Source organism: Alligator mississippiensis, chromosome 4 (assembly GCF_030867095.1).
Source record: "Alligator mississippiensis isolate rAllMis1 chromosome 4, rAllMis1, whole genome shotgun sequence".
NCBI lineage: Eukaryota > Metazoa > Chordata > Crocodylia > Alligatoridae > Alligator > Alligator mississippiensis.
The window spans coordinates 90,830,668-90,890,383 of record NC_081827.1 but is presented as its reverse complement, the minus strand read 5'-3'; the positions used below and the strand labels follow the sequence as shown (position 1 = coordinate 90,890,383).

General features: G+C 47.2%; 6 protein-coding genes across 6 annotated transcripts; 2 read left to right on the top strand and 4 right to left on the bottom strand.

Moving 5' to 3' along the window:
• Positions 1 to 21,148: 21,148 nt before the first annotated feature.
• Positions 21,149 to 21,878, bottom strand: LOC102562423 (histone H1.01). Its single transcript, XM_019480869.2, has one exon. The coding sequence runs from the start codon at positions 21,853 to 21,855 to the stop codon at positions 21,202 to 21,204; it is 654 nt and encodes a 217-aa protein (XP_019336414.2). The 5' UTR covers positions 21,856 to 21,878; the 3' UTR covers positions 21,149 to 21,201.
• Positions 21,879 to 31,317: 9,439 nt separating this feature from the next.
• On the top strand, positions 31,318 to 34,086 carry LOC102562659 (uncharacterized). Its single transcript, XM_006269492.4, has 4 exons — positions 31,318 to 31,701; positions 32,211 to 32,290; positions 32,406 to 32,579; positions 33,626 to 34,086. Exons 1-4 carry the CDS (start codon positions 31,395 to 31,397, stop codon positions 34,022 to 34,024), a joined length of 960 nt encoding a protein of 319 aa, XP_006269554.3. The 5' UTR covers positions 31,318 to 31,394; the 3' UTR covers positions 34,025 to 34,086.
• LOC102562891 (histone H2A.J) lies at positions 32,292 to 32,844 on the bottom strand. Its single transcript, XM_006269493.3, has one exon. The coding sequence runs from the start codon at positions 32,751 to 32,753 to the stop codon at positions 32,364 to 32,366; it is 390 nt and encodes a 129-aa protein (XP_006269555.1). The 5' UTR covers positions 32,754 to 32,844; the 3' UTR covers positions 32,292 to 32,363.
• Positions 34,087 to 34,334: 248 nt separating the features above from the next.
• Positions 34,335 to 35,232, bottom strand: LOC132250103 (histone H3). Its single transcript, XM_059726299.1, has one exon. It carries the CDS (start codon positions 34,854 to 34,856, stop codon positions 34,446 to 34,448), a length of 411 nt encoding a protein of 136 aa, XP_059582282.1. The 5' UTR covers positions 34,857 to 35,232; the 3' UTR covers positions 34,335 to 34,445.
• Positions 35,233 to 35,897: 665 nt separating this feature from the next.
• On the top strand, positions 35,898 to 36,852 carry LOC102563365 (histone H2A-IV). Its single transcript, XM_006269495.4, has one exon. The coding sequence runs from the start codon at positions 35,936 to 35,938 to the stop codon at positions 36,323 to 36,325; it is 390 nt and encodes a 129-aa protein (XP_006269557.1). The 5' UTR covers positions 35,898 to 35,935; the 3' UTR covers positions 36,326 to 36,852.
• A 145-nt stretch (positions 36,853 to 36,997) lies between these two features.
• On the bottom strand, positions 36,998 to 38,052 carry LOC132250106 (histone H4). The gene has a single exon (XM_059726303.1). It carries the CDS (start codon positions 37,413 to 37,415, stop codon positions 37,104 to 37,106), a length of 312 nt encoding a protein of 103 aa, XP_059582286.1. The 5' UTR covers positions 37,416 to 38,052; the 3' UTR covers positions 36,998 to 37,103.
• Between the last annotated feature and the right edge of the window lie 21,664 nt (positions 38,053 to 59,716).

Genomic DNA, 59,716 nt, shown 5'->3' with positions numbered 1-59,716 from the left:
TAAAGTCTCACATGAAGGTTGTTGAGAGTGGTGGAATTATCCTACCCATCTTCAAGAACTGTTGCTGCCAGGCATGCCTAGGGCCCATGAAGTCCTGAAATATCCCCATGAAAGCGTGATTGAGGCTCTGTGGGTACACTGCAAGCACTTACCATTTAATTCTGTGTTATTCCACTGCTGTCCTCCATCTGCATCTCTCAGATAGCCAACAATTATGACACATCAAATGTGAAACTAGTTGCAAATCATGTCAACTTCAGCATTATGCTGCAAGTGTAAGTAGAGGGTAAATTACTTACTGTTCTAGATGAACTAAGACTGGTATTTTTGGGCAACTCTTCCTAGACCAGTTCTTCTTAACCTTTTTAGACTCAAGGCACCCCTTTGAAAATGTCAGCTCTTGTTTTCACTCATTTCTTGACTACAGAAAAATAACAGCTCTCCTTCCTCTGCAAATTGTTGAGAAAGGCCACAATAGGTCAGAATGGCTTGGACACTATGGATTCCTATTTGAAATCTCTGGGTTTATCCTGTGAATTATGTTCACAGACCTAACAGTACTACCACTGTGTGGCACCCCTGTGGTATCCTTGAAAACATCTCAAGACACTCCAGGTTTCCGTAGTACCCTATTTGAGAATCCCTTTTTAGGACACTCAAATAAAGAGGGTTTTTGGCTACCTAGAACCCTACAAATACACCCCTGTACTTTGCTGTGAGGACTATGATGATAACGTAGAGAGGGAAGAAGCACACTGAAGTAATTGTGTAATTTAAGGTGAGAGAGCAGAACCATGCTAGAGCATGACTAGCTAGAGGGCCTGGATTTGGTGAAGTAAGAGCAGGAGCTTGATAATAGAGAGCATGCCTACATGTGCCCCTGACTGTGTGCTTGTCACTGTGCAGTCATTTAGTACTTTCTTTAGCAAGTACTAAATGACTACACAATAACTGCTGTTACTGTGAAGTCCTGGCAGCGCATAGGTCTTTTCCAATCTTACTGTGCAGTAGCAATGAGCTACTGCGCAGTAGCATCAGCATCATGGTTCCTGCACACTGATGCTATATTGCTGTAGTGATGGGCTACATTGCTGTAGCTCATCACTACAATGAGGTAGCATCTTGTGTAGACACTCCCAGAAAGAGATAGAAACCATATATAGTCTGTGTGCCAAGCGGCACTGGTAGCTCAGAGGATGTGTGTACACTGTGACCAAGACACTTCTCCCTGGGCCGGCCTACAGATCTACTGGCAGTTGATCTTCCTGTACTTTGCATTTTGGAAGCTATCTAGAAAGCATGGAAGCTTATGTATTTTTTGCTCCTAGAGAATCTTTTGTTTTCCCCAGTGATCAAGAAGATCTAGAGATCATAGCCATGTAGTGGAAAGCAAAAGAAATCTTCTCTCATTCACTACCTTTTACTTACTACATCATATAGACCTAAAGAGATAAGAGGGGGGAAGAGAAATAGTTTCATTTCTGTCCATTATCTTTAATTTTCTTAAAAGTTCTTCCTTTTTTCTTCTCTTCTGGAACATAATTTTGTATTGGTTTGTTTTACTTTGTCCATTTGTATAATATAGTTTATGTAATAAATTGCTGGATGCGGAAGGGTCTCTGATCTTTATGTACAGTGTACAGTTTTCAAATTGTAACCTGTTTATTATTTTAGCTTTTAATCAATGCACATACTTTTTTTTGCGTTGAACACTTTTCAGTTTTCTAATTTAATAATGCTCAGTTTTGCTTCTGGCTGGTTTTACATTCATTCACACTTTTACCATTTCAAATTAAGTTTTCCTTCATAATTCAGAATTCCTTTCACTCTCTCTTTGCTTTATAAATGTTTAAAGTTTAATACAGTGCACCTTACAAAGACAATGAGCATCTGTGTCCCCTGCTTTGCCTTCCACAGAGTGCATGGGCAGTAGCGACAAAGTTTCAAAGACAGCATCCTACCAAGGCACATAGATTCATAAATAGGGTATAAGTGGCATGGTGATGCAGAGCCAGGGAACCCAATGCCACATTGTGGAGCCTCTCTTGCACAACCTCTCAGTCACCTGATTTAACTGTGAAAGGGGCTGGGGGGTAGGGGGGATGAAGTTGTTTGAAACTGATACTTTAAAGACTGGCACTCTCCCAGTTATATGAATTGTGTCATGTAGGGTCTTGGTTATGGCCATACAACTCATTTACAGTCCACAACAAGACCACAAATAACATTAGGATAGGGAGGGATGTGGTGAAACATTTAGAACCACTAGAAAGCAACACAAGTACAAATAAATAGTTTGAAAGGAAAGCTTAGCCATAGCTCAAACATTGTCACTGGGATAAAATAATTTCCTGTCTTGCTTGAGGAAGGATATTTCAGAAGTCCAAAAACCCTGGCATTTTATATCCTTCTAGAGCAACAGCATTGATGTTAACCCCCACTTTACAGATGAGCTTTGAGTGGCCTAATTTAGTTTAGTTGTAATACACTGTCGGCAGGCCATTTTAAAACCACTAATCTAAAAGTTGCTAAACTGTTGCTTTTGTAACTTGGATGAGAGGTAAAGTTAGGTGAAATGAACAACAGTGGAAAAATGACTGAGAGAGATACAGGGTATAAAAATCTGCAAGGTATCGGGATTGTTTGGAATCTGTTGGAGAAAAATTTGGAATTTGAACCCTGGATTTTCCAGCTGCCTAGTGAGGAATGGCCATCTAAACTACAGCAATGGATATTTTTTCACATACAACACATTTTTTTTTCCCCAAAAATCAGCTGCTGGAAATGGATGGTGTATTCTGTGTTAGGAAATGTAATGGTTTCTACCACCTAACTTTGGACGGGGGGCGGGAGGGGGAGGAAGTGAAAGTAAAGTCTTCATTTGATCCACAAGGGACCAGTACAATGAACTGACTCAGTTTCCTGGCTACTGCTACTCAGTGGGCAAGTCTACATGAGATATTTACTGCAGTTGCCTAATTAGCTCTGCAGTGAATGTCTTGGCATCTAAACTACACATTTACTATTAGGCTGCAGGAAACTAATAAACTCCAAAGCAGAGTAGTACTTGTACAAGTACTATCCTGCTATAGAGTTTTTTACTCTGCAGCAGTGCACGTGTGAACACTGACATGGTTGGCTAGGCTAGGGCACAAGAATGCTTTAGTGTGGGGGTTGCCTGCCAGCTAGCCCCACTCTGGAGCACCCTCATGCTTCAGCAAGCCCTGCCACAGCACATTGAGTCAGTTTAGAGAAGCCCCAGGCTAGTAGGCTGACCCCCAGACCCTCTACCAGCCTGGGCTACTCCAACCCGGCTCAATGTGTTGCAGTCCTGGGTGCACATATAAATGGCATGCCTGAGAGCAATAAACTCCAGTGCAGTATGTTGCAGAGTTTATTGTTTTGCATTAATTGCATATGTAGATGCTCCCAGTTACTACAAGGAAAGATCTTTTCTTTTTCTTCATTCTGCCTTTCAGAAACATGGGTCACATCATATTCTGGCATGTGTTGTATGGGAGAAAAACAGTGTTTGGAACCGATGATCATGCAAGTATTTGCAATGAAGCGCTTTGCTTTAGGAGACTGAGTGGAGTCTTACCTCTCAGTGACACCAAAAGTGTCCTGAGCAGTACCACATTAAGGCCAGGGGTAAAATATGTACCTCCCCATATGGACCACCAGACTGCAGCACCAGCATTAGTATCCCTTGTGGTGAACGTACCCATGGAATTCTTCAGAAAGGCTCTCCTACAGTTTGGAAAACTGCCCTCTTAAATCCCGCTACAATTTCATGCATTTCCCTGATACCAATCTCAAGGATTGAGAACAGGTGCCAGAAATGGGTGGGCAGGGAGTGGTGTTGGGGTAGAAAAGAGTTTCTTGTATTTGGATATGAGTGGCTATTGGGAAGGAGAGTGGGATGGTGGGAGAGTGGGATTTGCTTGTGTGGGATTTTGAGCAGGGATGTGGAGGGAGGGAGGAGTTTTTTGGGTGTTGTTTAATTTTTTTTTAAGTGTGAGCCACTCACAGCCATTTAGATAGGGTGGGATATACATCTGATAAAATAGAAAACAAAAAACTATACTCCCTTATGGAAGGGCTACTCAACCCCTGGCCCATAGAACCATATCATCCAGTCCAGTAGTTCGCAACATTTTTTTTAACCAGGACCCATTTGTAAACATCAATGCCAGTTCTCTTCACTCCTGACCCACTGCCCCTTGCCCCCAGGCCTCAGCCCCCCAGTGTATAGGGCAGGGGATGGGTATGTGGGGCAGGAGGGGTGTGTTTGGGTTATGGGGGGCCCCACGCAGCCCCTTGCAGGCTGAAATTTTGCCAGCCTGCAAGAGAAAATCCACAGTTTACCATGTTTTTCTCCTTTAAAGAAGAATCCATTTTAAAAGTTTGTTTATGACTCTTTCATATATTCTTGCGACCCAGTTTTGGGTCACGATTCATGACCAATGGGCTGAGAAATGCTGATTGCCCACTGGGCTCCTCCTCCAAGTTTTGGAATTTGGTAATGAGGGAGCAGTGGCAATTAACATTGCAACCACTTCCCCCCCACAAATTTCCAAGCTCCATGCAGCTGGATTGGCTCAGACCTCACACAGCTACATCAAGCTCAATTCACCTACATGGCAACAACATTAGGCCATGGCTAGGCCTATTTTTTGGGGCATTATTGGGCCTTGGTCCCACATGGAAGGATCATATCCCAGCCTCATGTACCCCACATGACCTCAGCCTGGCTGTTCCATGTGTCTGGACTGGGCCCTAGCTGGGCCAGCACCAAAAATTCATGGACCAGATATAGCCCACAGACCAGCCTGGCTCTGCTCATTTGGCACACAAGACAAAGAGGTTAGGCACCACTGCCCTATGATACTGCCCTGCAAACAGCTTGATAGTTGACTTGCCAATGCAGACCTGATCAGCCAGTGATTTGTGTAAGTCTGGGTGTGCAAATTTATGAAGTGTGATAGCATCTGACTTCTCTATTAATATAAGTCAAATCCTATGTTCATTTTGGCTTGTACAGTCTTGAGATATCGCTTTCTTTATGTTTCAGAAATTAGCACACAGAGTGGATGGCTTAATGGCTGTCAACAGTATGACATCTGGATGGGTTGCATCATGCACAGGTCACTTTTTAGTGCCTCTGGGAGTGCTGAAAAAAGGGAGGGGGAAGGGGAGCTAAACACTGCAGACATGTTCCTAAGCACTTTTGAGGTTGCACTCAATTGTACCCAGTTTTCCAGATCCTTTTTTTTTGGGGGGGGGGGGGGGGGGCGTGGAGGGTGAGGAATTTTATATATATTTTTTTTTTTTTTCATAGATTTTTTTCATAGACATTCAGGCTGGATGTCCCAGAGGATCACTGAGTCCAGCCCCCTGTCCCAGGGGCAGGAGGTCAGCAGGGACTGTAGGACCCCAGCACGATAAACATCCAAATGCGTCTTCAAGGCGTTCAGAATGACTGCCCTTTCTGGTGGCAGTCTATTCCAAACCTTGGGGGCTTGGACAGTAAAGAAGTTCTTTCTTATGTCCAGCTTGAATCGGTCACAGAGGGTCTGTTAAGGATAGCCTCTTTGATAATCTTTGCAAAGACCTTCCACAGGATAGAGGTCAGGCTGATGGGCCCGTAGTTTGCCGGATCTACTTTCCTCCCTTTCTTGAAGATAGGCACAACCGTGGCCATCTTCCAATCTTCGGGCACTTCACCAGAGCGCCAAGAGCTCTCAAAGATCCATGCCAGGGGCTGAGCTATGATGCTTGCCAGCTTTTTAAGTACCCTTGGGTGTAAACTGTTATACACATACACACACACAGAGTATCCTGTATAAGCTTTTCTTTACACACCTTGAAATGCATTTAAAATCCGTGCACCCCTTACAATAGACTCACCCGCAAGTCCATGCGCCAGCACTCCCATACATCTGTCTGTAGTCCTTTCCCTAACACAGTCTCTTAGTTCTCATCCCAATGTTGGCATTTACGTTCTCCATTTATTCACTGTCCTTGTTGCTCTCACTGTCGTTGTTGCTTCCACTGCTGCTGACACTGCTGCTGCCATTGTCACTGTCTCCAGGTCCAGTTGTGTAGCTATCATCTTCATTATTCCTGATCAGTCCCCACAGGAGTCAGAAGGTGGGGGCTAACAGGGCTTAGCCCCCAGACATGCAGGGCAGCAGTAGGGCTGCAAGGCAGCCGGGCCACGGGCTTCCAGTGGCTGCAGCAGGGGTGGGGAGGGAGTGGGGCAGGGGGAGGGGCAGGCGCTGACCAGTCCAGGTGGGGCAGGGTGGGGCATGAGACTGAGCTGCGAGTGGCTCATCTGGGGGGATGTGGCTCCTGCTGCTACATGCACTTCAGGAGGCATGGGGGGCATGTGCCCCTGGTAGGGCAGGCTGCCACTGGAGGCTGGGGACAGAGCAAGGCTGGGCTCTTCCCTGCAGGGTGGAGCTGGGCCAGGCTGTGCTTGGGGCAGGTAGCAGCAGTGCTGGGAGGGGGCTATGGGGGGGAGGGGCTGCAGCTACCCCAAAATTTGCCATTGTCCCCCCAACCCCCACTCCTAGCACTGTTGCTGCCCGCCCTGAGTGCAGCGCAGTCTATCCCCCACTGGGAAGAGCCCAGTGCTGCCCCAGCCCCGGCTTGCAGAGGCAGCCTGCCCTGCTCCACACAGATCTGGGAGCACATGCCCCTCATGCCCTCCCACGGTGTGTACAGCAGTGGGAGCTCCTTCCCTCCCCCCCGTGCCCTCTGGCCCTGCACCCCCCCCACCCCGCCCCACCCTGCCCTGGCTGTGCAGGGCCTGCCCCAGCCCTTGCCTCTGCCCCTGCCCCTGCCCCTGTCCCAGCCCCAGCCCCACTCCCTCCCCGCCAAGGCCCTTACCCCTCCTGATGCAGACTTACTCAGCCCCCCGCCAATTTTTTTTCTCTCTCTGCCTATGCCACCCCACCTCTTGGAGAGTCTTTAAACAGCCTTTGCCAAGTGTCCCTTTGTCAGGTGGAGTTGTCTGCATCATCGGGGGGAGGGGAAGATGAGGGCGGGGGAAGCTGTGGACCACCAAACCATGTGGCACCCACAAGGACAGCCCAGCCTGAAGAAAGAGAGCATTGGGAACCTGAAAGCCATGGGGAGGCCAGCACTATGGCACAGGTAAGAAACGAGAAGGTAAGAAACAATGGGCCCCTTGGGACTCGGAGAGGGGGGGCAGCAAAGGCACCAGTCACAGGGCTCAAGTGCCTATATACTAATGCTAGGAGCATGGGAAACAAGCAGGATGAACTAGCGCTCCTGCTTGCACTAAACACCTATGACTTAGTGGGGCTAACAGAGACCTGGTGGGATTCATCCAGCTAGATTGTACAGAAAGGACAGGGTGGGGAAGAAAGGGGGAGGGGTTGCGCTCTATGTCAGTGAGCAATATACATCAACCCTCATCAAGACAGAATCCAAGGATGAGGAAGTAGAAGGATTGTGGGTTAGGCTACATGGGGGGCAAGGAGAAAGGGATTTGGTGGTAGGGGTCTGCTACAGACCCCCACATCAAGGGGAAGAAAGAGATTCGGGGCTCCTGAGGCAACTCTCGGAGACCATAAAAGCTAAAGAGGCGGTAGTCATGGGGGACCTAAACTACCCGGACATCTGCTGAGAGTCACAGACAGCAAAGTCCCATCGCTCACACAGGTTTCTAACCTGTGTACAGGACCTCCACCTGACATAGGAGGTACACGGTCCCACTAGGGAGAAAGCCATACTGGATCTGGTATTGGCAACAGGGGATGACATGATAGGGGACCTCCAGATCGGTAGCCATCTGGGGGACAGTGATCACCTAATAATAGAATTCACCATAAGACATTGAGTGGGTAAGGTAACTAGTAGGGTGAAAGTGCTAGACTTTAGGAAAGCTGATCTCAATGAACTCAGGCGATTAGCCAAGGACGCACTGCAGAGTAGGAGTTTTGAACGGATGGGAGCCCAACAAGGGTGGCTGTGCCTTAAGGAAATGATCCTTCGGGCACAAAGCAAGACGATCCCTGAGCGAGGCAAAAGAGGGAAAGGGGCCAGGAGGCTTCCCTGGCTGACCACAGAAATCCAGGGCAGCCTAAGGGCCAAAAGGGGAGCACATAAAAAGTGGAAACAGGGTGAGATCACCAAAGATGAATATACCTCCTCTGCTTGTGCTTGTAGGGAGGCAGTTAGACGGGCCAAAGCTACCATGGAGCTGAGGATGGCAATCCAAGTAAAAGACAACAAGGAATTGTTTTTTAGATATATAGGGAGTAAAAGGAAGACCCAGGGAGGAATAGGACCCTTGCTAAATGGGCAGAAACAATTGGTGACAGACAGGGGGGACAAGGCTGAACTCCTCAATGAGTTCTTTGCCTCAGTGTTCCTAAGTGAGGGGCACGACAAGTCTCTCACTGGGATTGTAGAGAGGCAGCAGCAAGGCGCCAGACTTCCATGCGTAGACCCTGAGATGGTGCAGAGTCACTTGGAAGAACTGGATGCCTTTAAGTCGGCAGGCCCGGATGAGCTCCATCCGAGGGTGCTGAAGGCACTGGCCAACATCATTGCAGAGCCACTGGCGGGAATATTTGAACACTCGTGGCGCAAGGGCCAAGTTCCGGAGGACTGGAAAAGGGCCAACGTGGTCCCCATTTTCAAAAAGGGGAGGAAGGAGGACCCGGGCAACTATAGGCCAGTCAGTCTCACCTCCATCCTTGGCAAAGTCTTTGAAAAAATTATCAAGGCTCATATTTGTGAGAGCCCGGCAGGACAAATTATGCTGAGGGGAAACCAGCATGGGTTCATAGCAGGTAGATCATGCCTGACTAATCTAGTCTCTTTTTATGACCAGGTTACGAAACGCCTGGACACAGGAGGAGGGGTGGATGTCGTGTACTTAGACTTCAGGAAGGCCTTCGATACGGTATCCCACCCCATACTGGTGAACAAGTTAAAAGGCTGTGACTTGGATGACTACACAGTCCGGTGGGTGGCGAATTGGTTGGAGGGCCGCACCCAGAGAGTCATGGTGGATGGGTCGGTTTCGACCTGGAAGGGTGTGGGCAGTGGGGTCCCGCAGGGCTCGGTCCTGGGACCGATACTCTTTAATGTCTTCATCAGCGACTTGGACGAGGGAGTGAAATGTACTCTGTCCAAGTTTGCAGATGACACAAAGCTATGGGGAGAAGTGGACATGCCGGAGGGCAGGGAACAGCTGCAAGCAGACCTGGACAGGTTGGACAAGTGGGCAGAAAACAACAGAATGCAGTTCAACAAGGAGAAATGCAAAGTGCTGCACCTAGGGAGGAAAAATGTCCAGCACACCTACAGCCTAGGGAATGACCTGCTGGGAGGCACGGAAGTGGAAAGGGACCTTGGAGTCCTAGTGGACTCCAAGATGAACATGAGTCGGCAGTGTGACGAAGCCATCAGAAAAGCCAATGGCACTTTATCATGCATCAGCAGATGCATGATGAATAGATCCAGGGAGGTGATACTTCCCCTCAATCGGGCGCTGGTCAGACCGCAGTTGGAGTACTGCATGCAATTCTGGGTGCTGCACTTCAAGAGGGATGCGGATAACCTGGAGAGAGTCCAGAGAAGGGCCACTCGTATGGTTAAGGGCTTGCAGACCAAGCCCTACGAGGAGAGACTAGAGAAACTGGACCTTTTCAGCCTCCGCAAGAGAAGGTTGAGAGGCGACCTTGTGGCTGCCTATAAGTTCATCACAGGGGCACAGAAGGGAATTGGTGAGGATTTATTCACCAAGGCGCCCCCAGGGGTTACAAGAAATAATGGCCACAAGCTAGCAGAGAGCAGATTTAGATTGGACATTAGGAAGAACTTCTTCACAGTTAGAGTGGCCAAGGTCTGGAACGGGCTCCCAGGGGAGGTGGTGCTCTCCCCTACGCTGGGGGTCTTCAAGAGGAGGTTAGATAGGCATCTAGCTGGGGTCATCTAGACCCAGCACTCTTTCCTGCCCATGCAGGGGGTCGGACTCGATGATCTATTGAGGTCCCTTCCGACCCTAACATCTATGAATCTATGAATCTATGAGTCTCTGTCCTCTTCTACTGATTTCCAGTAGTAGGACTGGAGTTCACTCAGAAACATTTAACACAATCTGTTTCCTCAAGCTCTGTGTGTCTGTACATCAGTAGGTTCCCTTCTGCATAAAATATCCATATGACCTGTCCTATCCATTCACCTACTTGGAATCTCTAGTCCAAACCCACCACATCTCATGCCTCAGTTAGTATAAGCCTTTTCTCTGGCCTTGACAAAATAGAACCCTGTCAGATAGAATGCTGCTGCAAACACATGTTTCCTAACTCTCTGCTTTGATCATGTACCTCCCCCTACAGCCCCCCAAATCCCAGCTGCCCTCTGTCATCAAAAATAAAATAAACTACTTATCTTCAAAATCTGTTCCTGGGCTCCAGAATCAAAACCCTTCACAGCCTAGCCCCATCCTGCCTATTATCTACCACTCAGGTGTTGAACTAGCCCCTTCTTTGCTCACTTATTAGATTTTCCAACAAATACCTTGGTGCTTTTTTATACAGCCCTAAACTACCTTTCACAATTGGAAAGAACTCTCCATTTATATCCGTGAAGGTACCTAATTGTTGTCTTTCAAATCTGCCTTTAGACAGTATCCCATTATGATGACTACCAAGCAATACCTTGGAACAACTAGGCTAGGAATATTCTGAGTTTATTGCCAGTCACGTTCATTTGTACTGACTCTTAATTTTCTAGCATTTCCTTATTTATCTCTATAAATCTTCTGTCTCTTGACTTCTCCTTAAACTGAAAAATTAGTGGGAACCATCTTGGGGTCTGTAGAAAGCTACAAGCAAAAATTTGGTTTTTGCAAAAATATTTTTCTACATACATCTATACCTCTACAGATCTGAGAGTTAGGAAACATGTGTTTGCAGCAGCATTCTATCTGACAGGGTTCTATTTTGTCAAGGCCAGAGAAAAGGCTTATACTAACTGAGGCATGAGATGTGGTGGGTTTGGACTAGAGATTCCAAGTAGGTGAATGGATAGGACAGGTCATATGGATATTTTATGCAGAAGGGAACCTACTGATGTACAGACACACAGAGCTTGAGGAAACAGATTGTGTTAAATGTTTCTGAGTGAACTCCAGTCCTACTACTGGAAATCAGTAGAAGAGGACAGAGACTCATAGATTCATAGATTCATAGATGTTAGGGTCGGAAGGGACCTCAATAGATCATCGAGTCCGACCCCCTGCATGGGCAGGAAAGAGTGCTGGGTCTAGATGACCCCAGCTAGATGCCTATCTAACCTCCTCTTGAAGACCCCCAGCGTAGGGGAGAGCACCACCTCCCCTGGGAGCCCGTTCCAGACCTTGGCCACTCTAACTGTGAAGAAGTTCTTCCTAATGTCCAATCTAAATCTGCTCTCTGCTAGCTTGTGGCCATTATTTCTTGTAACCCCTGGGGGCGCCTTGGTGAATAAATCCTCACCAATTCCCTTCTGTGCCCCTGTGATGAACTTATAGGCAGCCACAAGGTCGCCTCTCAACCTTCTCTTGCGGAGGCTGAAAAGGTCCAGTTTCTCTAGTCTCTCCTCGTAGGGCTTGGTCTGCAAGCCCTTAACCATACGAGTGGCCCTTCTCTGGACTCTCTCCAGGTTATCCGCATCCCTCTTGAAGTGCAGCACCCAGAATTGCATGCAGTACTCCAACTGCGGTCTGACCAGCGCCCGATTGAGGGGAAGTATCACCTCCCTGGATCTATTCGTCATGCATCTGCTGATGCATGATAAAGTGCCATTGGCTTTTCTGATGGCTTCGTCACACTGCCGACTCATGTTCATCTTGGAGTCCACTAGGACTCCAAGGTCCCTTTCCACTTCCGTGCCTCCCAGCAGGTCATTCCCTAGGCTGTAGGTGTGCCGGACATTTTTCCTCCCTAGGTGCAGCACTTTGCATTTCTCCTTGTTGAACTGCATTCTGTTGTTTTCTGCCCACTTGTCCAACCTGTCCAGGTCTGCTTGCAGCTGTTCCCTGCCCTCCGGCATGTCCACTTCTCCCCATAGCTTTGTGTCATCTGCAAACTTGGACAGAGTACATTTCACTCCCTCGTCCAAGTCGCTGATGAAGACATTAAAGAGTATCGGTCCCAGGACCGAGCCCTGCGGGACCCCACTGCCCACACCCTTCCAGGTCGAAACCGACCCATCCACCATGACTCTCTGGGTGCGGCCCTCCAACCAATTCGCCACCCACCGGACTGTGTAGTCATCCAAGTCACAGCCTTTTAACTTGTTCACCAGTATGGGGTGGGATACCGTATCGAAGGCCTTCCTGAAGTCTAAGTACACGACATCCACCCCTCCTCCTGTGTCCAGGCGTTTCGTAACCTGGTCATAAAAAGAGACTAGATTAGTCAGGCATGATCTACCTGCTATGAACCCATGCTGGTTTCCCCTCAGCATAATTTGTCCTGCCGGGCTCTCACAAATGTGAGCCTTGATAATTTTTTCAAAGATTTTGCCGAGGATGGAGGTGAGACTGACTGGCCTATAGTTGCCCGGGTCCTCCTTCCTCCCCTTCTTGAAAATGGGGACCACATTGGCCCTTTTCCAGTCCTCTGGGACTTGGCCCATGCGCCACGAGCGTTCAAATATTCCCGTCAGTGGCTCTGCTATGATGTCGGCCAGTGCCTTCAGCACCCTCGGATGGAGCTCATCCAGGCCTGCCGACTTAAAGGCATCCAGTTCTTCCAAGTGACTCTGCACCATCTCAGGGTCTACGCATGGAAGTCTGGCGCACAATAGTGGGTTGACTCATCTTTTGCTTCTTGAATGCTGAGGGTGGTTCCAAGGGCTGGGTCCTTGGTCCTGGTATTGGTTTTGATGGTTCCGTCATTCAGAGGGAGCTATTTTTAGGCCTTCTGCCATTGTCTCTCAAACACCCTCATTTATCCCCATTCATTCAGGAACCAAGTTACATAGGAGGGGTAGGTATGAGTCAAAGGTTACACAGCCAGGCATGGGGACAAGATAGAAACTTGACAAACAAAATGGAAACTTGATATGACTTATGCTAACTTGACTTACATTTGTAGGCCTAAATCATATAGTATCAGTAAAACAGCAATATAGAACAGTAAAAATCAATATAAACATAATGATTATACAATATAAAGGAGGAGACAAAACAAACCAATACAACTTGCTATCAATATAAAATGCTGCGGCTTATCCTATGTCTTAGCTCACTTATACTTATCTATAGGGAATAGAGAGGGAGAGAAAAAGTCAGAAATGGTAAGGAAAGGGGAGGGAATGCATTGTTAAATAAAAAAAACCCAACAGAAACTGGGGGTTTTGCTACACAGCGGGACTGGGGCAGCTCCTTCTGGCTGTTGCTGCTGCTGGCCACAGCACTACAATATTGATAGAGACCCACACACACAGCCCTGACCTGATGTGCCCCACACCTGCTCTGGGTGCCCATGTCCAGGCTGAGCAGCAGCCGGGCAGAAACTGGCCTCTCTCCATCACCTACCGCTTCTGGGCAGTTCTTGGTGCAGCCACCTGAAACCTTCGCTGCGCTTGGCTTCCCTGCATGACCGCCACCTGGGTTGACCTACGACTGTTGTGCACTATCACTGCTTCCCCACTGGGCACCCACTGGTGATTTTGGCAGAGCCGCAGGGCAGCCTGGCACGCTGTGGGCTCTGGGTGGCTGCACCAAGAACTGCTCAGCAGTGGCAAGAGGGAGGGGTTGCTTTTCCCCTGCGCCGAGCAACAGTTTCTGCCCAACAGCCACTGCTGCTGGTGCTGCTGAGCCTGGGCAGGTGAGTCTGAAGCAGGTGCAGGATGCACTGGGCCAGGGTCCATGTATGGTTCTCCGCCAGTACCACAGGGCTGGGCCCAGTGGCAGCAGCAGCAGCCAGAAAGAGCTGCCGCTGCATGGGCTGCCTAGAAAGTCAGTCCAACCATGGGGTTGCCTCAGCCCTGCTGCGTGCCCAGGGGGTGGCAGGATGTGTCACAGCCAGACAGCGCCTGTACCAGGCGGGACCAAGGGACCTTCTGCGAGCCAGACAAAGCTCCTCTGTGGGTTGTATTTTGCCCACCTCTGCTCTACATACCTTTCTTGTGACTGCTATGGTTCACTTAATAGTCAAAACACACCTTTATAGTTACACTATCCTTATTCTCTTTACAGTGACAATACTGCACACCCATGTGCCTGTGTACGTGCATACCCATCACTTTCACCTTTATCCTTCACAATTACACAAAGGACTGCCTCCACATCTCCTCCGCATCCCCCCCAACCCCCTTCCAACTCCCCTTCCTGATTCCCCAGTCCTTTCATTCATTGCTGTAATTGTCATCATCATCATCGTGTTCATCTCCTGCATCATCATCATCATCATATTCACTCTCACCAACTGTCCCATCTCTGAACAGACTTTGCCAGTCTTTTCTTTTCCATATGATCTCTGCCATCTCCTCCCTGACATCTTCTACTAACTTTCTATGGTATCCTCTTGACTGAGAGGTTTGCAAGCCTGGACATAAGCAGGTTCCTCATCTTCCACAGGACATTTCTGAAGCAGGAGACTAACTGGTCAAAGCTGGCTGTCAGGGTCACAGGTGCTTGGTCAAGTAACCAAACAATACTGCCTTTTTCTTCCGTGTCTTGTTCCTTTCACCACCATAAGGAGTAATATTACTGTCTTCCACACCTCCTTTGCATATGGGCAGTACCAGGGGAAGTGCTTGATTGTTTCTGTCTTGTGTTGGCAGGTTTACCTGGGGCAGTTTGGTAGGCTTCTCTGCCTCCCTCTTTTTTTCCATGCCCACACAGGGAGTGCCCAGAGAGCTACCTGTCAGTTCAAGTCTCTGTGCTCCTTTTTCAGGTCCTTGTGGATGATTCTCTCCCACATGGTCTGGCATCTGTTGCCAGATAGTAGGTCTAAGAGTGACATGATGTCTCTTGCCCTTATCACCTCCTGCATCTTACAGTGGTTCATCAGGGTCACTGGGGTCTTATTGTTCAAATCTTTTTTTTTTTTTGGACACCTTATAGGACCTTGTAAAACCACAGTGATTCCATGGCCCACAGGCTCAGGTTGGTCATCATGTATACCCACCATTGTTGTAGCAGATGTCCTGCAAAATACTTTACAAAGCAAGCTGTTTTGGATTCTTTTCCCATTGCCAGTTTGCAGATCAGGCTTATGTACTTGGACCAGAGGAGTAGCAGGGCATATGGCATTTCTCTGCCCCCAGACCATTTTGTTTTGTTTAGTGTGATCCTTACCACCTTTTCCCATCTGCAGCCCCAGAAAAAACACACATGTGACTCTGGAGTCTACAGATGACCTGCTCCAAAGAGGATAAAGACTAATGCAGTGTACAGAAGCACTAGTAGCAACACAGCCCTCCTGAATACTATGTGTGTTGTCCCATTGACAGGTGGTGTCTGTGCCTTAGTCCACGTCTCTTTAACTTTGGCCTCAGTCTTTTCCCATGCCCTCTATCCAGTCAGCTCTGGGTAAAACTCCACCCTGAGGATGTTCACCCCACACAGGGGACAGACTCCAGAGTTGACAGGTCCCCAAGTTCACCCAGTACCAGTGCTTTTTGTGCACATTGAGCTTGGCCCCTGCCACTGCTTCATGTACCTGGGTGTGTTGTAACACTCTTTCGACTGACCCTTTGTCCCTGAATAGGGCACTGGGTCATCCATGTAGCCTAGGACTTTTCCCAGCTGCTCCTGGAGATTGGTTTTCTGCCCATCCCAGGGTACCCCATAGCCACTGAGCTAGCAGTTCCATCACTCATCTCAAAAGGATTGGTTACAGTGAACAAGGAAGAGGAACTACAAAGTAACTGTTCAGGCTACCCCCTTATTTTGGTATTATTTCCAGTTCCCTTAAGCTAGAGGTTATTTAGATTTCATGTGAGAACATTTCCTGACTTAATGACTACAGCAGGACCAGTTTAAAAAAGGAAGTCAGGAAACACTGAAAGATCTGAGGTTTCTTTGTGAACAAAATAGACATGTGCTGAACTGGATAGTGAAGTAGATTTGGAACTTCTGGTCTCCCTATCTCAGAATACGAGAGGGATGTTCCTATAATATTGAAAGGTGGAAAATTCAAACAGTTTGGGCATGTCCAAACAAACACGCTCATGTGGTATGTGGCAAACGTGTTTGCAGTGCCACATACCACACAGTCCAGAGTTCTCTGTGCTGCAAAAGTGCACTGCCCAAGTGTGTACTGCTCCATTTTTTTCCACAGTATTTTTTGATCCCTGGATATCCTGTGCACACTCAGGCAGCATGGAGCCATGCTGCAGCTGCCAGCTAGGTTCCACCCAGCAGGATTGCCATGGCTGAAGCTCTGGGAGACCCCCAGGACCCCAGGTAAGGCTGCTGTGGCCATCACAAGGCTGGCCCCAGCCTCCCCTATGCCACCCGGGGCAACTTGTTGTGCACCAGTGAACGTGGCACGGGCATTCCTCAGGGACAAGAAGTGGCAATGCAAGGTGCACCGCTGCTTCTTGTCCCCAGGGAACCAAACATCCACGCACATCTGGACACACTCTTTGTCTCCATCACTTTAACTATGTCCAGGCTACAAAGCAGGATAACACATTGCAGTAGAGGCCTGGAAGGAGGAGCTCAAGATATAAGGAAAAACTGTTGTATGTTTGCTAGGACCACTCTGAACATTACACTTCCAGTCTTATTTATTCTTCCTTTGTATTTCCTTCACTGTATCCCTTTTTTGTCTTTTGTGCTAAGACTCTAGGGTCCTCAAGACCAGAACTGGTTTTTTTCTTTTATCTTCGTACAGAGTCTAATACATGGGCAGGCAATTATTTTGGGCAGAGGGCCACTTACTGAGTTTTGGCAAGGCATCGAGGGCTGCATGACAGACAGCCAGGGGCAGATAAATATTAACTTTCTAAATTTTTTAGTGGTTCTGTGGGCCAGATGGAATGGCCTGATGGGCTGCAACTGGCCTGTGGGCCAGATTTTGCGCACCCCTGATCTAGAATGTAAACATTTCTGAGACTGGCAATAAATATCTTAGAACTGATTGATTTTTTAGGGGCTCTGTGGGCCGGATAGAATGGCCTAGTGGGCTGCATCCGGTCTGTGGGCTGCATTTTGCCCACCCCATGTCTAATACATTAGAGACCTAACTGGGCCCTCTACTTACAATACTAGTTAATAGCTTTTATGTGGATGATACAAAACTATAAAACATAATGCTCAGCAGGGAAGGGAAAGAATATAAAAAAGCTTCTGGAAATTGCTTTAAACCACCATGCTTCATTTTTTTAAAACTCATCTCTAATTGTTAAAGAGAAGAAGCGACTCCTCCTGTAGAGCAGATTAAGCAGAATGCTGAAAGGACCCTTGATTATTTCTGTTAGAGATCGGTTTCTTTTGCTTCTTTTCTTGTCTCTGTGTGTGTTTATTTGTACTTAGTGATTTTGAATACTCATGTATTTGTTTAGTGCTGCATTGAATATTTGTATTTCTTGTTTTTTACTTATTGAACAAATGTATAACATTAGAAACATGTGCTAAGAACTGAATATGTGAACTTAGTCTGCAGTAAACAATTCATACCTTCCTCCCTGCTCCTCTTTCCCCCACAAAAAAGTCAGAGTTCAGAGTAATCAATTGATTTTTTTTCAAAGAAGCCTTGTCTTTAACAATGAAATTAATTTGATGAAAGAGGATATGGTGTAGCTTTCTGTGATAATATGGTGGTGAACTAGGTGACTCAGGAAATCCCTTCCAGTCTTATGTTCTTACTTTGTGACATTATTCCCTAATTTGATGTTATGGCGTTTCCTGCATCTTCCTTTGATTCCACTAACTATAGAAAACAGAATACTTCAAAAAAGAGACTATGGACTGCATTATGTTCATACTGTCACCCCTTTTAACTTAACCAAGATTTGGGGTGTTGTAGGTTATTCCACTTAGGAAGGGAAGTCCATGATAGAGTCTCATATTTGTGGTGCAACCCTGCTTATTTACAATATATTTTTTATTTACATTGCTTTTTGGTACACAGGAGTAATCAAGCAACCACAGATTATCTTCACCATAGGTCCTTCTATAACCTATTTTCCTGGCCTTTCCCAGGATTGCACGTAGTTCCAGCGATGTCAGGCTTTCTTTTAGAGGTATATAGGTATTTAAATTTTGTCTGACAGATACCCTAGCTGTTTTTAAATTCTCTAGATTGTGTACATTTGCAGACTTATATATCCTATAAAAAACAACTGCAGGTTACACATGCCCTCATTCTGGTTCATGGCTGAATCTCAATGGTTTTCCACCTGGCTACCACATGCACCCTGGCCCACAAAAAATATGTATAGCAGGAGCTCCTCCACCCAGTTTGAATTCCTTGCATTTGAATAACCTTTTTTTTGGCTTTTTATGGATGGTAACTTGATTGATAGAGGTTGGTGAACCCTACCCAGTAACAACCCAATAAACCCCCCACTTAGTTTCACTCATGCTGGCAAAAGGCTGGCTAACACAAGTAGGAAGATAGGAACCTAAACTTCAGGACACCATTTGTTCATCCAACCCAAGGGCCAAGCCCCAAACGACACATTTGTCAACAGGACAGATTCAACCACCCAAACTGAACAAAAGCTATAACAATCATTGGGTGTGTCAACGAGATGCTACAGTGCAGTCATTACTGCACATTTATTTAGTATTTGCTAATACAAGTACTAAATAAATGTGCAGTAATGACTGCACTTTATTAGCAAGTACTAAAAAATGCACAGTAATCAGAGTTACTGTGCAGTAGTGCTGGTTAACATCTTTTAGGTGACGCTACTGCACAGTGGCCTAATAATACTGTGCTGTAGATTATTAGCACTGTCCATGCTGTAAAGTGCTACTGCACAGTGTTTTCTGGCTACTGCATAGCTGGAGACACACCCAGTGTAAGGGAAAAGCCGGCTCACACCTTAGCCCAGGAAGACTGCTGCCAGCATTGGCCAGGTAACTCACAGCAGGCTCAGCCCAATGACATTTTAGTCAGAGATCAGAATCCATCTGAAGCTGCAGAAATTCCCTCACAGCACAGTCTGTGTAAATACTGTTCTACTGACCAATCAGCTTCATTTGTGAGACCATCTAAAACCAATCTAGTTTTTGTCATTAGGTCTCAATCCTCCCCAGACTAAACCGCAGCAAGTTCCCCTTGAAGACTTACCAGGCAAAAACTAAACTTTATGCAGTAACACAAACACAATTCCTATCATCTTCTTGATGAAGCCTGAAAGTGTACCTACCTTAAACATCTTTCCGGATAGAAAAGGGAAAAAATACTTTAATAGAATAACATTTATACAGATTTCAGTTTTATATATTTATGTACATCAAAAACGCTCAACTTGAGTGTTATGGCACCCCAATGTGCCTTGAGATCCCTTCAGGCACTAAAAACTGGTTATTTTTATTTGGCCTAACCTAATATTAATGGCATGGATTAACAGATTCTTTTATTTTCTCAGGTTATTTCTTAAGGTTTAAATGTAAGTATTCATTATAATTAAATATCATCTTAAAGACTTGGTATTTATAATTTAAGTTTGTGCTAGGTCCGTGTTCTGCAACTGAGTGGTCTATCAATAAGTGGTAACATCTGCAGCCTATACTCCCTTTTCACCAAGTTTTTGATTGTAGTAATTCAGGCAACAGTCCTAGTGGTACTTTGCCTGCTTCCTTTAAGGCCTCTGTGGCCCTGTGCACGTCTCAAAAAAGTCCACCAACTCCTCTAGTATCTCCTCCTGGATCTTTCCTTCCATTTCCTTGTGTGCGCCATGCGGTGAGCAAATCTCAGAGCATATAGCCTTAAGGTCCCACAAGCTGCAGATAGCAGCATGGAAAGGAAAATGGTCATTGTTCCATCCAGAGTTTCAGAGAACACTGCACAACCTCCCTCCAGATACCATAGCCAAAGACTATGCCCAAGTTTTGGGAGACCTCAGTGATAAATAGTGCAGCAGCTCCAACCTGGGCAGGTGGCTAGACAAAGGGCAGGGAGGGAATGCAAACTGTTTTCCATGCCCTTGGAACTGCCCAGCTCAGCCAGCAGTGCGTGAAGGCACCAGGGATAAGGCAGGGATAAGGGCATGATCCTGGATTTTGGGGCTGATGTGTTTTGGGGTCTTTTTCAGGACACAAGAACTTGGAGAACATAATGTTGGGTCAATTTGACAAAAGCACCTTTTAGGCAAAGCCAAGGGCAACCTGGTTAGGTATTCTTTGTAAAACTTAACAGGAAGGTACACTAAAGGCAAGCACCCTAAAGGAATGAATAGGTAAAACCACTTCAGAATAGACATGGAGTACAGAAAGTTTAGGTAGCACACTTTATCAGTATGGATATTCACCAGCAGTGGTCAGAGAACATGCTGGCTTTTTGTACAGCTGTAAGTGCCACTTGGCTGGGGACAGGAGGCTGAGAGCGTTTGTGGGCTGTGACCAAGGAGATGGTTTCTGTGTACGCTGAAAGCAGAACTCGGAGGAGAGCTAATTCGTTCTCAGGAAGATGTCCCGCCCCCAAGGCGCGCACAGCTCAGCTTCACCCCAGCCCTGGACTCCGGCGGTGCAGTATCTCCCCCAGTGATTCCCTGCCCGCCCGCTGCAGGTCGCCGTGACTTGACAACTGGCCAATCCTGGCGCAGCGCGGGCTTTTCGAACTCGCTGACGCTCCCCCCCCCCCGCACGTCACAAAGCAAATCTGGATCGCCGCGTTTCTTGTCCCGCGCCCCCCTCCCGGCTCCGGTGTGCGCTGCTGCGCTCAGATAAGCAGCTCATGTCCCGACCCCGCTGGCTCCCAGCAAGGTTTCGTGAGGGGGTAATCTATAGTCGGAACGGATTTCCCAGCTGCTTGGAAATGATATTTTTAAAAATTCTATTTAAACCAAGGCCCCTGTGGGTGCTTTCCTTGGGGCCGGGAGAGGAAGGGGAGAAGCCAGGGGGAGAAAAGAAACATGCAAAGTAATCCCCCCAGGGCCCCACGTTAGGGATAAAATAAAAAGGTGCTTCAGCTCTTTCTGGGAAATGTGGGTGGCTCTTAAAAGAGCCGTTGGGTGTATAGGTGCAAGCATCTTCAAATCAGCTTACTTCTTCTTGGGCGCCGCCTTCTTGGCCTTGGCTGCCTTGGGCTTGGCAGCCTTGGGCTTCACCGCCTTGGCCTTGGCCGGGCTCTTGGCGGCCCGCTTGGGCTTGGCCGCCTTGGCCTTCCTGGGGCTCTTGGCCGCGCTCTTCTTGGCCGCCGCGGCCGCCGGCTTCTTGGCTTTCTTGGGGCTCTTCTTCACGGCCGCCGCCTTCTTGGCCTTCTTGGCCGCGCTGGCCGGCTTCTTGGCCGCCGCCTTCTTGGGCTTGGCCGCCGCCACCGCCGCCTTCTTCTTGGGCGCCTTCTCCTTGACCTCGCCCGGCTTCTTGCCCAGCTTGAAGGAGCCCGAGGCGCCGGTGCCCTTGGTCTGCACCAATGTGCCCTTACTCACCAAGCTCTTGAGCCCCACCTTGATGCGGCTGTTGCTCTTCTCCACATCGTAGCCGCCGGCTGCCAGCGCCTTCTTCAGGGCGGCCAGCGAGACGCCTTTTCTCTCCTTGGAGGCGGACACGGCCTGGGTGATCAGCTCGGTCACACTCGGCCCAGACTGCTTGCGGGCTTTGGAGCCTCCTGGCGCTGCCTTCTTCGTTTTCTTCGCTGGAGCTTTTGCAGCCGGAACCGGGGCCGCGGGAGCAGCGACAGGCGCGGTCTCAGACATGATCACAGGAGGCCTTGGTGCAAACCAAGAAAGCACAATAGAGTCGAACCCGCTTAGTTGCCGGTATTTATAGAGGAGAGCTGCTCTGTGATTGGTTAGTTAAAGACCCCGCCCAGCTGCAAGGGAGAAAGGAGCTCTTTCCCCAGCTCTGTTTGTGTTTCTTTTTGGTCCAAAAAGCATGTTTTTGGTCCAATATCTCCCATCAGATCACCCCAGTTCTTAGAGGGGGGAAGGGCAAACAGGGTATTTTTATTAGACAGACTTCGCGGGGGCAGAAACAAAAAGTGAGTTCAAGAAAAGGCAATAAACACTGAGTCATGGAGCTGCAGAGACCTCGGGAGACAGAAACTTTTGCTTTATCTTCGGGATAAAAGTATACTTTTGGCAATGAAATCAGAGCTAGAGTGAAGTCATATATACTTTAGAGGGTTTTCTCTACATCGGGGTAGAAAAAAGCGTGTTGTGAATCGATGTTGTCAATGCAAATTGATTTCAAAGTGAAGTAAGTAACACAATCTCCTCCCTGAGTTGTAAATAGAGATTGAGAACTGGTTGCCTTACCCAAGGCTTTTACCTGCAAAAACATTTAATTGTTCTGAAATAGTCTGGTCTACAACAACCATACTTTTCTGATTAAGATTATTTTGAGGAATGCTTATACTCTGGAAGTGCCCATGGCAGTACATGTCTTCCTATATGCTTCTAAATGTTCCAATGGAAGACAAAGAAAATGCCTTTGTTTTCATACATTTCACCTTCAAAATGACATTATCTCTACTTGATTTCATTTTATTCCTATGAAAAGTCATTTCTGGCCTGTTGTGAGGCAGTTTCTAGTTCAGTATTGTATATCTTAGTTTCAAACAAAAGAAAAATGAGGGGGGTACATGCATCTTTTTCAAGACATGATTTATTAAAATATATAGAAAGCCAGAAATAGTGTTTGCCAGGAAAAGAAAAAGAAAAGCAATAAAAAACAAACAATTGAGCTCTATGGTGAATAAACATTAAAATTCAGTCAAGCACCTAATCTTTCACCTGAATACAATATTGTGCAGAATTGGCTTGCGGAAACTAGATACTCGATTTCAATAATGCAATTACTGTTATGTGTACAGCACCAAAAGCTTCAACACAATGCTAAATCTGTTCTGAGGTACCAATACCTGGTTACACTGTGTTTTGTTTTATTTTGTTTTTAAAGACAAAGGGAGCTATAAATCAGTTCAAACAAAAAGCCAAAGCTCTTGGTGGAACCAATCACAAATTCAGAGAACAAAAAAATGTCCCTTCATTTACCTTACAGTCACATATGCAACATTAGGAAAATGTATACTTTCTTTCTATTTTGGAATAATAGTTAAGGTTAGTATGGGTTAAATCTGGTGGAAATTAGGCACCAGAAAAAAACCCTCCCAAAACAAAAAAACCCAACCAAGCCTGATTCATAAAAGAAGATGAGGTCATATAAAACAGAAAACGAAGACACATCCTTTTGACTAGTAGTAAGAAAATATCTACTTTCTTTGTTCTCTGTTGGTTATTTAGTAAATATATGAGTTTGTTTGCTTGATGTTTACTTATTTTTCCCTGTTTACATATAGCTATATGTGTATATTATGCATACACACAATAAGTTGTAAATGTGCCTTTAGAGTATTGGTTACACGTAACAATAGCTGTATCACATATAAAGCCCCCATGTTAACATAAAAGAATTTAAAGATTTATTTTAGTATGTCCTTTACAGTAGTAACAAATGCAACCACCTACAATGGCTGATAAACCATATAATCCAATTACAAAAAACCCACAGGGAAACTGCAAATATGCAGTGAAGTACACTGCAGCTATGATTCAAAAGTAATATGCATATTTTCATTCTTAAATAGGGAAGTGCATTATCTCTATGATTCAGAAGTAATATACATAATCTTAATCTTAACTACATAAAAAGGAAGAGGAGGAAGGTTGGAAAATAATGTGTTGTAAGATATGATGGTGAAGCTAAACCTGAGCAAAACCACAGGAAAAATGAATTCAAGGGATTTTTCTGAATTTTACTGTAAAACTGAATCAAAGTGGGAGTCATGATTGAAGTGGAAACTATGCTGAAGGCAAAATGATGAATCACCAACACTGAAAGCTGAATTATAACCATTTTTCCCTGTCAGTTACTTGTGCTCATAATTCAGTGAAAAAGGTCACCAGGAAGTCAAATGTGTCTGTCTGAAATGTACTGATGAAAGATGGAGGAGGTAATTTATAACAATTACCTTCAGGTCCCATAAAGCTAGAAGATGTTGCCTTAAAAAATTGCAAGTCCTCCCAAAGAAAACAGGGAGTGAAACTCTTGTTCCTTACAAACTTTTGTGGGTAGATAGCTAAAGATGATTTCATCTTATCATTGCCACCAGTTATCATCTTTGCTGTTACACTTGTGCTTCACAGATATTCATTCATTGTCCACATAGCCTGTGTATCGGGGAGATGAAAACATAATGCCAATCAGGAAATGGCTGTAATGCCAGAAAGAGCACACACCAACTGCAGGTGCTTTCTCAGCCTGCTGAAGGGTTTTTAAATCTGAAAGCTTGCTAAGAATTTTTTTCCAACTCTTTAAGTTGGTCTAATAAAAGCTATCAGATTCACCCAAAGAACCTTGTCTCCCTATGTCCTTAGACCAACATGGCTACAACCTACACCCCTAGACAATTTTATTACTTTAACTAAAGGCAGGTTTGGCAAGACAGGTAGACCTGAAGAATTCGTTTTTTCCCGGTGTTTAAGAGTTACTAGTCTGGTACAAGAAGATTGTGGGGAGCAGGGTGGGGGGCCAGTGCTTCAGAGGGAATGCAGAGGAAAGAGATTCAGTTTTTATCCCTATGACAAGCATCGATCAGAAAGCTAGTGTGTGTGTGTGTATGTGTGTGTGTGTGTGCGCGCGCGTATGCGCACATGTAAATCATTTAATAGTACTTCTCTTGACTGGCTGTGGCAGGGCACTGTTTGTGCCTGCCAGTTAAAGGGCCTAAGACAGCAGCCGGCAGGTGCCTGATGAGGGCAGGCATTTTGGATTCAGAGCCACCCATATAAGCAGGGCATTTCGCTGCTGGGAGCCAGGGAGCAATATCACCTGGCTGCAGGTATCATCTGGAGGTAAGGGAGGAGCTGTAGGGGATGGTCAGGTGGCTCCTGGTCCTGGGTATGACCTAAAACTGCACCCTGTCAGGAGTGGGTGGCCTGGTGGGGCTCCTAGTGGCGTGGGAGTCTCCAGGAAATGCCAGGCCAGCTACCAACCCAGTGAAAGGCGGATTGGGGTGCCTTAACCCCTAGCCCCCACAACTGGGTGGGTTACCCCTTTTTGTAGGATCTGGAAGGTGGACCCCAGAAGAAGAGTGTGGGGCCATAGACTCACACCTATCTGGACTTCCCTTGAGTGATCCATGCTGGGGCCAGGACTGGAAGGGCCGGGGGCCCACCGCAAGGAACGCCCAAGAGCCGAGGGCCTGGGGTTCCGACTGGCCTGGAGGTGGGCCAGGGCTAGTAGCCAAAGGTCCCGGGGGGACCACACCTGAAGGGGAAATGGTTCAGGGAGCTATGCTGCCCAGGATGAAGACAGAATAAGCTGCCGGAGGAGAGGAATCCAGGAAGGGTTCAGCAGTAGGATTCTGGGGCCCAGCGAGGGGCCGCTGATTGTGAGAACTGCAGATGCCATCTGTGAGGCTTGGGCTGCGGTGTAGGGGAGGAACGGAGCCACAGATAGTGCCCCCTGGCATTGGGGCAAGAAATAGGCAGCCTCCGACTTAATTGACATCTATTAATTAATTACCAACAAGGCATGGCAGATGAGAAGGCAGGCGGTTAGCCCAGAAACAGGTGGGCAGGCCACAGTGAGATTGGCCCTGAGAAGCCCCCCTGTTACACTGGCTCAGGGTTGTCTCCATGGTGCTGTCTGTCACCTTCATGCAATAGTCCTGGTAGCCTCCTCACAGGGTAAGACTCTCAAGACTAGGTCACAGGCAGAGTCTGCCCCAACTGGAGCTAAGGAGATAAGAACTGGATGATCTAGTCTCCTCAGCTGTACCAGAGCAAACTATTGCCTTGGCTATGGGGAGTCACTTTCAGATGGTTAAAGTATAGGACTCAGACTAGTTAATTATCCTGGTGCATTTTTCGTTCACTAATTCTGCCTTCTGGGCTTTCCTTTTAGTTTGTTTCTCTCCTTAGACCATATCCCTATGTTCCAGCAAATCTGGCACAATTCGGCTATTAGGAAGGCAAGACTACAACCTGCCAATAAGCAATAGTTACGATTCCCTTAATTATTACCACCCATATCAGATCAGTGACTTGTTTTTTTTCCCCAAGGGAGCCAAAACTCACCTTGCCACCCTGTAGCCTTACTTATGATTAGATTGACGGGGCACCTATACACATGTCCAGTGCCTGCTCTGAACTGTTCTAATTAAAATGTTTCGGAGCAGACTCAATTCTATCTGCTTCCATTAGTTAAAAGTGCCCCTGCTGCCATTTTGAAGTGAGGGGTGCTGAATGCAAGAGATGCTGCAGGCATTTTAATTAGAGAGGATCCCAAGAGTCAGCAGGGCTGCTGCATGCCAGGAAGGCAGCGATGCTTGTATGCCTCCCTGTAGGACAGGCCATACCACTCCAACTCCTGGCCAGACCATGGGAATAGGACGTGTTTCCCGCATATCCATTATGATTCTCAACAGCTGGCGAGGACCAGTCCTTGAAATCCAGGACTGTCCCGGCTAAACAGGGACATACGATCACCCAAAGTATAATTCACCACAAAAAGGGAATAGATACAAGCAAACTTGTACCACACAGGACTTTACCACTTGGGGTACTTGTAAATTGGGTACTGAGAAAAGAAGTAAAATACAGGTTTTATAGATCAGGCGTTTGCTGTTTATATGCCAAAGCACAAAAGTAAACATTTATCAGAGTATCTACCCACAAAACCATAATACAGATTTTTACCTGAACTAGGTGGGAAGGTGCAGGATGGTATACAGACTGACAGCACATCATTTTAAAATTTCTGGGTTCTCCAGTTTCCTAGTCCCTCTCCCCTCTGCCCCCCCCTCCCTCCCCATTCTACACTCCATTTTTATATATGGATTATTTTAATAAACACACTATGATTGGTTTTATTCAAATCTGTTTGCTTCACTGAGCATTTGGGAACTATATAAACTCATTTTGCATATGAACTTGGAAAGTGTCAAAGAGCTACAATTTATGACCTTGCAAAAACTGCAGTTTTAGAAAGGGGCATTTTTTAATCTCCTTCCTTCACTATCTTGGATTGCTATTTGTCATTGTCAAGTTCTTTTAACTTTAATTTTTATGGCCCTCACTGACAAGATTGCTTTGTTTATACAATTCCTCAGAAACTTCACAAAAATACATGTTTACTATAACAAAATTACTTTTAATACATGTAATTACATATGTTGCTACTGCAAAACAAAATTAAGCTGGGACTGTGATATATTATATTTGGATTATCTGTTGTGAGGCCTTCTTATATAATATTTATTTCAGATGTTTTTTTTTTCTTTATTTTGGTCTCACCACAGGTTTAGTTTGACATGTTGATTGAATTCTTCATCTTTCTGGCCAAGCAAGTTGGAATGACTGCAAAAGATTACTCTGCAATTCAGACAGTAGCTTTTGAATCTCTTTTCTTTAGCCATCCTGCAGGTTAGCCCAAGTCCCGTACAGGCGGCCTTGATTTAATTTTACTTTCTCAGCCTACTACTTATTGATTATATATACAGCACTTTATGCAAACTTAAGCACCTATTATCCATAACTTAGGTTTATAGCAATTTTCCAATCTGTACCTGCCACTGTGACTTTTCAATACAGAGCACATCTGCAGCCTGCACCTAACCATTGGGCTGGGCCACCCATTCATTAGTCATTACACATAGTTTCTGGGATCCCATATAGAAGACCTTTACCAGGCTTTGGGACACCATGGGCACACCTACATAAGACGCTTACTGTGCAGTAGCCTAATTAGCTGTACAGTAAACATTGTATGTCTACAGGTGTACCCCTAAGAAGCTGGAGTAAACTAATTAACTCTGCAGCAGAATAGTACTTTTAAATACGAGCACTATCCTGCTGCAGAGTTTTTACTCAGTGGTGCACATGTAGATGTGGCTGGCTGAGGCATGAGGGTGCTTCAGTGCAGGGCTAGCCAGCAGGCAGCCTCCATACTGTATCACCCTCCTGTACGTGCCCTGGCACCATCATGCCCCTCCACAGCACATTGAGCTGAGTGGAGCAACCCCAGGCTAGCAGGCTGACCCCTGGGACCCCTGCCAGCCACGACTACTCCAACCAAGCTCAACGTGCTATGGTCCTGGATGCACATGAAGATATGGGACCTGGGAACAATAAACTACAGGACAATAAACCCCAGAGTTTATTCATGTACATTAATTGCATGTGTAGACATGCCCATGATGATCCAGCCTAATTCCCAGCACCTAAGGAAGCACCTAAGGAAGGTGACCTGTTGGAAATGCTGGGGTTGGCAATGTTTTTCACCAGAGTGCCAAAAACACCTCAACCCTGACTTACACTGTGACTTGGTTTACCAGGGGCAGCCTGCATGAGAGGCTCAAGGAACCTGATCCTCTCATTGCTGGTGGCAGCTACACGCATGCCTCAGAGTGGACAGTGGTGGAGGGGCCAGGGGTATGCTGCCCCTGCCCTGCCATCTGACCAGAGGTGTGTGACTGTACCCATGGGCACCACAGACCCCAGCCAGGGCTCCAGAACCCAGTGTAGCTGTTTGCAGCCTCCAGGCTGTAGCTGGCCAGGGCTCTGGGTAGCTTCTGTCATCCATGGAGCCTGGGCTGCTTGCAATAGGGCTTGCAGCCTCCTGGCAGCTTCATGGCTGGCAGCAGCTGCCCAGAGCCTTGGCTAGCTGTAGCATAAGGAGAAAAATGGCTTGGCTTGTCATGCTCTGGTATGAGTGCCAACCCCTGCTGTAATGCCTTCTCTGATGATGAGCAGCCTACTTTGCTTTGATACCACAGAGGGTGGGGAAGAGGTCATTTTGTGGTTCCTCAGTGTGCTGGGGGTGCTATACACTTCTCACCCTGGAATGCACATTACAAATCATACCAGCACATAGACAGGTGGAATGATTGTTTCATGTTTTGGAATGGAAGGATCCAGGGTTGCACCAAGGAAAGTTAAGTTGAACTAAGTTGAGTTTCATATGTACCCAGCTTTAAGTCTGTTCCCCTGTACAAGGAACTACCCATAGGGAACATATATGCTAAATGTATTTCCCCAAGGTCTTCCAGTAGGAAGCCAGAAGGAAGGATAACTTAGCAAAGATGTAATTTTATGCTGTATGGCATACAGTGATAAATAGAAGGGCCACATCAAGATGAGCATGGGCATTTGGTTCCCCAAGGACAACTAGCAGGGGCACACCTTGTGCCCCTGGTAGTTGTCCCTGGGGAATGCCTGTGCCATGAACCCTCTGGCATGCAGCAGGTTACCCTGGGTGGGGAGGACAGACTGGGGCCAGGACTGGGCTGACCCCAGCAGCCTTACCTGCAGCCCTAGGGGCCTCCTGGGGTTGCAGTAGCAGCAATCCTGCTACTTGGAGCCTGGCTGGCAGCTGGAGTATGGCTCCAGCCAGCCAGGCTCTGGTTTTGAGCAGCACACACTGTCCCCGCATGCATCGCTCTGCTTTTTTTTTTGTGTGTGGGGTTTTTTGACCCCTGGATATCCCCTCTCCTCTGCACTTCTCCCTTGCAGTGCAGAAAACAGCTGAATCTGTGGTTATGTGGTGCCACAGTCGTGTCTGTGGCACCACATACCACACGGCCACATTCATCTGGACACGACCAAGGAGTCCACTAGGAAGGATTTTTTTCAGAGAAAACAGAACAGTTCAAATTGATTTGGCTACAATACTACTAGGTCCAAGGGTAGATAAATGTGTGTTCTTAAGTGTTTTGATAGTGAAGTGCTTGCAATCACTGGCACTGTTCTTTGCACATTTTAGCAGTCCTGGGAGAAAAAGGGCAAGAATGAAGGTAAGTATGAATCAAGTAAAACACTTGATCATAGATGGTATACTTGCTGGTTTCATTAGCTTTAGGGACAGCTCTGTACTTCTCTCATGCACAACGTACAATCAGTCCAATTCCTGACACCTCCCCATACTTCCCTATGGCTATGGCTTCAGAAGACAGGGGAGTGTAGAAAGGAAAGGAACTTTTTTTTCTTTTTCCACATAGTGGCATGGTTAACTTGTAAAATTCGCTTCCACTGGAAGTATAGAAGCAAAATTTGCTTCCACTGGATGTATAGAAATAGATAGTATTGCTAAGTTCAAAAACAGACTAGACAACTTCATGGATGATAGATTACATAATAGCCATTAACCAGAAGCCAGGAAGGTAAAACTTTGACATTTCTAAGCCAATGATGGCAGATGACAGGGTAAGTATGACAGGGGATGGGTTACCCTCAGTATGGCCCACTTGTATGCTTTTTCTAAAGAATCTACTACTGCTTTGTTGGAGACAGGATACTAGACAAGATGGACCACTGACCAGAACTAATAGGGTAGTCTCATAATCTTCTGTTCTTATAAGTGATATGTACTACATACACAGACACATACTTGAAAATATAGGAAGTATCATTTTTTCATCATCTCCTCCCAGCTCTAATCTTAGTATTGCATAAGACTTTATTTTAGAAAGGTTTACAACTTGATTTGTCTTTTGCTATTTTCTTAGTACCTATTATTATGAGGCCTTCATCAGGTTATGGTAATTAGATGTTATAGCAATGGAGGTGGCAAAAATATTAACTAATAAAAACATCACCCACCCACCCACCCACTAACTAGGAAAGGAAAGGGCTGACGGGGAGTGGGGAGAAGCAGCAGATGGCTTGTAAAGAAACCTGCTGGATCAGCTGCAGCTGCCGCCGCCTGCAAACCCTGCGATTCAGAGGCGCGCAGAAAACACAACACCCCCTCCACGCCCCGGCCTGGGGCCTTTCGTCCGCAGTGGGCCCCGGGAGGCAAATCAGCGCCCGGGGACACGGGACACGGTGCTGGACGCCGTTCTCGTCTCCCTCGGGAGCCCCGGGCTGGGGGCGGCCCCAGCATTGCTGCAAGGCAACGGGCGAACTCAGTCTTAGCTCTCGGGCAGCTTGAGACTCGCATCCTCGCGTACAGGGAGGAGACCGCAACCTCCCAGCTGCCCCGCGCCTGCGCCGCGACCGAACAGCGCCGGGACCTTGGCTGACTCGGGAAAGGAAACCTCTGGAGCCGGAACCCGCCCCTGTGCTTTCAAAGCGACCAACCGGGAGCGTGGGCGGGGCCCGGGCGGAGTCACAGGGCAGGCAGACAGAGAAAGGTCGCCCGAGCCAGTTCTCAATCAGGTCGGACTCCAGGCAATATATACCGCGCTCTCTGCAAGTCTTTTCACATCGAGTGGGTTAGGCAGTTTGCGAGTATGTCAGGTCGTGGCAAAGGAGGCAAGGGCTTGGGGAAAGGTGGCGCTAAGCGCCACAGGAAGGTGCTGCGGGACAATATCCAGGGTATCACCAAGCCGGCCATCCGCCGCCTGGCTCGGCGCGGCGGCGTGAAGCGCATCTCTGGCCTCATCTACGAGGAGACCCGCGGGGTGCTTAAGGTCTTCTTGGAGAACGTGATCCGCGACGCCGTCACCTACACGGAGCACGCTAAGCGCAAGACCGTCACCGCCATGGACGTGGTCTACGCGCTCAAGCGGCAAGGCCGCACTCTCTACGGCTTCGGCGGCTGAGCTGCTCAGTCTTTTAGTAATCCAAAGGCTCTTTTAAGAGCCACCCACTTTTGCGCAAAAAGAGTTGTTTCGGTTTTGCTGTTTTAAGTTGCATTATAAATAGTCCAACACTTGTATTTCGCCACAGTAATTTATCGGCTTTTGTTTGTGGGTCTTATTACTATTGCTCGAATAGCTTGTAGGAAACAAACCTGTGTACGGAGCAGCTAGGACCGACCGGCAGAGAACAAAGACTAGTGCAGGAAGAAGAGAAACACCGGCCTAGAGACGGAAAGAGAGGGTGCGTTCAAACGCGCAACCACTCCGGCAAACGCGGATAGCCGCGGAAAAAAGGCTAAAATGAATCCAAGCTATGGAATAAAGTAACCCTAAACTGCTTCCCCCAACGGACTTCTCAAATTCATCCGATGGTCAGCACTGCTGCTGCTTTGGGCTGGGCAAGGGGTTCCACAAATTAAATACTTTCCCTCCCCCCCCCCATTCAAATGTCTTAAATGGTCCCAGTCACTCGGCCAGGACCTTGTGCTGATGCTCACTCGCCAGCCTCCGGCGCATACAAGATAATCAAGCGCTTTCTTGACTCTGTGTGTGGCTCTGAAAAGAGCCTTTGGGATTTTTCTTCAGGCGGCAAATTTTGGCTTTCCTCCGCCGCCGGGCTTACTTGGCCTTAGCCTTGTGACTCTCGGTCTTCTTGGGCAGCAGCACGGCCTGGATGTTGGGCAGGACGCCGCCCTGCGCGATCGTCACTTTGCCCAGCAGCTTGTTGAGCTCCTCGTCGTTGCGGATGGCCAGCTGCAGGTGGCGGGGGATGATGCGTGTCTTCTTGTTGTCTCGCGCCGCGTTGCCCGCCAGCTCCAGGATCTCGGCCGTCAGGTACTCCAGCACGGCCGCCAGGTAGACCGGAGCCCCGGCTCCGACCCGCTCCGCGTAGTGGCCCTTGCGCAGGAGGCGGTGCACGCGGCCCACCGGGAACTGCAGTCCAGCCCGCGAGGAGCGAGACTTGGCCTTGGCCCGCACCTTCCCGCCCTGCTTGCCGCGACCTGACATCCTGCTACAAGCTTAACCTCACGCAACAGAAAAGAACGCTCCCCGCTCCAACTCTTATATTCCCTCTGTGCGGCAAGAGAAGCGATTGCTCATAGGCTGAGGCGTCGGTGCTTTTCAAATGAGCCAATGGGGAGACGGATCTAGGTCCGGCCAATGCCGGCGCTTGGAACGCGGAGACAAGGCGTCTTCTGCTGTTTCATGGCAGTTTTCTGAAACAATATGTCTCTGAGGAAGCCTTCTGCACCCTTAGATATGGACTCGGGAAATGTTACAGGGAATTGGAAAATAGAAAGATTGTGAGGCTACTCTCGGCATTTAGCTTCGGGGCATTCTCTAGCACACCGATTGCCGGAAGCCCTCCTTTGTTTAAGGTTTGCAAGATGGCGGAGAAGACGGCGAGGAAAGGGGCGGGCGATATGGGAGAAAGAGAGGAGAGGGAAGAGAAGGGATGTGTCTGTGAAGCCAGTTGGCCAGATATTGCTGCAATTTCTTTTTTGAAACAGAACAGGGTTTCCCCGTCCCGTCCCCCGAGCCGAAAACTCAGGGCGATGTCTGCCACAAGTGGGATCACAAAGATGTGAAGGGAAAACACGAGCATGGGGCATCTTGGGGAGAGGTCCACGCTGCCGGGAAAAGAGCATCGGCACTGAGCGCGGTGCCGGCGCTGTCTAGAGGGTTTAAAACTCTCCAAAAGCAGAGATCAGTTCTTCCGACAGCGGCTGCGGCTGGGAGAGGGGATCATACCCCCGCCCTGCCTCAGCAAGCCGCGGCGCTGCTGCTCCGGAGCCGCCTCAGGCTCACAGGGCAAGAAGTCAAGCGAGCGTGGGGGAGGGAAGAAGCGCCAGTCTCACGCCTTTTTTTTCTTTCTCTAGTTCTCAATCAGGTCGGACTCCAGGCAATATATACCGCGCTCTCTGCTAGTCTCCCCATATACAAGCAGTAGTAGGCAGTTTGTGAGCATGTCAGGTCGCGGCAAAGGCGGCAAGGGGCTGGGGAAGGGTGGCGCCAAGCGCCACAGGAAGGTGCTGCGGGACAACATCCAGGGTATCACCAAGCCGGCCATCCGCCGCCTGGCTCGGCGCGGCGGCGTGAAGCGCATCTCCGGCCTCATCTACGAGGAGACCCGCGGTGTGCTTAAGGTCTTCCTAGAGAACGTGATCCGTGACGCCGTCACCTACACGGAGCACGCCAAGCGCAAGACCGTCACCGCCATGGACGTAGTCTACGCGCTCAAGCGCCAGGGCCGCACCCTCTACGGCTTCGGCGGCTAAACGGAGGTGAAAAAAACCCCATCTACCAGCTACTTTGAACACAAAGGCTCTTTTCAGAGCCACCCACACTTTCACAGAAAGAGTTGCTAATATCAATTGTGCTGTCACGGTATCTTAAAATTGCTGTTGGGTATTGCTTAGGGACTTCTTTAGTTATAAAAATGTGTTTCGGGCATTGCTTGGGCAATTGATGTTTTCCCCACGTTTTGCAAGTGTAGCTGTGTGAGTGGGGCTGGCGGCGGTGCGATAGTACACACTGGACTTACTTGACGCAGTGAAATACAAAAGCCCACATTAAATTTTAAACGCATTAAGGCAGTCAAGCAACCAACAGCTCATTTTATCGAGACTGTGGTGGCTCTTAAAAGAGCCTTTAGGTTTTCGGCAGTTACGTGGAATGAATGCAGCCTTCCCAGAGTCTCTAGGCCCTCTCGCCGCGGATGCGGCGGGCCAGCTGGATGTCCTTGGGCATGATGGTGACGCGCTTGGCGTGGATGGCGCACAGGTTGGTGTCCTCGAAAAGCCCCACCAGGTAGGCCTCGCTGGCCTCCTGCAGCGCCATGACGGCCGAGCTCTGGAAGCGCAGGTCCGTCTTGAAGTCCTGCGCGATCTCGCGCACCAGGCGCTGGAAAGGCAGCTTGCGGATCAGCAGCTCTGTCGACTTCTGGTAGCGCCGGATCTCGCGCAGCGCCACGGTGCCGGGCCGGTAGCGGTGCGGCTTCTTCACGCCGCCCGTGGCGGGCGCGCTCTTGCGGGCCGCCTTGGTCGCCAGCTGCTTGCGGGGCGCTTTGCCACCGGTCGACTTGCGCGCAGTCTGCTTCGTGCGGGCCATTCTCAAAACCAACAAAGTTTTTCTGACAACACAACGAGCTGCAGTGCTGGCGCGCCGCTCATCTGGGGTTATTTATAGCTAAAGTCTTCCATCTGATTGGCCGATATTAAGTTGTTCACTCTCATTGGATAATTTGAAAGTAGAATTCCCGCCCTGAACACAAAGGAGTCAGCTCCGACTACTCGTTCAGTCTCTCCCCCAGTTCCCCTCAAAGTTAGAGGCTTTAAATGTTTTTTACCTCCCTCACGTAGTTTAAAACAGACAAGCAAGGTTTTTTTGATCATACTCCATCTCCAACCTCACCTTATATTTTTTGGCACTTTAGCCCTGGAAGAGATACTTTTACAGGTGTCCTAGCATATACAAAGTGAACTAGGTCTGTGTATATTAACCAGTCACATCATTTAGTTTTTTGATTCCATATAAAGTGGTTCAGTTAATTATTTAGTAATTTCCATTATTTCCTTATTTTTTCAAAAAAAGACAAAAAAACCGGCAAAAAACAGTTTTAAAGTTTTGCTTTTTAAGAAACGGGATACGGATCCCCACTCAGGTCCCTGGCTGGGTAAGTATCCCATACCGACAAAAGAATGACAATATAAAAAGCCTACTAATATATTTACTTATAATCCTTTAAAAAATTAAAAACGAACAGCATATTCTTTGTTCTTGAGCATTGTCACTAATTCCTGATTTTAAACACACAAACATATATCCCTATACTGATATATGCACGGCATATTTACACTGTACTTACTACCTTTTGTATCTATTTGAGTTAGTCTAATAAAAGATTTACCCAAGAAACCTTGTCTACTCATAGCCTAAGACCAACGCGGCTACAGCCAATACTCCTGAAACAGCACAGGGCGCCTTGTCCCCGCGTTCCAAGCGCCGGCATTGGCCAGAGCTAGATCCGTCTTCCCATTGGCTCATTTGAAAAGCACCTACGCCTCGGCCTATGAGCAATCGCTTCTGCTGCCACACAGAGGGAATATAAGACCGGGACGAGGGAAGCGACGCGCATTCTACTTTGTCTTTTGTTGTATTAAGTCGTTCTCAGCAAAGCTTGTAGCAGGATGTCGGGCCGTGGCAAGCAGGGCGGGAAAGCACGGGCTAAGGCTAAGTCGCGCTCCTCGCGGGCCGGGCTGCAATTCCCGGTGGGCCGGGTGCATCGGTTGCTCCGGAAAGGTAATTATGCGGAGCGGGTCGGAGCCGGGGCCCCGGTCTACTTGGCGGCCGTGCTGGAGTACCTGACGGCCGAGATCCTGGAGCTGGCGGGCAACGCGGCGCGAGACAACAAGAAGACGCGCATCATCCCCCGCCACCTGCAGCTGGCCATCCGCAACGACGAGGAGCTCAACAAGCTGCTGGGCAAAGTGACGATCGCGCAGGGCGGCGTCCTGCCCAACATCCAGGCCGTGCTGCTGCCCAAGAAGACCGAGAGTCACAAGGCCAAGGCCAAGTAAGCCTGGCGGCGGAGGAAAGCCAAAATTTGCCGCCTGAGGAAAAATTCTAAAGGCTCTTTTCAGAGCCACACACACAGTCGAGAAAGGGCGAGCCTATCTCTAAGCGCCGGGGGGTGGGACTGAGCACAAACAGTGTTCGGGACCACGATGGCTGGGACGCGTTTATAAAACGCTTGTCTAGGGGAGGATTGTGGGGGGCACCAGGAATGTTCGTCGCCCCGTGAGTAACACGTAGCAGCGGCAGGCTTTTGGGTAAAGATGATTAGGGTTCCTAGTGCTCAGTCACTTCCTTATCTCAAGCCTTAACCGTAGAACACCAGCTAAAGAGAACTATCCGCGCCTTCCCCAGAGTGCCGCGGGGGTTGGGGGTGAGCGCAGACCGCGGGCTTTTCACATTTACCCGCCGTTCCCACCTTTCCCCAGGAGGCGGCAGAAACTACCGGTCTGGGGTCGGTTTCTTTGCTCCCGTCTCTAGTTGCTCCTAGTTTGTGTCCGCATATACATTTCATGTAACTCTTCAATGCACCACCTAACCCGTTTGCTTTCAGCGCGTTTGGTTTTCTTGACCGATGTACGTAAATGAAGGCCTCTAACGCCATAGGTAGCAGCTCTAAGAGCAAACAGGAAACGGTAAGTTACATAACAAAAAAACAAAGACCACCACCCACAAAATGACAGCTGTTGTATGATTTTAAAAAGGCTGTTACAGCTCTTTTTAGGTAGAAGTGGTTGGCTCTTAAAAGAGCCTTTGGGTTGTCCGCTTGTTTCACACAATCCTTTAGCCACCGAAGCCATAGAGGGTGCGGCCCTGGCGCTTGAGCGCGTAGACCACATCCATTGCGGTGACGGTCTTGCGCTTGGCGTGCTCCGTGTAGGTGACGGCGTCGCGGATCACGTTTTCCAAGAAGACCTTAAGCACCCCGCGGGTCTCCTCGTAGATGAGGCCAGAGATGCGCTTCACGCCGCCGCGCCGAGCCAGGCGGCGGATGGCCGGCTTGGTAATGCCCTGGATGTTGTCCCGCAGCACCTTCCTGTGGCGCTTAGCGCCACCTTTCCCCAAGCCCTTACCTCCTTTGCCACGACCTGACATACTCGCAAACTGCCTACCCCGCTCGATGTGAAAAAACTAGCAGAGAGCGCGGTATATATTGCCTGGAGTCCGACCTGATTGAGAACTGGCTCGGGCTAGGAGGGGGTGCGACCCTTCTCTGTCTGCCTGCCCTGTGACTCCGCCCGGGCCCCGCCCACGCTCCCGGTTGGTCGCTTTGAAAGCACAGGGGCGGGTTCCGGCTCCAGAGGTTTCCTTTCCCGAGTCAGCCAAGGTCCCGGCGCTGTTCGGTCGCGGCGCAGGCGCGGGGCAGCTGGGAGGTTGCGGTCCCCTCCCTGTACGCGAGGATGCGAGTCTCAAGCTGCCCGAGAGCTAAGACTGAGTTCGCCCGTTGCCTTGCAGCAATGCTGGGGCCGCCCCCAGCCCGGGGCTCCCGAGGGAGACGAGAACGGCGTCCAGCACCCCCGGCCCAGCGCTGCCCGGGACGCTCCAGACACGCGTGTCCCGTGTCCCCAGGCGCTGATTTGCCTCCCGGGGCCCACCGCGGACGAGAGGCCCCAGGCTGGGACGCGGAGGAGGTGTTGTGTTTTCTGCGCGCCTCTGAATGGCTGGGTTTGCAGGCGGCTGCAGCAAGATCTGACTCATCATTCGGTTTCTCTACGCGCCACCTGCTTCTTCTCCCCTCCCTCTCCTCCCGCCGTCAGCCCTTTTCTCTATCTAGTCGCTGCTGTTTCCCGCCGCTTGCCCGGGGGCGCAGTGGGGTGGCTGCTGGGGGGCGGTGTTCTTTGTCTCAGTGCCCGTGCACGGTGTCCGGCAGCAGTAGCTTCTTTGCCAGGAGGCTCAAGCTGATTCTTGCTCCCTGAATCCGGTCTCCCCCGGGGCTGAGCTCTGTTGCTCCGGTTGCCCTTCCTTTGGGCCGCCCGGGCCGCGCAGTGACCAGCTGCTTTCGCGAGCGGTAGCAGGATTCACTCAGGGGAAATTAAGCTCCTTTCCCCTGGCAGAGGGAGGGGTGGGTTCATCTCTGCGGGCGGGAGGCAGATGCGCGGCGCGCAGGAGCGCCGAGGAGCCAAGGCACCTGGGTCTCAGAAGCCTTGCGTCCTCTGCTGCCTCCTACCGAGCGGAGTGCTCTTTTCACCCAGCAGATTTTTCCTTTTCATGTCACTGGTTACCACCGAGCAACAGCCGCGAACAACCAGCAAACACCACACAGGAAAGCAACTGCCATTAATATGTACGTCTGAGCAGCTCTCCTACACTGGTCTCTAAGTAGGATCTGTTTAACCTTGAATACCAAAGTCCATGGGACACTCCAAGTCACAAAAAACGAAATACTGAATGTAAAAACACTGGTGTACATGTTATACCACCTAACAAAAAGTGTTTATATCTTTTACATTTGTTATATATAGTTTACAATTTTGGGTATGTAAAATATATATGCGTGTGCACATATATATCAATATATATTCAACTATAGGTTTACGCCTGTATATAAACCAGTTGATTTAGTATAGTTATGAGTATATAAAAATAATTATCCTGTTAGTAGTAGTAATCATTAATCTTTCTCTCTTCATTCTATTAACAACTAGCTACCACACTCAGATCAAGGCCTCCTAATTATAGACACTGCAAAAATAGATAGCAGGAGACAGACCAGTTGAACACCTTTCTAAAATAGAATCTGATGCAACACAGAAACTAGAGCTTGGGGTGTAGAGGGATAAATAGATACCTACTCTTACTTCTGTAGGCTCTGGACATGGTCAATGACTGATAAACCACAGCAACCCATGCAGGCTACTGGTCCAGCAAAAGCCCAAGTTGTGAAGTCTGGCTAAAACTGAAAGCCACAAAGGGTGTTCCAGAGTGTAGGTATTATAACTGGCTTAGTAAAGTAAAAGAAAAAGAACTTGGCAAGTAGCATTCCCGGATGGTGAGAGAAAAAGATAAGTTCTTTTTCCCACAATTGTACTTTTCACAAGGACAGACCCCAGCTAATTGCCAGGTTCACAGAAAAAATAATTAAGTCCATTTCCCAGAGTCTCAGGGTGAAAAGATATTTTAATAACACCTATCAGAATATTTATTTAAATAAGACACACGTAAATACTGGATGTAAATAGAGGGAATTTGGGAAAAGACAGCAATTTTAAGGCATCCTGCTGCCTGCCTGCATGCCAGCATTCTCCTCTTTCCTGTTTCTCCCTCAGTCCTCATAGAAGAGAAACTCTATTGTGCTGTTACAGGTAGCTAGATAGGCATAGAGACAAGTGCTTATTCTTGTGCTTTGGGGTATCTATCATAAAAAAAATTGAGACCTATCTCTTGATCTTATTTGACTTGGGTGATGATAATCCTTACTTGCTAAGAAGGAATGGAGGATCATTGGTAAATGTGACTGCATCATGATTTGGTATACAAAGAGGGTAATCAGTAAGGGTATTGTAATTGAGGCTTATTTTTTTTCTAGGCTTGCGAAAGAGTCCTGATAATAGATAAGCAGAACAGTACCAGGTTTTTGGTAACATTTTAGTAACACCAGGTTTTTGGTAACACTTTAGTATTTTTCTGTGTATTATTTTGATATGCAGTTCATAATTCTTATCACCAAAAACCTACCAAATGTGAAATATGGATGATGTTAACACTATTAGCATTTTATGAAGTTAATACCACAGCTTGTCCTGCCTAGAGTTGATATCCTTAAGATGCTTTACCATGAATGAAGGCCTTTAATCCTTCTTATTAAATATTTAAAATCTCTACCATTAGTACCTTGGAAGGATATGTAATACCAAGTGGCTAAGTAGCTTGATTAAATATAGTATATTAATACATGTAATCAAGCCTCTTACTATTATATATCAGTATACTTATAAACCTATATATTTATTTATTTATTTACATACCTCTTTCTGTCCATCAGTCTGTCCATCTATCTATGCCAATATGTAATATCAAGTGCCTTGATATTCTTGTATAATATTCAGCATAGGGTACAATTCTTTAATGAGGAAAATCATGAAAATATTTTTGTGCATCCCACACTATGTTAATATTCTTTCTCTAACCATTGAGAAGTGACAGAAAGACATAAGGGGTCCTGGCTATATAAATGACAAACTTCAACTTTATTTTCAAAGGAATCCTGCCTCATTCAGTGTCCTTATTGATGATGATCACTCAAATAAAAGTATTTTGAAGCCTTCTTTAGCTCATGTTTCAGTATGTGTTCCCAAGCCTTGTCCACTGCGTGCCATTCAACTTTGTTCTGAATTGAGACTTACTCAGATCTTGCTACACTTTGTCCATGGAATTTCCCATTGCAGTAGTGCAATGCTTCACAGCAGTTAATTAAGTCAGTGTCACAACACTCTTGGAAATTGAAGGAGTGTTATTATCCTGAGTTGATACATGGGCCGCATCCAGACGAGTGTGGTTGTGCAGTATGTGGCTTCACACATGCAGGTGTTCCCCACGCTGCTACCTTGTAGCACAGGAGGTTTTCTTGACAATGGGAGATCTCAGGGTCAAAAAGAAATCCATGCCAAAAAAAAGTGGGGTGAAGCACGTGGCAGCAGTGCACACCACCCACAACTGGAGTCTGGTCAGCCCAAGCTACACTCTGGCTGTTGGTCAGGATCCCAGCTGCAGAACTGCTGTGGCTGCAGCTTCCCCAGCCCCCAGGACCCCACCTGGGGTAACCTGCCACACGTCAGAGTGCGCATGGCACAGGCATTCCTCGAGGACAAGGATTTATTCAGAAGATTCATCCTAAAAGCCAAAGTGCCACTTTTAGATCAAGACTTGGGGATTAGGGGGCCAGTGAACACATCTTCAGGAGGCCTCAAATGCCTCTACACAAACACTCGTAGTAGGGGAACAAGCAGGAGGAACTTACCCTCCTGCTAGCTGACACCAATCCAGACATAGTGGGGCTCACAGAAACGTGGTGGGACCCAACACATGACTGGGTGGTGAATATCAAGGGCTATAGGCTGTACAGGAGGTATAGATCAGGGAGGAATGCTGGGGGTGTGGCTCTCTACGTCAAGGAGGAATACACATCCTCAACAAGTAGCACAAGGTCAGAGGAGGGGCACACTGGGTTAGAATACAAGGAAGTCGAGGGGAAAGGGACTTAACGGTGAGGGTCTACTACAGACCTCCTAACCAAGGGGAAGAGCTAGACCAGGAATTCTTAAGTCAGCTCACGGAGGTAGTTAGGTCAAAGGACGTGGTCATAATGGCTGACCTGAACTTTCCAGACATCTTCTGGAAAGAGCAGCCAGCCAGGTCTGACCGCTCAGGTAGGTTCCTAGCCAAGATAGAGGACCTCCATCTATCCCTGGAGGTGCACAGCCCCACCAGGGGAGACGCCTTGTTGAACCTGGACCTGGCCACGGGCGACAACCTGGTGAGGGGTCTGCTGGTGCTCGACCACCTGGGTGACAGCGATCGTCACCTGCTGGAATTCACCATCCAGAGCAAGGTGGCAAAGGCCTGCAGCAAGGCAGCAGCCCTGGACTTCAGGAGGGTGGACTTCAATGAGGTAAGGAGAATAGTCGGGGAGGCACTGAGGTCCCAGAGGGGAAAGGATTCAGGTGTCCAAGAAGAGTGTTCGTTCCTTAAGGAGATGATCCTCCAAGCCCAAAGGGAGGTAATCCCAACACGGGTGAACGGGGACAAGAGGGCGCAAAAGCCCCCTTGGCTCACCAAAAGCATACGGGAACATCTCCTAGCTAAAAAGGAGGCGTACACCCAATGGAAGGGAGGGGCCACCACCAGGGAGGACTATACCTCGGTTGCTCGGGGCTGTAGGGGGGTGGTCAGGAAGACCAAGACAGAGATGGAACAGGGACTACCTACTCGGATCAAAGACAACAAGAAGTCCTTTTTTAAATACATAGGGGGCAAAAAAAGAAGGTACCGGATAACGCGGGGCTGCTGCAAGACACGCTAGGAAATCTGGTCGTCGCACCAGACGACAAAGCTAACCTATTTAATAATTTCTTTGCCTCCATTTTCCTGAGCAGGGATTGGGTCACCCCCCACACCGGGACCCCCATAAGCCACAGGGGAGGTGCACCCAGGCCTAGGGTCTGTGAGGATCTAGTCAGGGAACTTCTGGAGGGACTGGACATATTTAAATCAGCTGGTCCTGACAATTTCCACCCCAGAGTCCTGAGGGAATTAGCAGAGGTCATTGCGGGACTCCTCGCACGGCTTTATGAGCACTTGTGGTGCTCTGGTGTGCTGCCAGAGGACTGGAAAAGGGCCAGTGTGGTTCCCATTTTCAAAAAAGGGAGGAAGGAGGACCCAGGAAACTACAGGCCAGTTAGTCTTACCTAGATCCTGGGTAAGCTTTTTGAGAGAATTATCCTGGCACATGTTGGCGAGGGGCCAGCAGGGGAGATTATGTTTAGGGGAAACCAACATGGGTTCATTAGAAACAGGTCCTGTCAGACCAACCTCATGGACTTCTATGACCAGGTTACAAAATCCTTAGATGCAGGGGTAGCAGCAGACATAGTCTTTCTGGACTTTAGGAAAGCCTTCGACACTGTCTCTCACCCCATTCTCATTAAAAAACTAGGAGACTATGGCATCAACACCTACACAGTCAAATGGGTCACTAACTGGCTGGAGGGCCGCACCCAGAGAGTGGTGGTGGATGGGTCTTATTCAACCTGGAGGGATGTGGGCAGTGGGGTCTCCAGGGCTCGGTTCTTGAGCCTGCACTGTTCAACTTCTTCATCAGCGACTTGGACAGGGGTGTAAAAAGCACCCTGTTCAAATTCGCAGACAACACTAAGTTGTGGGGGCAAGTGGGCACGCTAGAAGGGAGGAATAGGCTGCAATCAGACCTAGACAGGTTACAGGGTGGGCAGATGAGAAGAGGATGGGTTTCAACACTGACAAGTGCAAGGTACTGCACCTGTGGGGAAGAACCAGCAGCATACCTACAGGCTGGGGAACTCCCTTCTCGTCAGTGCAGAGGCAGAAAAAGATCTTGGAGTCATTATTGATGCCAAAATGAACATGGGCTGACAGTGTGTGGACACGGTCAGGAAGGCCAACTGTACCTTATCATGCATCCATAGATGCATCTTGAGCAGGTCCAAGGAGGCAATCCTCCCCCGCTATGCGACACTGGTCAGGCCGCAGTTGGGAGTACGGCATCCAGTTCTGCGCGCCGCACTTCAGGAAGGATGTGGACAACATGGAGAGGTCCAGAGGAGGGCCACCCACATGATCAGGGGGCAGCAGGGCAGGCCCTATGAGGAGAGGCTAAGGGACCTGAACCTGTTCAGCCTTCACAAGAGAAGGCTGAGGGGGGATCTAGTGGCCATTTACAAATTAGTCAGGGGGGACCAGCAGGCATTGGGGGAGTCCCTGTTCCCCTGAGCACTCCCAGGAGTGACAAGAAATAATGGTCACAAGCTGGCAGAGGGTAGATTCAGGCTAGATATCAGGAGGTGCTACTTCACAGTCAGGGCGGCTAGGATCTGGAACCAACTTCCAAGAGAAGTGGTGCTGGCTCCTACCCTGGGGGTCTTTAAGAGGAGGCTGGATGGACACCTTGCTGGGGTCATTTGACCCTAGTACTCTTTCCTGCCGTGGCAGGGGGTTGGACTTGATGATCTGCTCAGGTCCCTTCCGACCCTACCAACTATGAAACTATGCATTTCTGTATCATTTCATTGATTAAAAAACCTGGTAATAATATGTATGTAACTGTGCAACATAGGCATGCCCTGATTAGGATAACATCCACTTGGGATTGATATCATATGACATCTGGCACCCATTGCCCCTTTGGGGAAGGGATCATTTAAATGATTTAGTGTAAAATTTTATTTTAAATGTCACTTGAACCAAAGTGATGGGAGAAAATCATTTGCCAATTCATGGCTGGACTTGGCCTGTGTTGAAAGCCAAGATTTTAGTTTCTCTGTTACCTAACCCTAAATTGGGCCTTCATAATTTAATCATCTCCCTTTTGCCTAACCCAGAATAAGATAACCATGTTACATGTCCAAGACTCATACCCCAGGTTTCGCACCTTATGTCCACATTAACACTAAAACCATTAACGGGAAAGAGATATAGTAGTTCATCCTGCCACAAATTGTTGTATAACTCTGTGGTCATTTTGTTTTAGGGAATTTTGGAACAACTCATCTGCCTGCTTTGGTGGTTGTTGGAATACATAGTACAATAGCCTGGAGAATCAATTCTCATTGTGGGATCCAAATTGGTGTGTAAAGTTGTACTGGGCATGCATGGATGGATTATATGGATGGGGGAACTTTCAGCCAACTATCTCTAGTCCTAAAAGACTCTCTCAAAGTTGATATCTCATTCTTTCACCTTGCAGTCATGGTACAGGTATTCTGCCAATCTCTCCTTTCATCTTCAGTTTGATTTGCTTCCCATGCCAAGTCTTTTCTTCACTTCACAGCCATCTCAGAGTCAATCAATTAGTGCATAGGCTCCATTTCATATTTCTGGATTTACAGCCTAAGGTAGTATTTATGGCATCTTCAGCAATAGGTTACTTTTTCTCCTCCCTCAGCCTTGAGTCTGCCACCTTTGGTTTGCAAAGAGTAATCTCAATGGCATTTCCTTACCATCCTACAACAAAGAATAAATAAAGAAATTAAAATAAAATAAATGCACCTTGGGTGACCAAGGGGTTTTATAGGTTCATAGATGCTAGGGGCTAGAAGGAACCTCAGAGATCATCAGATCCAGCCAGCCTGCTCAAGGCAGGAAAGACTGCTCAGGTCAGATGACTCCGGTGAGGTGTGCATCCAGTCCTCTTTTGAAGATCCCCAGGAAAGGTGACTGTATCACCTCTGGGGGGAATCTATTCCAGACTCTGGACACAAAAACCATGAAGAAGTTTTTCCTAATGTCTAGTCTGAAGTAATCCTCCATCAGTTGACCATTATTCCTAGTCTTCCCCTGAGGTGCCTTTGTGAACTGGTGCACTCCTGCTCCCTGATGTTTGCCCCTTACATACTTAAAGGCTGCCACCAAATCCCCTCTAAGTCTCCTTTTCTCCAGGCTGAACAGTCCCAAGTTCCTCAGCCTCTCCTCGTATGGTCTGTTCTCCAGGCACTAATCATTCTTGTGGCTCTCCTTTGGACCCTTGCCAGCTTCTCCACATCCCTCTTGAACTGCAGCACCCAGAATTGGATGCAGTATTCCAGATGCGGCCTCACCAATGCTGAGTATAGCAGGAAGATGACATGTTTGGTCTTACTTGTCATGCTTCCGTTGATGCATGCCAGAGTGTTGTTTGCTTTGCTGGATATATCATCGCACTGGTGGCTCATATTCATTTTATGGTCAATCATGACCCCTCAGGTCTCTTTCAATTGTGGTGCTGGCTAACGTAGCACCACCGAGCCTGTAAGTAGGTTGTGGGTTATTTCTCCCTAGATGGAGCACTTTACATTTCTCAGTGTTAAACAATATCAGGTTGAGATCCGCCCACTTTACAAGCCTATCCAGGTCAGCCTGCATCTTCATCCTGCCTTCCAGCATGATGGCACTTCCCCATAACCTGGTGTCATCCACAAACTTTGCCAGTACGCTTTCCACACCCATGTCCAAATCATTTTCTTCCACTTCTATGCAGCTGCAACCCAGCTTGTCATGTTTTTATTCCAAAAGCCATTTCCTTCATGGCTTTGCTGCATAAGCTATGCTGTTATTTTAGACTCTTAACTACTGAGCTAACAGAAATTTTTCACTCCCCCTAAATATTACTTTGAGGGGTAAAGATATGTTAATTTGTCTTGAGGGACTGGTAGGGGTGGAAGAAGTTCAGTCCTAGTGAAAAAAAGCAGTGTTGGTGAGTAATTAAACCCATTCCAGACAGTTGTGCCTGTAAAAGGCCTGATCCTATTAGCAGCCCCAGACTGAAAGAGAGAAACTGGTATTATGGTCCAAGGGTATAGACATTCTAGTTAACATGAAAAAAAGCTCTTTAAAGCCATAATGCTCTCCTAGTTGCTAATTAACCAGCTATCACTTCATTTGCATTCAGTGGCTGCTTTTTCAAATAGTTGCTGGTTTCTTCCTATGCAATATCAGGATACCTGGCAAAGAGGCAGGAGATTCCACCACCCTCCTAGCTGATCACTGAAGGACAGCAATCCAACAATATGATGCAACATCTAAGATTTAACAATATACAGCAAATGTCTAGCCACACACTAAGTTCTTTAAACACTGAAGCCAATAAGATCATTAACCAATATTTTCAACTTAGAGCCATCTTCCTGAAGCAGAATTAAATTTGACAGCCATCCTCCATGTCCCACAAACATTCTGGGTTTAGTTCTTTGCTGATCTTTATTACCTGCCCCTGGGGCAGGGGGCTGGACTCAATGATCTTCGGAGGTCCCTTCCAGCCCTAATGTCTATGAAATCTATGAAAACTATGAAACCAGTGGCTACCTGTACTATAACATCCTTCTATTTGATTTTAACTACAGAAGGTATCTGATAGTGACATGCAGATCTGGGATGATCAATAATGTCTTCCAAATCTTTGAATGAAGGAGGCCACATTTCCAGTTTGTGGGGTGAGGGAGGAGGAAGTAGGGGAAGTTAAGAAAACACCAGAGCCAGTAATATTGTCTCTACCTTTCTTTCTACCTCTACCTCTGAGTGATTCAACTGGTACTAGGTACTGCCATTAACACATCTATGTGTTGGTCAACTTCCTGCATTAAAGCAAAGGAAAATAAAACACACCTTTTATTGTTTATACCCCAAGACACAAGAATAAACACCTATTCCAGTGTCTATCCCATTACCTACAACCATACAATATAGATTCTCAACTATACTGACTGTGAAGGCTCATGAGTGAGGAGGGTGGTCCACAGACTGGCAGCAAGTTTTCTTGAGTTTGCTGAGTTCTCCAATATTTCCTCCAGCCTAGTCCTTATATTCATACATGGCTTATTCTGTTAAACATTCCTTGATTTATTTTAGTCTAATTTCTTTGTTTCACTAAGAATATGGGAACAAGACTGAACCAGTTTTTCTAATGATGTTGAAGATACCAATTAGTTAGGATTTTTGTCCTTGTAAAAATTAGAACTTTGAAAGGGAGGATTTATCTTCTTTCATCATTTTGCAGTGATCCTTAATACCACCCTGTTCTCTTTTCACCTCTTGTCCACTGGCAAGATTGCTTTGTTTTTACAACTTATTTAACAAACAATGCAAATATATCTGTTAAAGAAAACTACATCAAATATATTTGGTTAAATCAGCCAATATCAGTAACAATTTTAACTAAAGCTACGCTATACTGTATTTGAATTGTTTATTGTAAGGCCTCTTTGTATAAAGTTTTCTTTCAGGCCTTTTGCTTTCTTTTATTTGATCTTATTACTGGTTTAGCTGGATGTGTTGATTACTTTCTTTACCTTGCTGACCAGACTATTGTAGTTTTAATGTATACAAAAGTTCATTCTGTGATCATTCAGAAACAGTTTTTGGGGCCTTCTGCTTCAGTCACACTTCTGCAGCTTGATATAACCCCCTTGAAGATGGCTAAGTTTGGTAACTTCAGGAAGGATAGTACATTAAGAACATAAGAACTGCCATTTCCTGGGTCAGACCGTAGGTCCATCTTGCCCCATAATCTGCGTGTCACAGTGGCAGAGAGTGGATGCTGAAAGGGAGAGTGAACTGGGTATAAGCAGGGTTTTTTCCTTGGAAAATTTGAACCTGTCAGTGCAATAGTTATTGTGGAGGAACCCAATACTAAGGACTGAGGATGAAGGACTGTGGAAGGCATATACTGTAAATGATGCAGTCTTTACACTGGCATTCTGCTGATGCGTGTGTGTTATCTGAAGACTTCAGTCATTTGGGCAGTTGGTGCTAGCAGTTTGACAGAAACACTGGGTTTTGCAAGCTTACATCAAACTGTCTATGGACACACAGTATCATAGAAAATTAGGGTCAGAAGGGACCACAGGAGGTCATCTAGTCTAACCTCCTACTCAAAGCAAGACCATCCCCAACTGTATCATCCCAGTCAAGGCTTTGTCTGCCCAGGTCTTAAAAAACCTCTGAGGATGGAGATTCCACAGCCTCTCTGAGTAGCCAGTTCCAGTGCTTTACTACCCTCCTAGTGTGAGAGATTTTCCTAATATCTAACCTAAACTTCCCTTACTATAAGCAAACCTACAGAAAGAAAACTCGGGATATATGATATAGATACCATCAATTTGCCAGTAAAACTGTAAGCGTGCCCATACTTGCTGTTTCCATACAGTGCAAAACCCCCTTATTCTACCACCAGAACAGCCCTTGCTCTGTAAGTAACAGGCAGCTTCTACAGCCGCAAGTAAGCCACCAGAAAGTCCTGAGTCATCCTGGGTATAACCTAGTTATAAGTCGTACACACATTGTTATACACATGTTATGTTATACACATTATAACCTATTATGTTATACCTGTTATGTTAGACACATACACATTTAACATATGTGTTATACACATATAACATGTATATATGTTGTGTTAAACAAATCCTATACCCATGTCACATGGGTGACAACATTTTCTGGCAGAAGGCATGTATAATGCACAAGCCCCCAGTTTAGCTTCCACTTTCTGCAGTATAAGATTGTTCACAAAAGCAATTCTCATTGAGCACCTGACGTGATAAAACATGGCCCCTCTTATTCTACAGTAAATTGTTTATAGGTCCATACTCTTATAGGAACATAAGAACTGCCATTTACTGGGTGCATCTACAGACACGCTTAGTTTAATGCACAGTAAAGCATCACAGTAAAGCATCACATGTGCACTGGACTTACTGTGCCTTAAATTAGTCAAATGTGCCATTTGCTAGTACCAACACATACAGGGAATTTTTATATATGTATGCACCGCAGCACCAGTTGCTTTGAAAAGCGCCTGGCGCTGCAACACATACACTTGTATAAGTGATGAAATGCATGTCAGAGCGCAGAAAATGGCAATGGTCCACTTTTGAACAAAAACACATTCAAGGTGCACCGCTGCCATTTTCTCCATGCTGGCATGCATTTCACCACTTATACAACTGCAAGCAATGCAGCGCGGTGCACATCAGCTTGCTTGCAAAGCAGACTTGATTAATTGAGTTTGCTCCAATGTGCCGGATCTCCTGCATGTCGCAGCATGAAAAAGTATGTGTATCAATGCCCTGGTACTAGATAAATGATGCTTTGGTAGTGCACAGTAGTGCATGTCTTGATGCTGATCAAGACCAATTTTACTTCAGGTCAGCCCAGTCAGCCCAGGGGGCCTCTCCTACCTGGCTAAGCCCTGATGCGGAGGAAGCTGTGCTGGCTGCAGGGGCAGCTGTCTCCCGGCCCCACATACATCGAGACAGGGCCAGGAGAGCTGTGCCGGCTTCAGAGGCAGCTGTCTCCTAGCCCCATGCACACTGGGATGGACTCCCATGTCCCCTGCCAGCCCCTGGGCTGCTGCATGGAGGCAGAGTGGGGCAGGAGCAGCCCTGGACCAGGAGGCTCCCACTGGGCACAACTCTGTGCCTGACAGGGTGCATGTGTAGATGCATTCCTGACCACATCTTACTGCGCATTATTGTACTGCATAGTATCCTTACTGCACTTTAATTGCTTGTGTAGACACACCCACTTGGTCAGACAATAATGCCACCTTGCCCAGTATTCTGTGTCACAGTGGCAGAGAGTATATGTTAAAAGGGAAAATGAACAGGGGACTGACCAGGGTTTTTTCCACTGCTCTTCTCTCACTTCCAGCCTCCAGCATTTAAAGTTTAGGAAGTTCTGATTCAGAAGCTTTACCCCTAACTCCCATGCAGAATAGCTGCTGATGCCCCTTTTCTGATACACAAGCCTAGACATGCTGATATTGTAGCAATGGAGGAACATCTTCATTTGCTAATATTGTAGTAATGGAGGAACAGAAACGTCTACTGAAATGATACCTGAGTGTTCACACCTCTTGTGCCTGTTGTTTCAGGCACTCTCCAGGAGGTGCTTACATACAACTGAGAGGAGTGGACCAGTGCACAGCTTTCTAAATCTCTTATGCTGCATATGACTGTGTAGGGTTTCTTCTCCATACATAATGGCCAAATTAGAGTGGGAACTCTAGGTCTCCCCTCCCCTGTGTTACCAGATTTGCCCATTATTTTGGGGTGAGCTCATTTATTAGGGATAGGTTTCTAGGGTCTTGGTAATTCTGTCAATGTGCTGCTTGTGTTACTTGTGTTTTTATACGGAGCTGTATAGCTCCCTTCTGCAAATCGTCACCCCCACTGGAGCTATCTTGCAGGACTCAGTTTCAATGGGGCTGGGTTCCTCCAGTCACCAAATCAGTCATACACACAAACACACACAAATTAACGTGACATGCCTGACCCGGCCGGGTTGATCATCATGGACAGGCTGACACCTTCATATGCCAAGAATCAATTCATCAGAGCAACAATAAACTGCAGTCAAACACAAGCACACAGGTGAACAGAATCCCTCTGAATCCGGCTGGGTGTCCAGCTGACACCCTCATGGGCCAGCATTCAGTTCATAAGGGCACGTCTGAGTTAAACTGGGTCAATCATCCTGTACAAGCTGATCCCCTTATGTGTTTCAAGCTCAGCACGTCCCTTTCTTTGGCCTCTTGATGAGCAGACCCCACAGTATTTTTGGGCTTCACAGGGATCTTTAGCTTAGGTAAAAGAAGTGTTGCTGCAGAGCACAGGAGGAAAGAGAAGCAGAGAAGGAAAAATATACCCAGTTACTAACAGTTTGACTATAAAAGTTATTTATTGCTAAGCATATGAAATATATAATGGTACTAGTAGTAATAGACATGCAAAAGAAAAAAACACAAACACAAACAATTACAATACTACCCTGGTTTCACTAAGTATTTGGGGAAACTTAGCTCAAGCTTAACTAATACAGTTCAGGTTCAGAAATTTATGCCTAGAGTGAAAAGAGAGAGAGAGAGAGAGAGAGAGAGAGAGAGAGCGCGATGGGATCTCATCAGTCCAAGGTACTCGGGCTGCAAAGCTGACAGGCACAGTCCATAGCACAATCCTTGAAGGGAGACGATCTGTTCTTCCAGCGTCTCAAGAGCAACACGAGTCAGCACACGAGTTTTTTCTTCTTGAAGCACACACACTGCTGCTTTTTACAGATTTTTATACCCTCAGTTCAGCTGCTTCGAAGCATTCTCAATAGTGTAAATCATTGTCTTTTCTATTGACAAGGGGTTATCTGGTTTGGAACATCTCAAGAAACTGATTGATAATCAGGAAATGCAAAGGTTAGGGAGTAACCAGATACTTGGGAGCCAGCTTGACATTCCTATGGATAGCAGATATACTGATGGGATATCTCATGGTTTCTTCAGAAACAATAGATAGCTTGCAGCATCAGGATTTTGGATTTTCACTTGTTGTAAACTAGCCTCAGCTTAGCATGACTTTTCCAGATCTTACTATACTCTTTTAACAGACCTAAGGCAATTATTGGGGTGCTCATAACCTTTTGTGGAGAGGACTTCCACCAGTTGTCTTGGGAAAAGTATGGCAACACCTGTGATTAGGGCTCCAACGGGCTGGACGCTGTGACAAACCCTTAACCATTGTTCAAATGTTGCCCATACCCCCTCTGACTCGGTCTCTTGCCTCAGCATTCCCTAACCCGGCAACCGAATTTTAGTCAATCAAGTTTAAATAGGCCTCCCATAGTGGGACCGGGGAATGTACGGCCCGAGATGCCTATTAAACTTAGAGGTGTGTGTGTGTCTGCGGGGGGACAGTCCTTTGTAAATCCAGATTAGAACTGGTCTGATAAATGCTGAGCTGGGTGTGTGTGAACATGGGTTGATTAACTTTTGGAGCACAGATTCCCCATCATGCAGTGCTCCCCTGCTTCTCTGGTCCCAGAATTCACTGCAGTCTCTGCTTCAGGCTTTCTGTTCTCCATCTCTCATGCAAATGAATGGTCATCTGGTTCCATCTCGGATGCAAATGAGACCTAGAGCAGTTGTTTTACTCTGGTAACCCTTATCTGGAGGGTCTTAGGTGTGTCTCTCACTGCATCTTAATCAGTTTCGTTTATGCAGAGGAGGGGAGGGAGGGGAATTCTTTGTGAGTCAGACAGACTGCATCCTGTGCCAGGGTCCTCGAGAACACACAGCTGAGATGTAACACCTGGCTCTCCGTGCCTCCAGCCAGTATATGTACTCTTCACAAAACCACTACTTGCTTTCTTTTTCAAGTTTCCTAGGAGCATGGGCTAGCAAGCAGAAGGGGATGGTCTTGGAGCAGTGTGTGTGTGTGTGTGTGTGTGTGTGTGTGTGTGTGTGTGTACGCATGCAAATGTTTGCACACTCACATGCATGCATGTGTGCATGCTCAAAATACTCAAGAGTAGAAGAGTGGGGGTAGTTTAGAGCAATGGACAGGGTGAAGCGAATATTGAAGGAACAGAGCAATGTAAGATTGTATTGATAAAGAAGTTTGGAGTATCAGAGCAGGTTCCAGGGCATCGTAAGAATGAGGTAGATATAAAACATCTCTCTCCAATTTTGTAACTTCTTTTCAAACAATCATTTATCAAGTCATGGGACATCTTTATTTGTTGATTTACAAATAAAGATAACTTAAAGATGAAAATTGATTCAACTTTTGCTTTCAGATTTCCTGTTTAATAATATTTTCTTCAGAACTCCTTCCCTTCTCGTTTCAATGTCACACCCTGTGTCACTTGTTGTACAGTGGTTTTGCAATCCATCCTCTCAAATCACATTCTGGTGTGCCTTCCTTAGAGATGTTCATGTAAATACATTACAGAAACCCAGTGTAGCTCACTCAGCATGTCTTTTTTTCTTGCTTGCTGCTTTCTTCCTTTTCTTAAAGTACAAAACAAAAAGAAATTGGGCTGAGATGGTGTAGACATTGACAATGGGCAGATATTCTGAAGAGGACTGTCATCGAGAGATGGGGTCTATTGGATTAGAACTAGAAAGAACATCTCTTGGCTTTGGCTAGAGTCTAGCCAACCTAGTAAATAGAGTTTTAAGCTAGGTTCCACAGAGGATAGTGATTGGTATCACAGAGACTTGTCAGGCTAGTTCTTTATAACTTGAATATCAACACTGAATTGTGCATGAGTTTCAGGAGAGAAGGGTTGGGAGAATAGATAGTGATATCAGAAATGTATACACTTGTTCCCTGGTTGAGGAGGAATAATATAGCAGATCAGAATGTATCTGGAAAAAGTGAAAAATAAAGTAATGATATGATCACAAGGATTTATTATAGCCCACCAAATCAGGAAGAATTGTGACAAAATTCTTCAGGGTGAAGATGTGACAAAATTATCTATAAGTTACAAAATGTTTGTACTAAATAGCTGCAATTTTTTTTCTTTGCAAGTTTACAAACAAAAACATTTTTTGGACCTATTTAATATGTCTAATAAAAGATATCACTTTTACCCCAAGTTTCATCTGCCTTGGATAAGGAAGAGGAACTTTTGACTCGCCTGAATAAATTCAAGTCAGTATGGCTTGATGAATTTCATCCTTGGATGCTGAAGAAACTGGCAGGGGAGATCGCAGAGCCTTTGACAATGATATTTATAAAGTTGTAGGAGACAAGCAAAGTACCAGAGGTCTGCAAAAGGGCCAGAACAGTGTCCCTTTTTTAAAAAGTTAAAAAAGGAAGACCTGGAGAGTTATAGACCAGTTAGGCACACCTCTATACCTGGGGAGTTCCTGGAGCATATCATAAAGAAGTCCATTTGCAAGCATCTGGAGAAGTAAAGGCTGATCATAAGCAGCCAGCATGAATTTCCTAAGAATAAATGATGCCAAACAAACTTAATCTCTTTCTTCAACAAAATAATTACCTGGGTAGATTAAGGGAATGCAGTGGATATAATGTATCTGGACATGACAAAGTCCCACATGACCTTCTCATAAACAAACTGTAGACATGTGAGATAGATAAAAGTATTATAAAGTAGATTGGCAATTGGCTCAATAGCTGCAATCTATTTATAAATGGATCCATGTCAGAATGGCAGGAGGTTTTAAGTGGAGTGCCACAGAGGCCTGTCCTAGGCCCAGTGCTGTTCAATGTATTTATTAATTATTTGCATACTGCAACAGAGAGTTTCTTGAGCAAATCTTCAGACAACACAAACTGAGAAGGAGTAAGAACACACAGAAATGCAATTCAGAAAAATCTTGGATAGACTGGAAAGTTGGGCCAGAGCCAACAGGATGAAGTTCAGTGCTGATAAATGCAAAGTCCTATACCTCAGGAAGAATAACCAAAACCACAAGTACAAAATGGGTGATGGCTGTCTTGACGGCAGCACTGCGGAGAAGGATCTAGGAGTCCTGGTAGATCATACACTCAATATGAGACTGCAGTATGATACAGATGCACAAAAAGCAAAGATGGTTTTGAGCTACATCAATAGGAACATTGGCTGCTTACAGATGTGGAATGAAAACCCAACCCAAATGGTGCTTTACTTTCAGCTTGATGCACCTTTGAGCCAAGTGTAGCTCATGCCCAGAAGAGTCATTGCCTTAGTTTGACCCAGCTCACCCGAAATCTGTATAGATCACACGCTTCAGTGAATCTTTTTGGTCCTTTTATCTAATAGCTGGTTGAATCAGCTTTTGATAAAAGTGCCAAAAAGACCCACTGAAGCGCCCAAACTACACAGATGTTGGGGAGCTGGGTCAAACTGATGTGTTTCCTCTTCCACTAAAGTGCTGTGTTTTCTGGTTTTTTTTCACATCTGTCACAGACCATTATGTATGAGACACAGGAGGTGATAGAGGCCTCTCTACTTGGTACTGGTTGGTTAGGCCCCCATCTGGTATATTGTATGAAGTTTTGGGCTCCACATTTTAAAAAGGACATGGAGAAGTTAGAGAGGGTCCAAAGGTGGGTGACGAAATGGATAAAGGCCTTGGAATGCCAGTCAGATGAGGAGAGGCTGAAAGAAATATGCATGTTCAGGTTGCAGAAAGGCAGTTAAGAGGGGACGTGATAGCAGGCTTCAAATATCTGAAAGGCTTTCATAAAAATGAGAAAAAAGAGAGAGAACACCTTTTTGTCTCTTGCAGAAAGCAGAATGTGGACCAATGTCTTGAGGTTGCAGTAAAGCAGGTTTAGGTTGGATATCGGAGGGAAAAAAAGTCTTCATTGTTAGAACATTAAGGCAATACAATATTGTGCCTAGGGAAATGATGAAATCTCCATCATTGGAGGTATTCAAGAGGCTGGATAAGCATTATATAAACTAGAACCCTTTTAGTTTTTATTCTAATAGAGTTAGTAGGGCTTTAGTTTGGTTAAGTTTAATTTAGGCTAAATTAGCATAGTATAAGTGAGGCCAAAGGAAGTAGTGTAAAAGGAAGTCATAGGCAAAAGAAACTTCTTGAAAAGACTACCCCATATTAGGACATCACATCTTGATTAAGGTTCTAACTTGACCAACATGATGACACAAGAGTTTCTCCTTTCTGGCTGTATTTGTTGAAGCTGCTATGAAGTAATGTAAAACTTTGTTTGGGGGGGGGGGGCAGGGAGGAGACTCAGTGGTCTGAGGTGGCTTCCTCTGGCATCATTTGTTGAGGCTCCTATCTGCAGATGTAATGAAGATCCAATGCCTCTTAGAACTTAGTCTCCAAATTTGGGTAAGATTTCCCTCACAGGCCAGCCACCTGTTAGAATTTTTTAGAATATTAAGTTGTGAAACTGCTTATTTCTGCTTGAATTATGAAAGTATATCTAGATATGTATTGTGGTCTTCTTTATTTGCTAGCAATATTTGTAACTGGAGAATACTAATAAAGTGTGTTTTTTCATTTACTCAATTGGAGCACTTGTTTTGAATGAAAAAAGGGGGTGCCAGAAGAAACTCTTAGACCTCTAAATCTACTCTAGAAGTCAACAATCTATCAGGGATAGTTTAGGAGTAGCGATGCCTGAAGTGCTCTGTAAGGAGCAAGAATTAGAAGTCCAGGAGCACCATCCCCTCTTACTCTTCCCCTCCCCCCTTCCCCCCCACAAATCCTGGGAGATAATGAGAAAAGTTCTGTAGCCTAAAGGAAGTGAGTATTGGAGATGACCATACACAGCAGAAGGAGAATGAATCAGAACTTCACAACTTGCTTAGGAAGGAGGTTAAAGGAACTGGGATAAGAGATACATGAAGGGGAAGTTTGGCTGTCCAGTAAAAGGGTGTGATGTGTGGAATTATGCTTGTTATCCCCCGGATGGAGAGCAGTATGGCCAACATTTAATATTTCCCAAGCTGCTGGGCTTTCCCGCAATTTTTCTTTCTCTTCTTATGGCTGCAGATAAGACTGGGGTTTTAGTGGGGCCCGTTGATGCTTCTGCTGCCATTAAAACCCAGAGGCTGTTGGGTAGAGGGTCTTGCCATTTGCTTGGGGTCAGACCAATCACCATATTTGGGGTCAGGACAAAAATTTACCCCAGGGTCAGAATGGTAATGACTGAGGGGTTTTTGCCTTTTTCTGTAGTGATGTTGTCTTGTAGAGCCAGGCCAACTCTCAGGATCTCAAAATTGCTCTGTTACACAGGAGGGTGTGACACAATTGCACCTATACACACACAAAAATCACTAGGTATGCATGCGCGCGCGCACACACACACACACACACACACACACTACCAACACAGGCACATACACATCCAAGATTACCAGTCTAAGCTCATGCACACCTATCACCAATTCAAGCACCTACACACTTGATTTGGGTTTGTGGCGGGCAGATCATGCCTGACCAATCTAGTCTCTTTCTATGACCAGGTTACGAAACGCCTGGACACAGGAGGAGGGGTGGATGTCGTATACTTAGACTTCAGGAAGGCCTTCGATACGGTATCCCACCCCATACTGGTGAACAAGTTAAGAGGCTGTGACGTGGATGACTACACAGTCCGGTGGGTGGCGAACTGGCTAGAGGGCCGCACCCAGAGAGTTGTGGTAGATGGGTCAGTCTCGACCTGGAAGGGTGTGGGCAGTGGGGTCCCGCAGGGCTCGGTCCTTGGACCGATACTCTTTAATGTCTTCATCAGTGCCTTGGACGAGGGAGTCAAATGTACTCTGTCCAAGTTTGCAGATGACACAAAGCTATGGGGAGAAGTGGACACGCCGGAGGGCAGGGAACAGTTGCAGGCAGACCTGGATAGGTTGGACAAGTGGGCAGAAAACAACAGGATGCAGTTCAACAAGGAGAAATGCAAAGTGCTGCACCTAGGGAGGAAAAATGTCCAGCACACCTACAGCCTAGGGAATGACCTGCTGGGTGGCACAGAGGTGGAAAGGGATCTTGGAGTCCTAGTGGATTCCAAGATGAACATGAGCCGGCAGTGTGACGAAAGCCATCAAAAAAGCCAATGGCACTTTATCGTGCATCAGCAGATGCATGACGAATAGGTCCAAGGAGGTGATACTTCCCCTCTATCGGGCGCTGGTCAGACTGCAGTTGGAGTACTGCGTGCAATTCTGGGCGCCACACTTCAAGAAGGATGCGGATAACCTGGAGAGGGTCCAGAGAAGGGCAACTCGTATGGTCAAGGGCCTGCAGACCAAGCCCTACGAGGAGAGACTAGAGAAACTGGACCTTTTCAGCCTCCACAAGAGAAGGTTGAGAGGCGACCTTGTGGCTGCCTATAAGTTCATCATGGGGGCACAGAAGGGAATTGGTGAGGATTTATTCACCAAGGCGCCCCCGGGGGTTACAAGAAACAATGGCCACAAGCTAGCAGAGAGCAGATTTAGACTGGACATTAGGAAGAACTTCTTCACAGTTCGAGTGGCCAAGGTCTGGAATGGGCTCCCAAGGGAGGTGGTGCTCTCCCCTACCCTGGGGGTCTTCAAGAGGAGGTTAGATGAGTATCTAGCTGGGATCATCTAGACCCAGCACTCTTTCCTGCTTATTCAGGGGGTCGGACTCGATGATCTATTGAGGTCCCTTCCGACCCTAACATCTATGAATCTATGAATCTACACTATATATACATACCAGAAGTTAGACAAAAATCAATTGTCAATACCCGCACACCCAATACACATACACGGATTACCAATTTGTATACCACGCGGCAGCAGCTGCAGCACCCGCACTTGCCGCGCCGGGTAGTGTTTGCTGCTGCTGCCCACCCGGAGCTCCCACACTGGGCAGCACAGAGGCAGCGGTGCAGGTACCAGCAGCAAACGCTGCCTGATGAGGCAAGCAGGGGACTGCTTTCCCCATGCTGAGCAGCTGCTGCTGCTGCGGTGCAGTCCCAATGGGCAAGCCTGGAGCCGGTGCAGGTCAGGTTATGGTGCTGTGGGGGGCGAAAAGCAGCCCTTCCCCCACCCCATGGCTGGCACCCCAGGCTGCAGCCACTTGTTGCCCACATGGGACTGCCTGTGCCTGCTCAGGACAGCCCCGTATGGGCTGCGAGCAGCTGCAGCAGGGAGCACTGGCCATGGGGCGGGGGAGGGGAGGAGCCACTTTTCCCCTGCACTCAGCACCAGCTTGTAACCTGCCAGCGAGCGTGGGGGCAGAGCTGCGTGGTTCCCCGCCTGTACCGCAGGGCTGAGGCGGGCACTGGGAGCGAGCGGGTGTGGCAGCCAGTGGGAACGAGGGGCCCATACCAGTGTCCCAGGGCCAGCATTGGCGGGGCCCAGAGCAGGGCAGCAGTACAGGTTCCCATCTGGTAGGGGCTCTATGGAGCTGGGCCAACTCCCCCCTCTCCCTGCTGCTGCAGCGCAGCCCAGCTCCACAGACCCCTGCCAGCCTGCCCTCCACTCTGGACCCTGCCGGCGCTGGCCCTGGGACATTGGTCCCAAGACATTGGGACATTGGTCCCAAGATGGTGACCAGGGGTGGGGCACCTGTCAAGGGGCTACCCATGCGGCCCTCGACAGCTTGCCAAAATTGGGTAAATGGTCCTTCACCCAAAATAATTGCCTGCCCCTGCCTTAGTGGCAAGGATCAGGTATGGTGTACTGAGCATGTGCACTCCAGGTGAGGACGTGCAGTTCCAGGTGACTGTTGCAATAGTGGGTTGGCTGATTTCTGTAGGGTCTTTGTCTTTCAAATGATGGGTCCCTGGTTCCTGGGTGAGTCAATGGTCTAGTCCTTGAGTTGCTTATTCCGTAGAGGCTTGCTACCATTGCATCTTAAGCAGCCTCATTCACCCCCATTCATTTAGGAACCAATTTACATGAGACTGGTTAGACATGAGTCATACATTACAACC

Coding starts and splice junctions, on each gene's coding strand:
- LOC102562423 (XM_019480869.2), bottom strand. CDS start 21,855: ATGTCTGAGACCGCGCCTGTCGCTGCTCCCGCGGCCCCGGTTCCGGCT.
- LOC102562659 (XM_006269492.4), top strand. CDS start 31,395: ATGTCAGGTCGTGGCAAAGGAGGCAAGGGCTTGGGGAAAGGTGGCGCT. Junction 31,702..32,210: donor CACTCTCTACGGCTTCGGCG/GCTGAGCTGCTC, acceptor AAATGGTCCCAG/TCACTCGGCCAGGACCTTGT. Junction 32,291..32,405: donor TCAAGCGCTTTCTTGACTCT/GTGTGTGGCTCT, acceptor CTTCTTGGGCAG/CAGCACGGCCTGGATGTTGG.
- LOC102562891 (XM_006269493.3), bottom strand. CDS start 32,753: ATGTCAGGTCGCGGCAAGCAGGGCGGGAAGGTGCGGGCCAAGGCCAAG.
- LOC132250103 (XM_059726299.1), bottom strand. CDS start 34,856: ATGGCCCGCACGAAGCAGACTGCGCGCAAGTCGACCGGTGGCAAAGCG.
- LOC102563365 (XM_006269495.4), top strand. CDS start 35,936: ATGTCGGGCCGTGGCAAGCAGGGCGGGAAAGCACGGGCTAAGGCTAAG.
- LOC132250106 (XM_059726303.1), bottom strand. CDS start 37,415: ATGTCAGGTCGTGGCAAAGGAGGTAAGGGCTTGGGGAAAGGTGGCGCT.